Here is a 72,089-nt window from a genome sequence, read left to right as displayed (position 1 = left end):
CATAGGTTCAACACTACAACATATTGGCACAGGCAGTAACTTTCTCAACAAAACCTCCAAAGCTCAGGAAATTAAAGCAAGAATAAACAAGTGGGATAACATCAAACTAAAAAGTTTCTTCTCATCAAAGGAAACTATCAATAACCTAAAGAGGAAGCCTACAGAATGGGAAAGGATCTTTACCAGCCACCATTCTGATAGGGGGCTAATATCCAGAGTATACAAAGAGCTCAAAAGACTCTACACTAGCAAAACAAACAACCCAATCAAGAAATGGGCAAATGAACTAAATAGACACTTCACAAAAGAAGAGATACAAAGGGCTAATAGATACATGAAAAGATGTTCTTCATCACTGGCCATCAGGGAGATGCAAATCAAAACTACACTGAGATTCCATCTAACCCCAGTCAGAGTAGCAAGCATAAAGAAATCAAATAACAACAAATGCTGGCGAGGATGTGGGGAAAGAGGAACTCTTTTACACTGTTGGTGGGAATGCAAACTAGTTCAACCACTATGGAGATCTGTGTGGAGATTCCTAAGAAAGGTGGGAATAGATCCACCATATGATCCAGCTATACCACTCCTGGATATCTTTCCAAAGGAGTTGAATTCAGAGAACTACAGCAACATATGCATACCTATGTTCATAGCAGCACAATTTGTAATAGCCAAAATATGGAACCAACCCAGATCACCATCAACAGATGAATGGATAGCAAAACTATGGGAAATACACACAATGGAATTCTATTCAGCCATAAAGAAGAACAAAATTATATCATTTGAAAGAAGATGGAAAGCCCTGGAGAACATTATGTTAAGTGAGATCAGCCAAGCACAGAAGAAGAAGATACATATGTTTCCTCTAATATGCCCAAACTAGGAAACACAAAGAATACCAGAGGGACTCCAGATATTGAAGGGGAAATACTAGCTAAGTTTGGATGGTAAGATAGGAGAGGAGGAAGGCCGGTCTCGATTAATAAGGGTCTACACTTGAACATGTGTAAAATTATGAATAAGACATGGTTAACCTGGACAACCATTGGTGTGTGTGTGGGGGGGAAATGTGGGCGGGGGGGAGGGCACCAAATATAGTGTAAATGTATACTATTTATGTTCAATAAAAAAAGTGTTATATAAAAAAAAAATCAAATCAGTATCTTGTGAGAGATATATATATACTAACACATTGCCAGGTATTCCTAATAGTCAAGATGTGGAAACAACCTGTGCATCTATTGACCAATGAAGGTGTACAGAAATTACTCATATGTATCTATTGTTCTGTGTCTAGATTCTTGTTAATGATTTGAAGGTTATTTGTGTTGTTGCACTTACCAGTAGTTGTAAATTTTAGAAACTCAGTATTTTTTATTATATGAATATATTACAAAGATTTTATTCTTTTGATTCTTGAAGTACTTTTGATTATAAAGAGGAGAACTCCTAGGAATGTTACTTAAATTTGTTATATGGATATATGTTTTTATCTGTTCAAAATATCTAGGAATATTTAAGTCATAAAATATAAATAAATTTGACTTTTGAAATAATGAACATAATTTTCACAAGTGATTCTCTGTATTATGTTCCCAGAAAAAAAATATATAAGGATATATAAGTATTTCAGAAGTCCTTCTTTCTTTCTTTCTTTCTTTCTTTCTTTCTTTCTTTCTTTCTTTCTTTCTTTCTTTCTTTTCTTCCTCTCTGTGATGGTGAAAGTTTATCCCAGGGGCACTCTACCTCTGAGCTAAATCTCCAGCCCTATTTTAATTTTACTTTTGAAACAGGATTTCAATTGGTTGATGAGAGTCTCACTACTTGCTGAGACTGCCCCAAAACTGCAATCCTCCTGTCTCAGGTCCCCAAGTATTAGAATTACAAACATGTTCCATGATACCCAGCTGAAAGTTTTATATTCTTAATGACACTCAGCATTTTTATTCACATTGTTTTTATTCTAGTCGATATATATTAATTAGTGTGTTTTCCCCAAACACAAAGCAAATAGTTCATGCTACAGAGTGTCCTCAAATTTAATTCAGAGCAAAACAAATTACAGCTTGAAAAGCAGGGCAATTAAATACAAATATTTCATCTTAATAGTGTATGACTTCAGTGAAACTACCCTTTAAAATGCAGTAAATTTTGCTGGGCATGGTGGTGCATTTTTGTAATCTTCGCACTTGGGAGGCAGAGACAGGAAGATCACACAGGTTTGAAGCCAGCCACGCTGGCTTAAGAGACCCTGTTTCCAAATAAAAATATCAAATAGGTCTGGGAGTGTAGCCTGGAGGTAGTAGGGATTCCAGGAACCCCAGTACCACAAAAAATGCAGTAACTTTTAAATACAAAACCCTTCATTCTTAATGACATAAGGAAAGAGCTTATGAGAGAAAACCATCACTAAACAACACATGGTAACAGCTGAAAGAAAAGCAGGAAAACACACATTTGACAAATTGCTTCCAAGTTGTGGTATATTCCTGATGGGGGAGCAGAGAATTTCAAGCAGATAACTACAACTTATAATGAGTACTTTTTCTTTCAATTTCATAGTGTGTGTTTTTACAGAACTTTCATAAATAAATACTCACAACTTGGGGTTGATAGAAATCACTCCTGAAATTTCAGAGACCAAAGAGGCTATTCTTTAAAAACACTCAAACTGAGATGACAGTGCAGAACAAAAATAAATTAGGGTCATTACAATTGAACTATTCTTAGGGTGAAACCATGGAGCTCAAGTGTTATGTATAAATGTGCTATGAAAAACTTCCAAAGACCACCATTGGCAATTAAGAAATTTATTTTTCTCTAATTTTTTGATGCATTTAAGTCATACATCTTACTGGGATAAAAGACTAGTAGAGATATACATGCACACATCATTCAGTTATCCCATGCCCAATCCCTACCCCATTCCTCCCCATCACTCCTTCTCATGCTTGGTTTAGTGATTGACTTTGATATGTTTAAGTACATCATGTGCTTAAGACAGCTTTCCTCTTTCCCCCTCCTATTCCCTCAGGTTGCCTTATTTGCTCCTGTGTAGGATCTTCTTTTTCATCTAGAGTTCCTCCTGTTACCCATTTCTTCCTAGGTTTCACATATTAGAGAAAGCATACTATTTCTTATGTTTTGTGATTGACTAATCTCACTTAGCATAATGTCTTCCAGTTTCATCTATTTCCTTGTAAATGATGTAATGGCTATTTTTATGGCTCAGTAAAATTCCATTGTGTACATATCCCACAGTTTTGTAATCTATTCATCTATTGATAGCTGGTTCCATAGTTTGGCAATGGTGAATTGTGCAGCTATGAACATAGATACACATGCATTAATTTGGTAGTTCGGTTTCCTTTCTTTTGGGTAGATACCCAGAAGTGGTATTGCTGGATCAAATGGTAAGTTCATTTCCATTCTTCTGAGGATCCTCCATAATGTTTTCCAAAGTGATTTTTCTAATCTGCAATCCCACCAATGATGTTTTAGAGTTCCCACTTCTCCACATCCTCACCAGCATTTGTTGTTGTTTGTATTTTGAAAGATTGCCATTCTACTTGGAGTTAGGTGAAATCACAGGATAGTTTTGATTTGCATCTCTATAATTGGCAATGGTGTTGAACATTTTTCATGCATGTTTTGGCCATTTGAATTTCTTCTTTCATGAAGTATCTAATTCACTTGGCCATTTTTTTTTATCGAGTTGTTGTTTTAGTGCTGAGTTTCTGAAGTTCTCTGTATATTCTAGATAGTAGTCTTCTATTGGTGGAGTAGGTGGCAAAAATATTCTCCCATTCTGTTGGCTCTTGATTGAGGTTCTTTACAGTTTTCTTTGCTGTTAAGAAGCTCTTTAGTTTCATTTAATTTCACGTATTGATTTGCCTTTTAGTTTCTTGTGCCTTTGGGGTTTTGCTGAGAAAGTTTTTATCTATGCCTATGTATTGCAGTGTTGGACCTAAGCCCTCTTCAAGGAGGCTCAAGGTCTCTGGTATAATTTAGAAGTCTTTGATCAATCTTGAATTGATTCTTGTGTAGATTTGAGAAAGTGGGATTTATTTCCTTTTTTCTGCATATGGTTAACCAGTTTTGACAACACCATTTGTTGAACAGGCTATCTTTTATTCAGTGTATGTTTTTGGCAACTTTGTTAAAAATCAATTGGCTTTAAGTGTGCATATTTGTTTCTGATTCTTTTATCTTGTTCCACTGGTCTATGAATATGTTTTTGTGCAAGTATCATGCTGGTTTTGTTACAATGGCTTTGTAGTATAGTTATAGTAATCTTTCTGCATGGTTTTTGTTGCTGAGAACTACTTTGGTTATTCTGGATATTTTGTTGTTCCAAATAAACTTAAGGACTGATTTTTATATGTCTGTGAGAAATGATCTTGGTAATTTAATTAATAGTGCATTGAATCTGTAGATCACTTTTGAAAGTATGGCCATTTTGATGATATTTATTCTGCCTATTAATGAGCATGGATGATCTTTCCATCTTCTAAGATTTTCTTCAATTTCTTTTTTCAATGTTTTATAATTTTCCTTGTAGAGTTCTTTTACCCCCTTGGTTAAGTTCGTCCTAAATCTTTTATTTTTTTGGAAAATCCTGAGTGGAAATGTTTTCTGAATTTCTTTTTCAGTGGGTTTATGATTGGTATACAGAAAATCCTCTCATTTTTTACGCTTGATTTTGTATCCAGACACTTTTCTGAATTTGTTGATCAGTTCTATAAACCTTCTGGTTGAGTTTTATGGGTCTTCTTAGTGTCATGTAATCATCAAATAATGAAAAATTGAGTTCTTCTTTTCCTATTTGTACTCCTTTGATTTTCTTTACTTCCCTTATTGCTCAGGCTAGAGTCTCAAGTACTATAATAAAGAGAAGTGGTGATGATGGACATCCTTGTCTTCTTCCTGTTTTTTAGGGGTAATTCTTGAAGTTTTCCCTTATTTAATATCATGTTGGCTGTGGGCTTATTGTCGATTGCCTTTATGATATTGAGGTATGCTGCTTCTATTTCAATTCTCTGCAGTACTTTATTTTATTTATTTATTTATTTATTTTTGGTGGTACTCGGGTTCCTGGAAGCCCTTCTACCTCTGGGCCAGACCTATTTTATACTATTTTATATTTGGAAACAGGGTCTCTTAAACCAGTGCAGCTGGCTTCAAACCTGCGAGATCCTCCTGTTTCCACCTCCCAAGTGCAGGGATTACAAGCTTGCGCCACCAAGCCCAGATCTGCAGTACTTTAACAATAAATGGATGTTCAATTTTATCAAATTCCTTTTCAGCATCTCTTGAATTGATCATGTAATTTTTGTCTTTGGTTATATTTATATGATGAATTACATGGATTGATTTTTGTATGTTGAGCCTGCTTTGGATCTTTGGGATGAATTCTACCTGGTCATGGTGTATGATTTTTCTAAATATGGTTTTAAATGTGTTTTGCTAGCATTTTGTTTAGCAGTTTTACATCCAAGTTTATCAAAGATACAGGCCTGTAGTTTTCTTTCCTTGAATGGTCTCTATTTGGTTTTGGCACTAATGTGATGTTGGCTTCATAGAATGTATTTGGAAGAGTCCCCTTTATTTATATTTTAAGAAATAAATTGAGGAATATTGAGATTAGCTCTTCTATAAAGGTTTTTAAAATTTCACTTGGAAAACCATCTGATTCTGGGCTTTTCATTGATGTAAGATCTTTATTGCTGTTTCAGTCTCTTTGATTGTATTGTTTGGTTTGAATTTCTATATCTTCTTGACTCAGTTTAGGAAGGTTGCATTTATCTAGAAAATTGTCAATTTTCTTCAGATTTTCCATGTTGTTGGAGTATATTTTTTTCAAAGTAGTTTCCAATAATCCTCTGAATTTCTACACAATCAGCAGTAACATATTATTTTAATCTCATATATTTGTAATTTAGGTTGATTCTCTTCTTTCTTTTTTAGTTAGGTTGGCTAGTGGTTTAACTATCTTGTTAATTTTTTTTGAGAAACCAATTTTTAGTTTTTTAGTTTTTTATTCTCTACTTCATTGATTTCTTCTCTGATTTTAATAATTTTTTCTCTTGTTATGGCTTTGGGGTTAGATTGTTCCTGTTTTTCAAGGACTTTGAGGTGTGTCCTTAGGTTATTTGGTATTTTTATAAGCACTCAGTGCTATAAGTTTTCATCTTATTTTTTTTTTCAGGTCTGGGGATGGAACCCAGTGGCATTTGACTTTCATGCCAAACCCCCTGCCCTATTTTTATTCTTTATTTTGAAATAGGGTCTCACAAAGTTTCAGAAGGCCTCACTAAGTAGCTGAGGCTGTCCATGAACCATGATTCCTACAGTCTCAGCCTCCTGAATGCTGGGATTACAAGCATGCGCCCCCATGCCTGCCTTAATATTTCATTCAAAGTGTCCCAGAGGTTTTGCTATGCTGTATCTCTATTTTTGTTTGTTTCTAAAAACTTCTTAATTTTTCCCCTTACTTCTATGACCCATTCTTCATTTAGCGGTGTGGTGTTGAGTCTCCATATGTTTATGTGGTTTCTCTGGATCTTCTTATAGTTGATTTCTAATTTCATTCCACTGTGGTCTGAATAGACACAGGGGAGTATGTCATATATTTTTTTAAATTTGCTAGTGCTCACTTTGTGACTCACAATGTGCTCTATTTTGGAGAAGGTTCCATGAGCAGCTGATAAAAATGTGAACTCTGCTGTAGTTGGGTGAACTATTCTATATGTGCCCAAAAGTTCCATTAAAAAAAAATTGTAATGAACATAAATGGTATACATTTAAACTATACTTGATGCCCTCCCCCCTCCCACCACTGCTTTCCCTTCCCTCCTCCCAACAATGATTGTCCCGGGTAACTATGCCATGTTCATAATATACATATTCAGATGTGGACCCTCATTAATCAAGTTCAGTCTTCCTCCTCCTCTATCTTTCTATTCAAGCTTTGCTGATATTTCCCCTCCATTATCTGGAGTACAACTGGTATCCTCTAGGTTCTCTAGTTTGGGCATATTAGAGGAAACATATGTACCTTCTCCTTCTGTGCTTGGCTGGTCTCACTTAACATAATGCTCTCCAGGACTTTCCATCTTCTTGCAAATGGTATGATTTTGTTCTTCTTTATGGCTGAGTAGAATTCCATTGTGTGTATTTCCCAGAGTTTTGCAATCCATTCATCAGTTGATGGGGACCTGGGTTGGTTCCATATTTTGACTATTATGAACTGTGCTGCTATGAACATAGGTATGCATATGTTGCTATAGTTCTCCACACAGATCTCCATAGTGGCTGAACTAGTTTGCACTCCCACCAACAGTGTAAAAGAGTTTCTATTTCCCCACATCCTCACCAGCATTTGTTGTTATTTGATTTCTTTATGCTTGCCACTCTGACTGGGGTTAGATGGATTCTCAGTGTAGTTTTGATTTGCATCTCCCTGATGGCCAATGATGTAGAACATCTTTTCATGTATCTATTGGCCCTTTGTATCTATTCTTTTGTGAAGTGTCTATTTAGTTTATTTGTCCATTTCTTGATTAGGTTGTTTGTTTTGCTAGTGTAGAGTCTTTTGAGCTTTTTGTATATTCTGGATATTAGTCCCCTATCAGAGTGGTGGCTGGTAAAGATCTTTCCCCTTTCCGTAGGCTTCCTCTTTAAGTTAGTGATGGTTTCCTTTGATAAGAAGAAACTTTTTTTTAAGTTTGATGCTATCTGACTTGTTTATTCTTGATTTAATTTCCTGAGCTTTGGTGGTTTTGTTGAGAAAGTTACTGCCTTTGCCAATATGTTGTAGTGTTGAACCTATGCTCTCCTCTACTAACTTCACAGTCTCAGGTCTAATTTCTAAGTCTTTGATCTATCTTGAGTTGATTCCTGTGCATGGTGAGATATAGGGGTTTAGATTCATCTTTTTACAAATGGATAGCCAGTTATCCCAGCACCATTTGTTGAAAAGGCTGTCTTTTCTCCAACGTATGAGTTTGGCCCCTTTGTCAAAGATTAATTGACTAAAGATATGTGGGTTAGTATCTGTATCTTCTATTGTAATCCACTTGCCAGTATATCTGTTATTGTGCCAGTACCATGCTGTTTTTACTATTATTGCTCTATAGTATAATTTGAAGTCTGAGATTGCGATGCCTCCTGCATGTTTCTTATTACTGAGAATTGCTTTGGCTATTCTGGGTCTTTTCTTTCTCCATATAAAGTTTATGATTGATTTTTCTAGGTCTCTGAAGAATGTCGCTGGTATTTTAATGGGAATTGCATTGAATCTATAGATCAGTTTTGGCCGAATGGCCATTTTGATGATATTTATTCTGCCTATCTATGAGTCGAGAGATCTTTCCATCTTCCAAGGTCTTCTTCAATTTTTTTCTTTAATGTTTTATAGTTTTTGTTGTAGAGGTCTTTTACATCTTGGGTTAGGTTTATTCCTAGATATCTTATTGGTTTTGAGGTTATAGGGAATGGAATTGTTTTCTTTGTTTCTTTCATTGTGGATTCATTGTTGGCATAAAGAAAAGCCATTGATTTCTTTAGATTGATTTTGTAACCTGCAACTTTGCTGAATTTGTCAATCAGCTCCAGAATTCTTTTGGTTTAGTTCTGTGGGTCTTCCAGATAAAGGATCATGTCATCTGTGAATAAGGATAATTTTAATTCCTCTCTTCCTATATGAATTCCTTTGATTTCCTTCTCTTGTCTGATTGCTGCAGCAAGAGTCTCAAGGACTATATTGAAAAGGAGTGGTGATAGAGGGCATCCTTGTCTTATTCCTGACTTTAGAGGAAATTCTTGCAGTTTTTCCCCATTCAATATAATGTTGGCTTTGGGTTTGCAGTATATTGTCTTAATGATGTTGAAGTACGTTCCTTCTATCCCAATTTTCTGCAGTGTTTTTAACATAAATGGGTGTTGGATTTTGTCAAATGCTTTTTCACCATCTATTGCTATGAATGACAATGTGTTTTTTGTTCTTGGTTCTATTTATGTGGTGAATAACATGTATTGATTTGTATATGTTGAACCAGCCTTGTTTTTCTGGGATGAATCCAATTTAGTCATGATGTATTATTCTCTTGATATAGTTTTGAATGCGTATAGCTAATATTTTCTTTAGAACTTTTGCATCTATGTTCATTAAGGATATTGGTCTGTAGTTTTCCTTTCTTGAAGTATCTTTATTTGGTTTGGGGATTAATGTGATACTGGCCTCATAGAAGGAATTTGGGAGAGTTTCATCTCTTTCAATTTCCCAGAACAAGTTCTAAAGTATTGGTATTAGTTGTTCACTGAAGGTTTTGTAAACTCAGCTGGAAACCCATCTGGGCCTGGGCTTTTCTTTGGTGGAAGATTTTTTATTGCTGCTTCTATTTCTTTGGTTGCTATTGGTTGGTTTAGGCTTGCTATATCCTTTTGGCTGAGTGTAGGTAGGTTAACTGTGCTTAGAAATCTATCACTTTCTTCCATGTTTTTTAAGTCTATTGGAGTATAAATTTTTAAAGTAGTTTCTAATAATCTTTTTAATTTCTTCACTATCTGTGGTGATATCTCCTTTTTCATTTCTAATTTTGATAATTTGAGTTGATTCTCTTTTTCTTTTGGTTAGGATGGCCAATGTTTTATCAATTCTATTAATCTTTTCAAAGAACCAACTTTTTGTTTTATTGATTCTTTGAATTGTTTTTTATTTGTTCTCTATTTCATTTATTTCTGTTCTAATTTTTATAATCTTGCCTTCTGCCGGCTTTGGAATAGACTTTTGCAGACTTTCTAGGTCCTTGAGTTGTGTCATTAGGTTCCTTACTTGGTGGTTCTCTGTCCTTCTTATGTGGGCACTCAGTGCTATAAACTTTCCTCTTAACACTGCCTTCATAGTGTCCCATAGATTTTGGTAGGTTGTGTCTTTGTTTTCATTTGTTTCCATAAATTTCTTTATTTCTTCCCTAATTTCTGCTCTTACCCATTCATCATTCAATAGTGTATCATTCAATCTCCATGTATTTGAATAATTTATTTTAAGTTTCTTGTTGTTGATTTCTACTTTTATTCCATTATGGTCTGAAAAGATGCAAGGAATTATATTACATCTTATGAATTTGCTGGCACTTTCTTTGTGTCCCAGTATGTGGTCTATTTTGGAATAGGTTCTATGGGCTGCTGAGAAGAATGTGTATTCTATAGTTTTTCACTGAAATATTCTATAAATGTCTATTAGGTCCATTTGGTTTATAGTTTTCTTTAGTTCTAAAGAGTCTTTACTCATCTTTTGCCTTGAATATTGAGCCAGTGGTGTGAGAGGCATATTAAAGTCTCCCAGAATTATTTTATTTGGGTCTATTTGGGATCTGACATCCAGAAGGGTTTGTTTTACAAATGTGGTTGCACCCACGTTTGGGGTATAAATATTTACTATCGTTATATCATCTTGGTGTATTGTTCCTTTTAATAAAAGGAGGTGCCCTGATTTGTCTCTTCTGATGTGTTTTAGTTTAAAGTCTGTTTTGTTGGATATCAGGGTTGCTACCCCTGCTCTTTATTGGTCACCAATAGCATGGTATATCTTATTCCATCCTTTCACTTTCAGTCTGTGAATGTCTTTGGCTGTAATGTGAGTTTCTTGCAGACAACATATATTTGTATTATATTTCTTAATCCACATTGCCAGTCTATGTCTTTTGATTGGTGAGTTAAGTCCTTTGACGTTAAGAGATATTATTGAAATATGAATTTTGTTTTCTGCTATTTTATGTTCTGTCTACTATTGGATGGATTGGTCTTTTTTCTTTACTTAAGTGGCCCACTTATTAACTTCCTCTCTTATCTGGTTGTGAAGTCTGCTTCTTTTTTCTTCTTTATGGTTTATTTCTTTAAGAATTTTCTCTAGTGTAGGCTTTGAATTCATAAAATTTTTTAAGATTCTTTTTATCCTGAAACACTTTTGTTTCCCCATTGATTTTTAATAGTAGTTTTGCCGGGTAAATAAGCTTTGGTTGGAAGTTATTTTCTTCCAGGGTCTGAATCACTTTGTACCAGTCTCTCCTAGCATTTATGACCTGGGATTTATAGTCTGGAATGATTCTTATTGTTTTGCCTCTATATGTCACCTGTCCTTTTGTTCTCACTGCTTTTAGGATTCCTTCCTTGGCCTCTTTGTTGGTCATTTTCACTATTATGTGGTGTGGGGAGGTCCTTCTTTGGTCCTGTCTCAATGGAGTTCTGTATGCCTCCTGGACATGAAGATCCAAGTCTCTTTCCATATTTGGGCAATTCTCTGAGATTATTTCTTTGAAGAGATTACAAATGCCCTTGGTCTGTACCTCTATCCCTTCTTCAATGCCTATTATCTGTAAGTTAGGATGCTTCATATTATCCCATATTTGCTGGATGTTTAGGTTTTGTTGCTGTAAAGATTTCTGTATATCACTGACTGTGTTTTCAGTTTTGGATGTACTGTCTTCTAACAGTGATATTCTGTTTTCCATTTCATCTAATCTTCCAGAATTTCTTTCTATTGCTGTCTTCATTTCACTTATTGATGCTTTCATTTCATTCCAGACCTCTTTCTGATTCTTTCTTAGTGTTTCTAACTCATCTTTCTTCTCCTCTAGACTTGTTTTAAATCCTTTCATCATATTGTAGATCAAGATTTTAAACTCCCCTTCTTGTATCTTTTGAAGGTCAGTATTCATGAATTCAGTCTTTTCTCCACTATTCCTGGTTCTCATATTTTCACGGTTCTTAGGCCTGTTCTTCTGTTGTCTTCCCAATGAAGTGGTATGGATTGGGTGATGGTGGAGTAGCTGGCAGCCCAATCAGAAGCTCTGATGGGATGGTAGTTCTTCTGTATCTGGTTCTCTGGGGGAAAAGCAGGTCTATGTCGGGAACCGGCGGCTGTCGGTCCAGCACAGAGGTGATTCCTGGGTCTTCGAATGAGCTTTTGGATTTTGTTGCCACATTGGTGTAAGTCAGGTCCCGGGGCTACAGTTTGGGCTGGTGCTCCACTGATGCTGGGAGGGGGCTATGCTGAAGTCTGGGGCTGCAGCCTCTGTGAAGGTGCTCAGCTGGTGCTGGGCGGGGGCTGTGCTGTAGCCTTGGGCTGCCGCCTCTGAGAAGGTGCTGGCTGGTACTGGGCTGGAGCTGGGCTGAGGCTTGGCCTGGGCTGGGCTGGGGCCAGAGATGGTAGCAGCCAAGGAGGCTCTGGAAAGAGCAGAGCCTGAGTCTCGGGGCCCCAGGGTGGCTTATTGGTGGCTGTCGGTCCAGCACAGAGGTGACTCCTGGGTCTTGGTGATTCCTGTGTCTCCAAATGAGCTTTTGGATTTTGTTGCCACGTTGGTGTAAGTCAGGTCCAGGCAGGCTGCAGGTGCAGCAGCTGCAGTAACTGAAGTTTATCCAAAACTCCCCAACAGCTCCATTTGATTAATGGTGTTCTTTAGGTCTGAGGCATCTTACTGACCTTTTGCCTAGAGGATCAGTCTAATGGTGTAAAAGGGGTATTTAAGTCCCCAAGTATTATTTTATTGGTATTTATCTGTGAATTGATGTTATTAGAGTTTGTTTTATGAAAGTAGCTGCACCTATGTTTGGGGAATAAATGTTCATTATTATTATTTCCTCTTGCTGGATTGTTTTTTTACCAGTAAAAAAAAAAAAAAAGACATTATTTGTCTTTTCTAATAAGCTTGGACTTGAAGTCTAACTTGTCTGATATCATAGTTATTACTAATGCTTGTTTTTGAGTTCAGTTGGCATGGATTACCTTTTCCCCAGCCCTTGACCTTAAATTTGTTACCATTTTAATTGCAAGGTGTGTTTCTTGCAAGCTGCAGATAGGTGGGTTCTGTTTTTAATCCATTTTGCCACTTTATGTCTTTTTATTGGGAGTTGAGGCCATTTCTATTCAGTGTCATTATTAAGAGATGATTTGTAATTTCTAAAATGTTGAGATTTTACTTCTATTTGAAATGCTGTTTGTTCTTTTTTGCTTAGTTGTCTGCTGGATGGAAATTCTTTTTTCTCTGGTTCTGACATGTATTACTTATTTCTTCTTTGTTTTTAATGTCTGAATATTTTCTCTTATATTGGTTTGAAAAACATAAATTCCTCTAGCTTCTGTTTTTTTCTGGAAGATTTTTAATTCTCCATCTAATTTGAGAGATATTTTTGCTGGATAGAAAAATTTTGTCTGAGAGTTGTTTTTTTTCAGAATTTGGAACATGCTACTCCAGGCCCTTCTCACTTCCATGACTTGGTTTGGGAAGTCTGGAGTGATTCCAATTGGTTTGCCTCTGAATGTCACTTGGCCTTTTGTTTTTGTTGCCTTTAAGATTCTCTCCTTGGCTTCTACATTGATCATTTCAACTATTATGTAGTGTGGGTGACCTTTTCTCTGATTTTGTCTAAAGGGGGTTTTATAAGTTTCCTGTTCCTGTATATTGACCTCTTGCTCTATGTTTGGAAAATTTTCTGCTATTACTTCTTTGAAAATATTGTTGATACCTTTGGTTTCACCTTCTTTTCTATCCTTTATGTCAATTTTCCTTAGGATACCTCTTTTAAAATGGGCCTATATTTCTCCAGTGTCCAATTCCTGCCATCAAATTGTTTTCTAAGTTATAAACTATGTGTTCATTTTTGGAGTGATTATCTTGGGGCAAGATTCTATTCTCCATGTGGTCTAATCAATTGTTTATAGTTTTAATTCATTGATGCCTTTACTTCAGTGATTGTGTTCTTTATTTCTTTCAGACTCTCTCTAAATTGTTTTTCAGAATTCCTGTATTATTTCTACAGTCACATCTTGATTTGAACTTCTGGAGATCTCTGCAATTTTGTGTTATCAGGTTCTGTTATTGTGGGGTTGTGTGAGCTTATTGCTCCCTTTATATTCCTCCTTATTTTAATTTCAGAAATTTGTATCTGTTGCTTTTTATAGATTTCTCTCCATCTGTAGGTGTCCGCTGGTGTATCCAAGGACAGGTTGTATTGTTTTCAACAGTGAAGGATAAGTAAGGAGGTATTTGAAGGAGAAAGTGAAAGAATAAAGTCTGAGATAGGTTTGAATGGAATGAGAGTATGAGTTTGCTAAGGTAGTATATACTAGAGATTAAAGATAATATAATGTAGTAGTGTTCTTGTAACCAATGTAGAGTTTCTGGTATAGTGATATGAAGTTAATTTAATACAAGACAAGGGAGAGATAAAAAGTAGAATAAAGAGCAAGGCATGGTGGCACATGCCTGCAATCCCAGCACTTGGGAGGCTGAGACAGGAGAATCACACATGTTGGAGGTCAGTCTCAACTACTGAGTGAGGCTCTTGGCAACTTAGTGAGACCCTGTTTTCAAATAATGTATTAAATAGGTCTAGGAGTATAGCACAGGGGGAGAAAAGTCCCTGGGATCCACCCTTTGTACTATAAAAAATAGTAAAGACAGAAAAGGAATAGAGAGAAGAGAGTAGGTATGTACAAGGAATATTCTACCAAACTACAGCAGAGTTTACATTTTTCTCAACTGCTAATGGGAACTTAATCAAAATAGACCACATCCTGAGCTGCAAAGTGGTTTATGATGTTCTTTTGGTCAGAGACATCTTTGCTGATCTTTTGTCTAGAATATCACTCTAGTGTTGTGAGAGAAGTGTTGAAGTCTTCCAGTATTATGTTACTGAGATCTATGTGTGACTTAATGTCACAAAGATTTTGTTTTATGAAAGTGGCTGCACCTATGTTTGGAGATAAATGTTGACTAATGTTATTTTGCCTGATTATTGTTTCTTTTACCATTAAAAAAAATTACCTGCTTCTTCTTTTCTGATAAGCTTAGGTTGAAGTTTAAGTTGATTTCCATTGGCATGAATTATCTTGCTCTAGCCCTTCACCTTTACTTTGCATTTCTATTTTAAGGTGTGTTTCTTGCAGGCAACACATAAGTTAATTTTGGTTTATAATACATTTTTCCACTTTATGTATTTTATAAGAAAGTTGAAGTAATTTATATTCATCATGATAATTGAGAGATCATTTTTAATTGCTAATATTTTGAGTTTTAACTTCTTGTTTAGGTAGGTTTTTTCTTTTTTGCTTAATTTTTTAATGAAAACTGTTGTTTCCCTGTTTTTGTTATTTATTACTTATTTTTTATTTGTAATTATCTCTGAGTATTTTCTCTAGTGCTGGTTTGAAAGACAAAAATTCTCTCAGTTTTTGTTTGTCATAGAAAATTTTTATTTTCCTGTTGAATTTGAGATATATTTTTGCTGGGTAGAATTTTTTTGACTGCAAGTTGTTTTTCTTTTTCAGATCTAAGATTATGTTGCTAAAGGTGCTCCTGGCATTCATGGCTTGTTTAGGGTATGCGAGGAGTAATTCTAATATGTTTTCAATGGCTTCACTTACTTTGTTTTATATGTTTTTATTTATTTAGTGTGTGTGTTAGTAAAAACAGAATCCAGAGCCTCTTTTCATATTCAGTAAGCTTTCTATCACTGAATAACATCCCCAGATCAAATCTTGAGATTTATTTGTGGGATAAAGATATACTTATGTTCACAAGATATCATTGCTATTTTACAAAAATAGTCATATTATAAGCATTAATCTATTTATCTTTCTTTCTTGCATCTCTAAAGTTTTATTTATATTTATTATTTTTCTACCCCCAAACTGTAAATTAGTACATTCTTAACTATGTTCATTTAGTGAGCAACTAATGTTTTTATGTTTAATCTATGTTCAACTTTTTTTCTTTTAATAAAATTATACTTCAAGTAGCCTGGCGTGGTGGTGCACATTTCTAATCCCTGCGCTTGGGAGGTTGAGACAGGAGGATTGCGCAGGTTCCAAGCCAGCCTCAGCTGCCTTAAGAGACCCTGTTTCCAAATAAAATACAAAATAGGTCTATAAGTGTAGCTCTGAAGTAGAAGGCCCCTGGGTCCCATCCCCAGTACCACCACCAAAAAAAAAAAAAAAAAAAAAAAAAAATTCAAGTAGTTACTAATTTTAAACTTTTTGTTTTGTTTTGTTTTGTTTGTTTTGTTTTGTTTTGTTTTGTTGCATGTCTGAGGATGGAACCCAGGGGCATTCAACCTCTGAGCTACACCCCCTGAACTATTTCTTTATTTTTTATGTGGAAAGAGGGTTTGACCAAGTTGCAGAGGGCCTCACTAAGTAGCTGCAGCTGTCTGCCAACCTCAGTCCTGCGGTCTCAGCTTCCAGAAGGCTGGGATTACAAGCCTGTGCCACCACACCAAAATATAGCATGTTCTTCTATCTTCTATCTTGATTCTTTTCAGTTTTATATAACTATATATTTAGATACATTAAGTTCTCAATTTTAGTTAATGCATTTTAATTGTAAACTTTTAAAATGTTTTTTCTTTATGTAGCCATTTTTTTCTGAAAACATTTTCTCTTTAATGTTAATTTAATCATATTTATTTCACAGTCTATGTCTGATGATTTCATCATATAAAGGACCTCTACACCTATTTGAAATTGTCTTTTGTCTTTTTCTGTTCTGATTTTCTATTTTGTTTTCATGTCTTTTCTCCTGATTATCTTATCTGGGCTTCATAACACTCAACTAAAAAGTGATAGAGATAATTTGAGACTGAACAACATCCTTTTGTTTTTAGTTTTGGCCAGCTTGTTGGCTAGTGGAAGCTTATTTTAATCTATTCAGTGGCTAATCTCTTATGTGGCTTCAGTTCATAAGAAGGCTAATCAGTATCCAGAAATAATTGAAACACAGCATTCAGTCTCCTATATTCAGTAGAAATTAATTGTGTATTAGTTACAATCACATATTTATTTCTGCTATCATGATTGTGCCCATATCAACTTTTTTCATACTAGAATTTCCCCAGGTATAAAATTTTCACAGAATAAGTTGTAGGATAACAATGATGGTTTTGTACATCTTTTCAAAAAATGGCTTTCATGCACTGCAATTAAATAATAAAGAAGAGAAGTAATAGGGATGATATAATAGAGCAGTGTTAGATTGTCTTTTTCTCATTTATCATATCCTGTAATTTTTATATTTTCCCAGGTTGTTTTATAAACTCCACAAATGGTTTTCCCCTTAAATTAATTTAGTGACATATATTTTGGTATTTCTTCACATATTTATTGGGTTAACCTAAAAATCAAAAGGTTTTTTAATTTTTAAAATTTTAATTATTTTAAAAATTCAAGTTCAATTTTTTCTATAGTTTACTTTGGATTTCAGAACACACAATTTAATTTATTCTCTAGAACCACATAATTTTGTTTTACTTCACGTGTACTTCTATATCTGTGTATAATCAATACTCTTTTTAAACATCTAGCTTATGAATTGTCTTTTTCTTGGATATCCAAATAATTTTTAATATTACTCATATTAATCTTTATATAAAAAACCTTATTTTATTCATCTTCTATTTAGAAAAATATTATCTTATGAATATATTATGTACCATATTATATATAATTCTAATCTAAAAAGTCTGATATATGTAGATATTATACATAATAAGTAAAATATGTTAATATGTATAGACTACTAATATGTTAAATTAGAATAAAATAACATTTTTATTAAATTAACATTTTTGAAGTATTATTAATAGATATATTCTCTATATTCCTGCTATTTTTTCATTTCTTTCCTGTTATTGTTAGCCTTAGGGAAAAAAAAAAACCTCAACATGTGTAAATATGTGCATTTATTCAATTCTACTACTATGACAATCCATTTCCAATCAGTAAGATGCATTAAAAAGTTTGACCAACCAGTATGGTAGAGCATGCCATAGAGAAATTGGGAGAAAATTTGGAATCTGATATAGGAGGATCCCAGTTTTCAGGCCAGCCCCAGCAACTTTGCAAGGTCCTCAGCAACCTAAGGAGACCATATTTCAAAATAAAAAATATAAAATAGGACTGAGAATGTACCTGAGAGGTAGAAGACCTCTGGGTTCAATTCCCATTATTACAAAAAACATGAATAAATAAACTGAGTGTGGTAACACATACTTGTAATTCCCACATGTGGGAGGCCTAGACAGGAAGATAGCAGTTAGAGGACAGCCTCAGCTACTACTTAGTGAAGCCATGTGCAACCCTGGGAGACCCTGTTTCAAATAACAAATAAAAAATAGGGCTGTGGGTGTTGTTTGGAGGTAGAATGTCTCTGGGTTCCACCCCTAGTACCGCAAAATAAATAAATAAATTAATTAAAAAAGGAAACCAAAACAAAAAAATTTGTCTACTAAAAATTATGTCTTTTTGATAGTCATATTAAAGGAAATCACTCAGTCTCCCCCTCCTTGTAGCTTTACAGAGATTTTTTATATATTAGTAAATTAAAATATTCATTTAATATAAAAATAATGTAAGAATCTTTTGGGTGGTAATTTTGTCCTTTTCAAAGTTCTCTAAAACTGTAGTGGCAAATGGAGATTATAATAAAATAGACACACCTATCCTGAGAAGTTAGAAACAATGTAAAGATGTGACAGGGGTGGTGTGAGTTAGTTGGCAGTGGCAACTGCATACCAACCCTTGTGTTAGGCAATAGAGTATGATATTTGTGATACTGTTTCTTTTTAATGTTGTCACAAAAGGGTAGAATCAGATAAGGAAGTTCCAAATGTAATAGAAGTGAAAACTAAACATTTATATAAATATAAGTAAATAATTTGTTCTCAAATTATTTTCATGTGTGAGGCCTTGTGTTCAGTTCCCAGCCCCCCCATACACACACTCACACCTACAGTATTTTTTATATTTAATATTAATAAATTTACTCATTCATTAGCCTAACTAGCTACATTTGCTATAGTCAATATTCTGTTCTGTAATACTTTTAGAATTAATTTTAATATTTAAAACATAATTTTTCAAGCTTAGCACCAAGAGAATTTGTATTGAATAATTCTTTATTGTTAAAAAAAAACTCTCTCATGCATTGTAAATTTTTAGCAGCATTCCTGGATTCTACATACTAAATACCGATAACACATTCTGTGGATATGACAAATAAAATGTCTTCAGACATTAATAAAACTTCTTCACGAAGCACAAAATCATTCCCACTGAGTACCACTGATCTATTAATGGTACTCTAGGATATAAAAGATTGTCATGTTTGCAACTTTTAGTGATCTCTTTCATTTGGCTAGCACCTAGATCCATTGCTGAAAACAGACCTTGAGGGTACATGTGTTCTGACCTCTGGCAAAGGGCACACCAGAGTGGTTTTGATGCTGGACACATGGGGAACTGGCTACAGAGCAGCCATCTCTACTAGAGTAATTAGGAGGAGAATTAGGAGATTAATAGCTCTAGCTGAGAAGAGGAAACATACTTTCTGTCATATTGTTTAAAAATATTTCCTCATCAAATATTCTTTGAGAATTACTTCCAAGCAAGTAAAAAAATTAAAAAGAAATTTGTTATTTATATTTATTTTCTCTAAGCTTTCAAAAAATTAAGAGCAAGTTTATAAAAAGATTTAAAAAAATCTTAATAAAGCAAATGGCCAATTTTGGCTGTCTAGTAAGGATATCAGAATTTGTTTGAAACTTTGATTTGTCTTTTTCATTTGTTATACAAAATCTTACTTAAAAGTGAATCAAACTGAATGCCCTATTGCCTAAAATTTTGTAAGAATTAATTATATTAATGTTAATTTGAATGATATAGTTCTGTATCAAAAATGGATTTGTGGCTGGGCGTGGTGGCACACACTTGTAATCCCAGCATTGGGAGGCTGAGACAGGAGGACTGCGGTTTGTGAGCAGCCTCAGCTACTTAGTGAGGCCCTTTGCAACTCAGTGAGACTCTGTTTCAAAAACAAAAAGACTAAAAAATAGGGCTGGGAGTGTAGCTCAGAGGTAGAATGCCCCCAGTTTCCATCCCCAGTAACACACACACACACACACACACACACACACACACACACACACACGTTTTTTGATTAATAACTGTATGTTTAAAACTTTAACATGGTTTGAATTTTCTATGTGATAAAAATTTTTATTGTATCTTCTTTTTGTTTTTATCTTCTTTACATAACATGGGCTGATAGCAGGTGGCATAATCTGATTATTAGCATTTTGTGGCAAGGGTAGAAAGTGGAAAATTTTAGGGGTTATTAAACACCATGGGACAATTTCCATTCTAGCACATGGACAATTGGGATGTAGCACCATTAACTTTAATGTGAGTTTTGTGGCCAATCAGGAAATTTTTACCATGTATTAGCACAAAGTTATGTAGTACAGGTGTTTAATTGTTGATGGAACAAAAATTAGAGCTGAATTAATTAAAAGATCACAAAATTAAAACTTATTTGTTTTCAAAGGTAGGAAGTTCTGGAAAAAAATTAGGTTACAACTGGGACAGAATACTATTTTATTAAAAGAATCAGGAAAATATATCTAGTAAATTATTGTTATAGCTAATGTATCTAGTTTGGCTGTAGTTATTGTTCTTTATATCTTCAATAATACAGAGGTGCTTCAAAAAGTCATATTATTATTTTGGAATGTGTGATTCAACTTCCTCAGTTAGTCATATATATATATATATATATATATATATATATATATATATATATATACAGATTATATATATATATATATATATATACAGATTATATATATATATATATATATATATATATATATAATCTGTCTGTCTGTCTGTCTATGTGTGTGTGTGTGTGTGTGTGTGTGTGTGTGTGTGTGTGTGTGTGTGAGGATGTTGTGTGTGTTACAAAGGGTTAAATTCAGGGGCATTCTACCTCTGAACCACACCCCCAGCTTGATTTTTTATTCTTTATTTTGAAACAGTATCTCACTAAGTTGCAGATGTCTCATTAAGTACCTGAGACTGGCCAAAATCCTGGTTCCTTTTGTCTTACCCTCCTAAGTATTGTAATAACAAGCATGTCCCATCACACCTGGTGCATTTGTATATTTTTAAGTCCTACGGAATAATAATGCACATTTTCCAAATTTTATTTTCGTGTAGATAAACATTAAGCCCTCATCCGTAATCCTGTCTTAATAATATGTACCTGACACATCTATATTGTATCCAATTGTATTGCCTATATGATCATATGATTACAATCAGTAAAACTTTGTTTTGAGAATGTCAGTGTTTATTTTATTATATTGCTTAATTTTTGAGAATTATATTTACAACTGATTTGCTAATAGCAAAAGCACATTGTAAATACATTCATAATTTTAATAAGGCCATTTATGCAAAATATAATTTGTATATTTTACAAAGTTCACTGGTAAAGGATGATTTCAGTTGGTAAGACAGAATTAGTCTGGTTGCTCATTCAGATACCTGAACTCTGAAAGTTCTTCAAAGTGTGCAAGAAGTAGAAATCTTGACTATAAATCTTTTGTAAATATTTTTGAATACTTAACATATTTCCTCCAAATTACATAATTTTAAACTCTCCAAACCTCTGTCTCCTCAAATATAACTAAAGTAGTAATAATGCATATAATATTAGTATTTGGAATAGTTGAAGACAGAATGAACTGTCTCACATTTTTAAATATATTTTAGCAAATGAATAAAAAGACACTGCAATTTTATTGGATTTTTTTAGTTCTGTTGATCATTCGGTGGAGTCTATTGTGCTGTGTGTGTGTGTGTGTGTGTGTGTGTGTGTGTGTGTGTGTGTGTTGCTGAGGATTGAACCCAGGGACATTCTACCATTGAGGTAAACCTCAGCCCGATTTTATGCTTTATTTGGAAACAGGATCTAACTAAGTTGGTGAGTGCCTTACTAAGTTATTGAGATTGGTACTGAGTCTGCAATCCTGTGCCAGCCTCCCAAGTACTGAAATTAGTGTGCCACCATGCCTGGCTTGGATGCCATTTATATCTTTCTCTTTCTTAATTGCTTTGGCTAAGACTTCCTTAGACATAAGACTATGTTGAATAAGAGTAGTAAGAATGGACATCCTTGTCTCATTCTGGATCTTAAGGAGACAGTTTCAGCTTTCTTTCATTGAGTATGATGTTGGATATTGGTTTTTCCTAAATAGATTTTATTGTGTTGAGACATATTCTTTCTATATCTAATTTGTTGACAGTTTATCTCAGGCAGAAATGTTGAATTTTAGCAAATGTGTTTGTCTGTATGTATAGGAATGATTATATGATTTTGCCCTTTAATTTGCTGGGGACGTGCATTTGTTTATTTGTATATGTTTAAAAATATTTGCATATGTGGGATAAATTTCTCTTTATTATGGTGTTGTAGTTTAAAATTTATATATCCCCCAAAATCTTTTGTGTTGAAAGCATGTCTTTAGTGCAGTACAATTCAGAGATAGGGCACGGCCACAGGTGGGGGTGGGCCATTGGGAGGGTGGTCTTGTAGAAGATAACTGTTCATAAGTTGCTTTCTTCTCCCCTTCTTTGTTTTTGGCTTCCATAATATGAGAGCTGCATTCCTCCACAACACACCCTGCCACCTTTACACCACCCACTACAGTTTATTCTATAGAGCTGGTCCCATCAACTAGAACCATAAACCTCAATAAATCTATTTTCTTCTAAATTGTTCTTGCTGGGTACAGTGTGTGCTGGAACTGTTCCAGCAAGAATCCTTGGGGACATGGCTAAGTACAGTGGTGTGTGTGTGTGTGTGTGTGTGTGTGTGTGTGTGTGTGTGTGTACGCGTACACTTCTGCCCTAGTCTTGTCATTGGCTCTAACCCTATCTTCCTTTGAACTTTTGCTATTTCTGGTTGTTACCATCTTCCCCTGAAGACCTGTAGCTCTGATTCCTGCTTAGCAGCCAGTTTAAAATAGTTTATATTCTGGTTTTATTACACTAACATTTTAAATTCATGGCAATAGTTCATATGCCAAGAAATTGATTGCAAGTGTGATGAAAAACACTGGATTTTGTAGTGATGATAATTAGTCACATTGATTCAGATTTAAACCTCTACATGTTTATCTTGATGTTAGGACTTGAAAAGGAAATATTCTTCATATTTTAAAATCTTGGAGGCTGGGCTTTATATACTGAAATACTGAAATGGAGAAATATCTTCTATAATAAAGGGCAACAGCAAAAAATAATAACCAGAATACACACAACATTTTATCATGGCTCTACATAGTTATGTAAGTAATGTAAATTTATAATAATTTAGGGCTTTTATAAAGGTACGTATGCTTGCTTCTGAGCAATAAAATTTTAAATAAAATTTAAAATAAAAAAAATAAGTAAGATTTTTTAAAGTGACATTAAAAAGATAAGGGTTATTTTTAAACTGATGTATGCTGTGCATTTGATTAGGTACTATTGTGGTGAGATGTACATTTCCAAGAACTATGTGTGACTTTCCAAGTTGAAATAATTTGCACAACAGTACAGTAGAAAAACAAACAAAAAAAAATTTAAGCGGATGGGCCAACTAATTGTAAAGCATAACCTATCAAATATTTGGCATCATTTGCATAATTCTCAGTGTTGAGTCCAAATTTTCAATTTCCTGACTTAATTTTAAAGTCTTAAAATGAGAATTTTACGATAGCTTGGTTTGATGATTTAGCTATTTTGTAAAATTACTACTCAGAAAATTCTGAAGCCTGACTCTTCTAATTTTTATACATCTATGCCTTTTTCATTGTCTTCTCATTTTAAATTTTTAAAAAATCTTAAGTGTTACTTTTCATGTTTTGTAGTTACAACACTAAAAAGTATGTTGTGTGTGTTTTCAAATTCTATTATACTATTTTCTTTTTTCTGTATAAGTATTATCTAACCAAAAAAACAGTTGATGCCAAATATACTAAATTTTAATTTATTAATCTTAAATTGGGCCAATAATAACTATGTAACATAGTAAAACTCACCGAAACACTTTACCACTCAAATCACAATGCCCTGCTAATATTAAGATATAAACACACACTGCTATTTACTTATCTCACTTAATTTATGGATTTTATTTATTTATTTATTTATTTATTTATTTATTTATTTATTTATTTATTTTGGTGGTACTGGGATTTCTAGAAACCATTCTACCTAGAGGCTATACTCCCAGACCTAATTTTTACATTATCATTTGGAAACAGGGTCTCTTAAGCCAGCGAGGCTGGCTTCTAACCTGCACAATCCTCCTGTCTCTGCCTTCCAAGCTCAGGGATTACAAGCCTGTGCCACCACGGCTGGTATTTATGTTATTTAAAAAAAAAATTTGTAGTACTGTGGGAGTGGAACTCAGGGACTTTCTACCTCCAGGCTACACCCCAGCCCTACCTTTTTTTTTCTTTTTTTAATTTAATTTATTTTTTTATTGGTGCATTATATTCATACAACTTATTGGGGTAAAAAAACTTGTGTGTATAAACATGTACTCATCGCTGATTTAACCCCTACCCAAATACCACCCCATTCCCTCCCCGTCCCTCCCTTCCTTGCTTGGCTTAGTGATTGACTTTGATATGTTTAAGTACATTGTGTGCTTTAGAGATTTTTCTCTTCCCCCTCCTTTCTCTTCCTTTAGGTTATCTTGTTTGCTCCTCTTTTCTCCCTACCTCTTACATATTAGGGAAAGCATCTGATTTCTTATTTTTTGTGACTGACTAATCTCACTTAGCATAATGTCCTCCAGTTCCATCCATTTCCCTGGAAATGACGTAATTGAGTTTTTTTTGATGGCTGAGTAAAATTCCATTGTGTACATATCCCACAGTTTTGTAATCCATTCATCTGTAGATGGACATCTTGGCTGGTTCCATAGTTTGGCTAAGGTGAATTGTGCAGCTATGAACATAGATACACATGCATTAGTTTGGTAGTTTGGTTTCTTATCTTTTGGGTGGATACCCAACAGTGGTATTGCTGGATCAAATGGTAGGTGTGTTCCCATTCTTCTGAGGATTCTCCATAGTGTTTTCCAAAGTGGTTGCACTAATTTGCAATCCCACCAACAATGTCTTAGAGTTCCCACTTCTCCACATCCTCGCCAGCATCTGTTGTTGTTTGTGTTTTGAATGATTGCCATTCTAGTTGGAGTTAGGTGAAATCTCAGGGTAGTTTTGATTTGCATCTCTCTGATTGCCAGTGATGTTGAGCATTTTTTCATGCATTTATTGGCCATTTGAATTTCTTCTTTTGTGAAGTGTTTATTTAGTTCATTTGCCCATTTTGTTATTGGATGCTTTGTTTTCTTAGTGTTGAGTTTCTTGAGTTCTCTGTATATTCTAGATATTAGTCCTCTATCAGAGGAGTAGGTGGCAAAAATCTTCTCCCATTCTGTTGGCTCTCGATTGAGGTTCTTGATAGTTTCCTTTGTTGAACAGAAGCTCAGTTTCATGCAATCCCATGTATTGATTCTCCTTTTAATTTGTTGTGCCTTTGGGGTCTTATTGAGGAAATGTTTGTCTGTGCCTATGTGTTGTAGTGTTGGACCTATGCCCTCTTCAAGGAGCTTCGAAGTCTCTGGTTTAATTTCCAAGTCTTTGATCCATCGTGAGTTGACTTCCATAAATCCACTGAAAAAGAAATTCAGAAAACACTTCCACTCAGGATCTCCCACAAAAAAATAAAATACCTAGGAATAAATTTGACCAAGGAGGTAAAAGAGCTCTACAAAGAAAATTATAAAACACTGAAAAAAGAAATCGAAGAAGATCTTAGAAGATGGAAAGATCTTCCATGTTCATGGATTGGCAGAATAAATATCATTAAAATGGCCATCCTCCCAAAAGTGATCTACAGATTTAATGCAATGCCCATTAAACTACCAAGATCATTCCTCACAGACATAGAAAAATCAGTCCTTAAATTTATCTGGAATAACAAAAAGCCCAGAATAGCCAAGGTAGTTCTCAGTAACAAAAACCACGCAGGAGGAATCACAATACCTGACTTTAAACTATACTACAAAGCCATTGTAATAAAAACAGCATGGTACTGGCAAAAGAACAGATATATAGACCAATGGAGCAGAATAGAAGACCCAGAAACAAGCCCACACACTTTCAGCCAATTGATTTTTGACAAAGGGGCCAAAAACATACACTGGAAAAAAGATAGCCTCTTCAACAAATGGTGTTGGCAAAACTGGTTAACCATATGCAGAAAATTGGATGTTTTTTATATTTTATTTGGAAACAGGGTCTCACTAAGTTGCTGAAAGCCTAACTCAGTAGCCGAGGCTGGCATTGAACCTGTGTGATCCTCCTGTCTCAGCTTCCCAAGCACTGGGATTAGAAGTTTGCACCACCATGCCCGGTATTAGAAGTGTGCACCACCATGCCCAGCTATGTTAAATTTTAAGTATCTTTTTACAACCCAAAATATTAGAAATGTAATACTATTAAAATATTCTGAACTTGTATTTTATTTTACAATAATTTTTGCTATATCAAGAAGAGGACAGAAACCTCTAATGCTCAATGGTATATTTGTGTTGGGCAGTTTATCATCAGAGGATTGTCTAGTACTAGGATTCTTGTGATTGTGTCAACTTCTTTTGGTAAGTGTTCTGGGATGAACACAGAGAAATACCAATAGCTTAATATTTTAGGAAATAAAATTTTAACTTATTTTTATTCTTTTAATAACAATATTTATTTTCTATTGTTAGTAAAGAATTGTTAGAATTGTTAGTAAAGAATTTCTCTTTATTGTTGGGCAATCACAGAGAGAAAAAGGTGTTTTACTATTCTTTTTTATTTTTATTTGTGTTTTACTTTTTATTGGTGCAATATAGTCATAAATCTTAATGAAATACAAGATAGTATAGGCATACCTACACTCATTATTATTTAAGGGAGTTAAAAATTAATTTTCCTATAAAATATGCAAATCTAGCAGGGCATGGTGGCGCACGCTTGTAATCCCTGCACTTGGGAGGCTGAGACAGGAGAATCATGCAGGTTCGAAGCCAGTTTCAGCTGGCTTAAGAGACCCTGTTTCCAAATAAAAAAAATATAAAATATGTCTGGAATTGTATCCCAGTAGAAGACCCCTGAGTTCTATCCCCAATACCACCAAAAAAATAAAAAAGTAAATAAAAAATAAAAATATGTAAATTTAGCATTTTCATATTCAATTAAAGGAGGATAAATCATGAATAAATGCAATGTATTCACTTAATATGATAAAAACAAAATTTATAGAAATACTTAACCAGAGGACAAAGCTTCTTTCTAGAAAAGAAATTAAACTAGTATACAGTCACTAAGTCATTACTTCCCACTCTGCCGTCTTCACTAATTTAGTTACATTTTGGTAAACAATATGATAGTTCTATTCCCTTATCAGAATAAACTAAAATGCTTTTGGATGGAGAATTGCTTGGCCATTTTTTCTGTCCTGAACCATACAAGCAATTTCTTAGGTAGGCATTCAGAAAATGACTTTGGTAAAATGATACACTCAGTATTTTAATGTGCTGTGCTTCCTTTGAGCAGTAAAGTACACACTCATGTTAGTTAAAGTAAACTGGAATAATTATTTATGTTAAATTCATAGTAAAAGCTTGGATTATCATGAAACAGCCTCAACAACTCAGAATAAATATTTTCTTTTAAGTGGCAACTTACTGAGTTCCCCTTATATAAAAATCTCATCAAAATATGTATGTAACCCCAAAGACATATGTACAGCCATTTTCAGGTTAAGAAGTGATCTTAACATGACCATTAAATTAAGTATACTGATTTAATAAACTTGAACCTTTTCCAGTTTCTTAACTAACAAGAAGCTTACAGCCAATTAAAGTTGAAATATTGTGAAGAAACTTTAATACTGAACGTAAAGCAGTGAAGCAATATCTATACAGAGAAAACTCCACTGTTCAACTGCTGCTGAGCACACAGCCAACATATAGCTCTAGGTAATATTTCAAATGACACACACCTTCTAATATAAAGTTGCAAGTTAATATTCCCTACATGACTCACTTAGGTAAATATGAATACACACATATTCACATATATAACATATATTTGCAAATGAATGTTCATTACGGTCTAAGTACAATAGAAAATCTGCTCTTCTTCCTAATCAGAGTAAGAAGCAGAGTAGCACCAGTAATCCTGAATTCTACCTCATGTCTCTCCACAGTTTTTTTTATTTTTTTCAGAGAGCAGTTACTTCTTTAAGTCTGGCATTAAATTAGTTATTATTCTAAGTTGGGCATTAATTATTGGTTTTAATATTATATTTTTTCTCTATTGAAATTTATACCTAAATTTAGTAAATTTATTATATATATATATATATATATATATTTGCTTTTGATCTTTATACATACAAATGTTTTTTGTTTATTTCTCTGTGACTCAAGTTTTTCTTTTAGACCATATTTACAAATTTGCAATTAAACACTGTTGATGTATATAACTCTAGTTGGCTTATTTCTGCTTTGTTATTTTTTCATTGTAGGGCTGATGTATAGATACCTCACTTCTTGCATTTTTATTTCCCTTATCATAAAAATATTTCTTGGTGTAAATCATGATCTTGAAAGTTCTATTTCTAGTTGTATCTTCATCTAATGAAAGTAATGCCAATGATTTTCTTAATTGGTTATACTAATGAATGTTAACACTAAGAGAGTTATTAAAATAAGGATTTTAACACAAATATTAGATAACCAAATTTAAAATAAATAATAAACCATTAAGTAGATTTGATATAAATTCCTAGAATCAGTTCAGTTATTAAAGAGGTGGAAAAGTATAAATTAGAAAATTCAAATTACCTAATAGAAATTGCAAAAGAACAAATTAAAAAGAATGAAGACAATCATATTTAAGTATATGATGTTAGATAATTTTTGCAAGTTGTTGAAAGACATACAAAAAATAAAGTTCTCCGAAGCATCTGGTTAGAGTTATAAAAATGGGCAATAAAATACCATTCTTAAGTGAAGAAAAATTTCAAAGTTGCTGAACAATGTACTATTGTGATTGATTTACATTAAAATATGCTGAATGATATACACTATGTGTACTCTCAGGATACTTCCTAATGTTTACTGCCTCTATGGAGGAAGAATGGATTTGTTGAATAGAGATGCTGTCTTCATTTTTTTTTTGATACCCATGGAATTTATTAAATTATTTCCAATGACATGTTGATATATTACCTTTAGAAAATTTTAAACTATTATTTTATTTAAACAAGATGCAACCTTAATATAAAGTTTGTGGGTTTAGGAATAATAGCCTTTTCTCATTGATATTAACAGATTAGAGCTGTGAGAATGGATATATTTTCCTATAAGTGTCAACTAAGCTTTTGCACTTCGAATGAAATAAAGGTGGACAACAAGGTCTATTTATTTTTTTATGATTTTTTTTTCTATAGAACACATTAAAAAAAAACTTGATAAAAATGTGCATGGATAAATTCTTCCTTGGCAGTGGTCTCAGTATATGATGTAAAGTCCTTAAGGAGGACTTGCCAGGTCGGGACCCAAGTTAACATGAATGCCACATCCACTGTAGTCAATTTTTACAGGTATTTCTTATCTTTATAGTATGTTGCATACATTCGCCCACTGAGTTTTATTTATTTCTCTAATTTTTAAATTTCTTCTCTAACTACACAAGTGTCAATCAACTACTGGGATTCAGCTCAAACTCTATGATTTTTTTTCTTGATAAAAAGGAGAGTTGCCTCTCCTTTGCACATTCACTCTTTATCTTATATTACAAGGAATTATTCACACATATTTCAGTCACCACAAGAAATGACCTTCATTTATGCAATTATTTTGTCTGTATAGTTGATCATATTTCATCACTTATGAAGATTAGCTTTCTCTTTCCTAAGTGTAAAGCACAATTTCTTAATGTCAAGGGAAATAATGTGTCTGTACCTGTAATCTATATGAGATAACTGAAAAAAGAACAGAATGAAGTATACGTTTTATATGGCACATTCACAACTTAATTTTCCAAAGCAGAAATTTCTTGGGAAATATCTTATACAATCACTGAACTGAACAAAATAAATTATGACTTTTCAATGGAAATCTCTCTTTTACCATAAAGAAAGTGTTTTCAAATTTGGATATAAGTCAAATAAAAATTCCAATAAAATAGATGATTGAGAATTTGGGAAATAGTGATAGCTGATCATAAATTATCATGAAGTACGCAAGTAGTCTTCCTTCTAAAATGTCATAATTATGTTTAAATAAATGATGAAAAGTTCATACACTGAAAGGAAAATATTTCAAGTACCATATTATTTCTGGTAGTGAAAGGATTGGATACACATGTTATTATTTGATATCTTTGTATTTTTCTTTTTACCAAGCTATTAAGTATCACATGAATTGCTTCACTCTTTTCCTTCAGAGAAAAAAAAAACTTTATTTAAAATATTCATTTCAAAATAAAAATTAAAAATAAATCTCTATATATGGAAATATCTTTTATGTTCTTTGATAAGGAATTTAGTGAGACCCTGTTTCAAAATAAGGAATAAAAAACAAGGCAGGGGGTGTAGCTTGGAGGTCTAATGCCCCTGGGTTCCATCCCCAGACCAAAAAAATAAAAATAAAAAATAAAAAGACTAAAAAATAGGACCAGGATGTAGCTCGGAGGTAGAATGCCCATGGGTTCCATCCACAGTACCACATGAAAAAATAAAAAAATAAAATAAATAAATCTTGTTTGCTCACCCAGCACAAACATCTATTCAAGATAGATCAAAGATTTATAAACCTATATATAATATGCAAAATTTGAGTATTTAATACAATTATAATTTTTATGATGCATTTGAAATTTCTTCTAGAATATGCTAAGAAGGAGAAGTCTCGGGGTAAAATGTTCAAGAGTAAAAACAAACAAAGAAATAGCAAGTAGTTCTGAAAATAAAAGAAAATATTGTTCCTTTGTTTATATAAGGGTAGCTGAGAACAGAAAGAAAAAGCCATTATTACTAGGCATATTTTATTTTAACCTACTAAGACTTTTCTTTGGATAAAACTTTCGATATACAAATGAGCATTGCTTTTTTCCCTAAGTAAGAATGTTATTTAGGATGGTTAGCTAATGTTACCTAAGATGGTTATTTTTTAATATACTTCCATTGATGCCTTGTAATCTCACATCAATAAAATTCAGAATGATAGGAACACACAAACACACACTTGATGAGCTTCCTCCAGATCCCATCCCACTACCTTTTCTTCCTTATAGATAATATAAGATTAATATAGATAATTTTAATTTTTTACATTTACATAACATCAATGAGAGTGTTTTCTGCATTAATTATCCCTACACACCACCACTACACTTCCCTAGAACACTTCTTTGCAACACTAGGGTTTCTCCTCTTTTACCTAGAGTTCCTCTTGTGTCCCAGTTTCTCCCTAGCTTCCACATATAAAACATTTGAGCCTTCACTTTTATGTAACTGGCTAATGTCATTTAATATAATGTTCTCCAGGTTTATTTATTTTTCTGTAAATGTCATAATTTTGTTCATTGATGAGTAGAATTTCATTGTGTGGATATCCCATAATTTTATAATTTATTCATCTGTTAATGGACACCTCATCTTATTTCATAATTTGGCAATTATGAATTGTGCTGCTCTAAACCTGGATATGCACTTATCATTATAATATTCTGATTTCAATTTCTTTGAAAATATACCCAGGAGTGTTATAGCTGGTTGGTATAAAGTATAGCTGGTTGGTATAAAGGTTTTATTTCCAGTTTCCTGAGGAATCTTCACATTAATCTCCACAGTGCCTAAACTAATTTGCAATTTTTCCAACAGTGTTTAATAGTTCTTGTTTCCCCACATTCTCACCAGAATTTATTGATGTTTTACTTCTTGATGATTGCCATTCTTATTGGGGCTAGATGGAATCTCAGTGTAGTTTTGATTTGCATCTCCCTGATTGCTAATGAATTTAAATATTTTACATATTTGTTGATAGTTTGTGCTTACTCTTTTGTGAAGTTTTTATTTAGTCCAGTTAACTATTTCTTCACTGGTCTTTCATTTTTTAGTGTTTTTTGAAGTTCTTTGTATATCCTAGATATTATTGCTCTATTAGAAAAGTAGCTGGAAATTGTCTTCTCCCATTCTGTAGCCTCTCTCTTTATAGTCTTGTTTCTTTTACTACACAGAAACTTTTAAATTTCATTTCATTTATTAATTCTCATTTTATTTTTATTTATTTACTTATTTTATTTATTTATTTATTTATTTATTTATTTATTTATTTATTTATTGGTGGTACTGGGGTTCCTGGAAGCCCTTCTACCTCCGGGCTACACTCCCAGACCTATTTTTACATTTTTAAAATTTGGAAACAGGGTCTCCTAAGCCAGCGCTCACGGCTGGTTTCGAACCTGCGGGATCCTCCTGTCTCTGCCTCCCAAGTGCAGGGATTACAAGCGTGCACCACCACGCCCAGCTAATTCTCATTTTGATTTTTTGAGCTTTTAGGGGTTTTTTTTGTTTGTTTGTTGTTTTTTTTTTTTTTTTTTTTTGGTGGTACTGGGGTTTCTGGAAGCCCTTCTATCTCTGGGCTACACTTCCAGACCTATTTTATATATTTATTTGGAAACAGGGTCTCCTAAGGCAGTGAGGCTGGCTTAGAACCTGCGTGATCCTCCTGTCTCTACCTCCCAAGTGTGAGGATTACAAGCATGTGCTACCCTGCCTGGCTTTTAGGTTCTTTTTAAGGAAGTTTCTATGAGTGCATATATGTTGTATTATTGGTCCTATGTCCTCCACTAGTAATTGTAAAGACTGGTCTGATTTCAAGATCTTTGATCCATTTTAAATTGCTTCATTTAGAGAGAAAATATCTTTCTAAATCTTTCTAAATCTATCTTAGGAAGAATTTGACAAGACTCATAAACACAAAGTTGTCTTTACCTAAAAACTTTATGCCATATGCCAGATTTCCCCAGGTTTCAATGACTTCCATGTTGAGGATAAATTTCTAAGTATAAAACAGACACCTCATTATTGGGTACTCACTCATGGTATGTTCTTTATAATGCAATTATTAGAAACTCTACTCTATATTCTGTAAACAATTTCAAAAATTATTTCACAAACATTATTATATCATTATCATTTTACATGTTTATAAGTTATTTGCACATTCCTACCCAGAAACTCTCAAATTACATTGGGAAATAAAAATCTTTCATGACAAAGAGAAGCTGAAGGAATTTATGTCTTGCAATCCAGCACTAGAGAAAATATTCAAAGAGATTAGCTTCAAAGAACAAATAAGTAATACACACCAGAAACAGAGAAACAAGTATTTCTATCCAGCAAACAACTAAGCAAAGAAGAACAAATACTACCTCAAGCAGAAGTTAAGTCTCAATATGTTAGGAATTAAAAATCATCTCTCAGTAATTACACTGAACATAAATGGCCTCAATTTCCCAGTAAAAAGACAAGGTGGCAAAATAGACTTAAGAAATTAGAATCCATCTATCTGCTGGCTGCAAGAAACATACCTTAAAAGTAAAAATAATAACAAACTTAAGGCAAAGGGCTAGAGCAAGGTAATTTATGCCAACAGAACTCGAAGTCAAGCAAGAGTAGGGATTGTGATATCAGACAAGTTAGACTTTAGAATCCATCTATCTGCTGGCTGCAAGAAACATACCTTAAAAGTAAAAATAATAACAAACTTAAGGCAAAGGGCTAGAGCAAGGTAATTTATGCCAACAGAACTCGAAGTCAAGCAAGAGTAGGGATTGTGATATCAGACAAGTTAGACTTTAGAATCCATCTATCTGCTGGCTGCAAGAAACATACCTTAAAAGTAAAAATAATAACAAACTTAAGGCAAAGGGCTAGAGCAAGGTAATTTATGCCAACAGAACTTGAAGTCAAGCAAGAGTAGGGATTGTGATATCAGACAAGTTAGACTTCAAGCCCAAACTTATAAGAAGATACAAAGCACATCATATATATTTTTTTTACTGGTAAAAGAAACAATACAGCAGGAGGAAATAGTGATAGTCAACATTTATGCCCCAAACATAAGTGCAGCAACTTTCATAAAGGAAAATTTTTGTGACATTAAGTCACACATGAATCCCAATACAATAATACTAGGAGATTTCAACACTCTTTTCCCACCATTAGCTAGATCTTTTATACAAAAGTTTAGTAAATATGCCTCAGACCTAAAGAATACCATCAACCAAATGAACCTTTTAGACATGTATAGAATGTTCCATATTCTACCCAACTACAGCATAGTTCACTTCTTTCTCAGCTGCCCATGAAACCTTCTCCAAAATAGATTACATCCTGGGCCACAAATTGAGCACTAACAAATTCAAAAAATGTGACATTCCCTGTGTTTTTACAAACCATAATGAAATGGAAATAGAAATCAACTATAAGATGACCCAGAGAAACTATATGAACTTGGTGGAGAATGATCACCATACTGCTGAATAAAGAATGGGTCATAGAAGAAATAAGGAGTGAAATCAAGAAACTTCTTACACCAAATAAAAATAAAGATACAACAAATCAAAACCTCTGGGACACTTTGAAGATGGTATTAAGAGGAAAATTCATAACACTGAGTGCTCACATATTAAGAAGAGAAAATCACTAAATAAATAAACTATTTACACACCTCAAAGCTCTTGAGAAACATAAATAATCAAACCCCCAAAACCAATAGAAGACAGGAAATTATTAAAATCAGAACAGAAATCCACAAAGTAGAGAATAAAAAAAAATACAGATAAACAACAAAACCAAAAGCTGGTTTCTCTAAAAAGAATTATAAGCCACTAGCCAACTTAACCTAGAGTGTGTGTGTGTGTGTGTGTGTGTGTGTGTGTGTTTGTGTGTGTGTGTGTCAGAGAGAGAGAGTAGAGAGAGAATGAATCAGCCCAAATTAGAGATGAAAGAGAAGATATTACCATGGACAGTGTAGAAATCGAGAAAATTATTAGAAACTACTTTAAAAACTATACTCCAACAAAATGAAAAATCTGGAAGAAATTGACAATGTTCAAGATAAAAATAAATTTCCTACACTGAGTCAAGAAGATATAGAAAATTCAAACCAATCAATATCAATCAAAGATATTGAAATAGCAATAAAGAGCCTACCATCAGAGAAAAGCATTGGTCCAGATGAATTCCCAAGTGAATTTTATAAAACCTTTATAGAAAAGTTAATTTCAGTACTGTTCAATCTATTTCATAAAATAAAACAAAATGGGACTCTCCCAAATACATTCTTTGAACCCAACATCACATTAATACTAAAATAAATTAAAGGCAGCTCAAGGAAGAAAAACTACAAGCCTATATCTTTGATGAAGTTGGATAAAAAACTGCTAAAAAAAATACTAACAAAGACACATTCAAAACCACATCAAGAAAATTATACATCATCACCAGGTAGGGTTCATAACAGGAATACAAGGCTGGTTCAACATACAAAACTCAATCCATGTAATTCATTAAATAAACAGAACCAAAGACAAAAATTATATGATAATTTTACTAGATGCTAAAAAAAATTTGACATGGTTAACCTGGACAACCATTGGTGGGAGGGGGGAAGGGAAAATGGGGGCGGGGGGAAGAGAGCATCAAATATAGTTTAAATGTATGCTATTTATTCAGTAAAAAAAACTGTTAAAAGAAAAAAAATTTTTGACAAAATCCAGAACTCATTTATGTTAAAATCTCTACAGAGAATTTGAATAGAAGGAACATAACTCAGCACCATAAAGGCAATCTACAATAGGCCCACAACCAAAATTATATTAAATGGGGAAAAACTGTGAGAATTTTCCCTAGTAACAGGTAGATGAGAATGTCTATTATCACTTCTTTTTAATGTAGTACTTGAGACTCTAGCCAGAGCAATAAGTCAAGGAAAAGAAATAAAAACAGTAAAAATAGGAAAATTCAACCAAAAGGCTTATAGAACTAATAAACATTCAGCAAAGTGTCTGGATACAAAATAAATCTTAAACTTTTCAGTATACCAATCATAAATCCATTTAAAAATAAATTCAGAAAACACTTCCACTCAAGATAACTCACACAAAAATAAAATACTTAGGAATAAACTTAACCAAATAGGTAAAAGGCCTCTAAAAATTATAAAACACTGAAAAAAAATTAAAGACCTTAGAAGATGGAGAGATCTTCCATGTTCATGGATAAGCAGGATAAATATCATAAAATGGCCATATTTTCAAATGTAATCTACAGATTCAATGCAGTACCCATTAAATTAACAAGATCATTCCTCATAAACATACAAAAGTCAGTCATTAAATTTATTTGAAACAATAAAATAACCAGAATAGCCAAAGCATTTCTCAGCAACAAAAAGCATGTAGGAAGAATCACAATACCTGACTTTAAACTATACTTCAAAGCCATAGTAATAAGACAGCATGGTACTGGCACAAACACTGATAAGTAGACCAATGGAGCATGATAGAAGGCTCAGAAAAAAATCCATACACTTACTGTCATTTGATTTTTACAAAGGAGCCAAAAACATACACTGAAAAAAAAGTCTGTGAAACAAATGGTGTTGGGAAAACTTGTAACCATTTTCAGAAAAATGGAAATAAATTCCATGTTCTCACCCAGTATGAGTCAATTCAAGATGGATTAAATATTTGGAAATTAGACAAGAGACCCTGAGGCTCCTTGAAGAGGGGATAGATATGTTTAACACTGTAACACATTGGCTCAGATAAAAATTTTCTCAAAAAACCTCAAAGGCACAAGAAACTAAGAGGCAAATCAACATGTGGGATTACATTAAACTGAAAAGCTTCTGTTTATCAAAGAACCTCAACCAAGAGCCAACAGAACGAAAGAATATTTTTGCCACCTACTCCTCTAATAGAGGACTAATATCTAGACTATACAGAGAACTCAAGAAATTCAGCACTAAGAAATAACCCAATCAAAAAATGAGCACTACAATTAATGTAGCTTTATAAAGTTTGAAATCAGAAAATGTACATCTTCTAGCTTTGTACTTTTTTGAGATTGTTTTGGGTATTTAGAGTTCATATTTCATGTTAGGATAGGTTTTCTTTTTCTGGAAAAAAAATGTATGATAGTTTCACCTTAAATAAAAAAGAAAAAAATATCCTCTGGTAAGAAAGAAAACAAAAAGAAATATTGAAATGTTATCTCGAAGTGATCAAAAGTTTGATATCAGACAAATGAATCTGTTATGTGAGATTATCATTGTTAATTTTGGATAAATTGCTATAATATTAGATGTCAACCACTAAGCCAAGCATGGGAAGGAGGGAGAGGGAGGGAATGGTGTGGTGTAGGGGACAACTGGGTGATGTGTGCATGTATGTCTACACAAGTTTTTTTTTATCCCATTATGATGTATGAATACAGTGTACCAATGAAAAATAAATAAATAAATAAATAAGATGAGCAAGAGAACTAAATAGACATTTTATGAAAGAAGAATTTAAAATGGTCAATAAGTGCATAAAAATGCTCAATATCATTAGCAATCAGAGAGATGCAAATCAAAACTATCCTGAGATTTCACCTAACTCCAACTAGAATGGCAATCATTCAAAACACAAACAACAAATACTGGTGAGAATGTAGAGAAGCAGGAACTCAATAACTTTGTTGGTGAAACAACAAATTAGTACAACCACTTTGGAAAACTGTATAAAGAATCCTCAGAAGAATGAGAACAAACTTACCATGTATTCAGCAATATCACTTCTGGGTATCTACCCAAAAGAATGGAAACCAAACTACCAAACTAATGTATGTGTATCTATGTTTATAGCTGCACAATTCACCATTGCCAAACTATCGAACCAGCCAAGATGTCCATGAAGAGTTGAGTGAATTACAAAACTATGGAATATGTACTCAATGGAGTTTTACTCAGCCATAAAGAAAAACACAATTATATCATATACAGGGAAATGAATGGAACTGGAGGACATTGTTAAGTAAGATTAGTCACAAAAAATAAGAAATCAAATGCTCTCCCTAATATACAGAAGCTAGGAAAAAATGGGTCATAGGAAGAACTCTAGAAGAAGGAGGAGGAAATTCTATAGATGAGCAAATAAAGTGACCTAACTGAGGGTATGGAAGGTGAGGAAGAGGAAAATTCTATAATGCGCATGATGTTTTTTTTTTTTTAACAAACATATCAATGTCAATCACTAAGCCAAATATAAGAATGGAGGAGGAGAAAATGGGGTGGGAATTGGGTAAGGGCCAATTGGGTGATGTGTGCATATATATCTTCACCATCTTGTCCCCCATTAAGATATATGACTAAAATACATCAATGAAAATTTTCAAAAAATGTTGTTAAATGTGGTGCGATCCCCTTCTGGTTGTAACTACTCCGTATCAAGGGTCTTAAATTCTCACTCAATTCTATAGTCTGTTCTCAAATTAAAGGACACTACTTAGTTCTACTCAACCTCTCCAAGCAATTTTTAGCATAAAAAGAGTATTAAGATAATATTTCACCTTCTTTTATTGGTTTTCTATGGCTGATTTTCCTGACTGAGAAATCCTGTATTTATCACAAAAGTCTACAATTCAAAATCTAGTGATCTCAACATTTACTGAAAAATATTTCCATACTTCTTTACATCTTTTCAATTTCCATAGTAACTTTTGTATATACTTATCATTAAATATTTGTGTATTCCCAGGCATGGTGATGCATGCTTGTAATCACAGTATTTGGGAGGCTGAGACAGGAAGATCACAGGCATATGGCCAGACTCAGCTACTTAGTGAGGCCCCCTACAACTTAGTGAGACTCTTTTTCAAAATAAAGAATAAAAATAGTGCTTGGGGTATAGCTTGGAGGTAGAATGCTTACTGTCTCAGCCTCCCAAGCATTGATATAATAAGTTTGTATCACCATGACTAGTTCCAAATAAATAATTTTGAGTAAATCACTAAAGAACTAAAATTAGAGATAATAATTAGTACACAAACATACAAAAAGTATAAAAAAATTAAAATTAATATTAAAGTCATTTTATCTAACATATTTTATTTTCTCTGAACATTTTAGTGGGAAAAACTAGTACAATGACTTTAGATTTTAAAATTTACATAATTGGTGGTAAATGCACTACTATAGAAAACAAAATTAGATATAGGAATTCTTATGATCCCGAAGGGCAAGCAGTTTAAAGAAAATTAATTTTTTAGTAGAAAATTTTATTTTGAGGCAAATAGCACTGCATAAGCATTTGTCTTAATCACATGTGATTACTAGCCAACTCCTTTGTTCCCTGTTATCATGCTATCTGAGGTTACTGGCACTGAGCCAGTAACTGTAATTCAATTGAACCTGCTACTATGGTAGAATAATCAAACCAACTACTGCTCACATACACATCATTGACTTATAATAAATGAGAGTTGTTTGTACTTGAAAGGCTTAGACTAGAGGATTGCAGATTCCAGGCCAGCATGTGGTAACTTAGTAAACATGTTTCAGTATAATGAATGAATAATTGAATGAATGAATGAATGAATGAATATATAAATAAACAAATAAGAGATAAAGTAGTCTGAGGTTGTAGTTTAGAGGTAAACTTTCCTTGGGTTCAATTCCTAGTACCATCTCCATACACACACACACACACACATACACCCCCCCCACACACACACACACCAAAAAAAGAGGAAAAAATTTAAAAAAGAATGAAGGTTGGAGTCATTACAAACAGTGAGTCAAGAAGTGACTAAAAGTATGGATGGGTTCAATAAGAAGATGTACTGAGTCTAATTTTATTAAATCTGTATGTGTGTATCTGTGTGTGTGTGTGTGTGTGTGTGTGTGTGTGTGTGTGTGTTACTTGAGCAGATGTTTCTGACAAGTGCTGCCTTTTCTGTATTCTGTCAAGCTAATCTCTAGGGAAAGCTAAGCTTTCCAGTGAATCAAAGCTGTTCCTTCTCCTTTTGCTGGCTTCTGAAAAAGGGAGAGAACACAGGGTTTCAAAAGGAAGGAACCTTGTTCTAACACCATTGGACTCAGTTTCTTCTTTTTGACTTTTATGGATGTAAGTATTTCTTTTTTAAATGAGAAGATAAAATTTTCACATCTTTAATCTTGTGTGTGTGTGTGTGTGTGTGTGTGTGTGTGTGTGTGTGTGTGTGTGGTACTGGGGATGGAACCCAGGGACATTCTACCTCCGAGCTACACCCCCAGCCCTATTTTTATTCTTTATTTTGAATCAGGGTCTCACTGCGTTGCAGAGGGCTTCACTAAGTAGCTGAGGCTGTCTGCAAATCACAATACTCCAGTCTCAGCCTCCCAAATGCTGGGATTACAAGCATGAGCCACCATGCCAGGCTTACATCTTTAATCTTAAATATCAAACTATAAACAACCAAGGTCCTTATTTTAACATAAAAACATAGCATTTTATGGTTTTCAAAAATAAAAATTGTTATTAGACCAAATATATATATATATATATATATATATATATATATATATATATATACACATATATATATATATATTATAATATCCACATTTTAATCAAGTGAAATACACTTTAATGAGTAGAATGTGATTATTATATTAACTTTAAGGTGAATATTCATACAAAAATAGATAAATGTGATAAAATAATTCTTATTTTCAAATTAAAAAGTTATAGATATTTAATTTTGCATTCATTTTGCTAACCTATGTGGTCTAATTTTTCTACCATATTTTTATATATTTATTTATTTTATTTATCCTATAGGAATTCACCACAGATTCCAAACCTATTTTTAAATATACAAATAACTAAAGGTAGATAATGCCATATGCCTGTCACCTTCATCAGAATATACTGGGGTATAATAGACACCATAGTTTCTTTGGAAGTAAGAAGTACTTACTGAAGTATTTCAAATTAAATAAAAATTGAGGATCATGTATTATATGGTGAATTTCTAGCAGTTAAGATTTTTATTGAAAGTGGTTTAACACATTTTAATTTATAAAATGACTGCAAGTTTTGTTCAGCTTAGCCTAAGGTTGTTTTCTTCTGGAAAACTTTGGGCATATGATTTTACAAGTTTGAAATAAAATTTGACTTTTTTTTTTCTTGTTACTCTAATATGTTGAATTGAAGTAGAAATAATACCTTTGCTAATAGCTTGTGACTTAAAGACACCATGACATACTTTTTAAATACAATGAAATTGTATTATTGTATTCTCTTTTTCTGGTAGATCTCTGACAATTGTGTCAAGGAAAATATATAGTTTGGATCTGAAGGAGCTCCTAAAGATCCTGTGTTGAAGCATTGGTACCAAAGGTTATCTAGAAGTGGAAGAATATCTAGGAGGTGGGGCTAATCATAGGAAGGTCTTTAGAGATGTGCCCTTGAGATACACCTCCTCTTCCTCTATATGTGTTCCCTAATTGCCATAAAGTGAGCAGGTCTTCTCATCATGGAGGCAACCTTAGGACATTCTACCTTGCCATAGGTCCTAAAATAATGGGGACAGATAAACACTAGCTGAAACCTTAAGCAAAACTAAACCTTTCTTTTTTGAGTTTATTTTTTGGTGGGGAATCTTGTCATAGTGATAAAAGTGGAAAAACAGAATAAAACCTCAAGATGCTAAATTCTTAATGATTAAGTTACTTCTTGATGATATGTTAAAGTGAAGGATGCCTCAGAATGATAATGACTTTCAGAAAACAAGTACTATGCTGCCTTATGTATTAAGTTAGGTGAGAGAGACACAAATAAAAAAGGATATATTCCTCCAATTTAGAGCCATATATCTCACTAGAAGAGAAGAACTTACAAGAAATTTGTTGATTTAATTCAACAGAGGTAGTTAAATAGCATCTAATAGTATGTAAAAAGTTTAACAGATATTTGGGTTTGAGTTTTAGAAGTGGCTTTAGAGCAAGCTTTGAAGAGAAAGTAAAGAATGCCTTCAAACATTGAACAAAGGTGGGCAGAAAAACATTTCAGACAAGAAGAAGATAATTTTCAGAGTCCCTGAGTTATGAGAGCAGAAATTCTTTCTCAGAAATTTTGAGTTGTTTGGCATTTTAAATCCCATCATTCACTACTGAGAGTCACTAGAGTTGAGAAAGTATTGTAGAGAAAGTCCCAATTTTATAATCTTCTATGGCATGGAAATAATTGAGAAAGTATTTAGTCATAATTTTGTTAGGAGGAAGTGGATATGATTATATATGCAGTCAGGAACCTGGAACCAGACCTGATAACCAAGTGGCCAGAGAAAATCAGCCGTACCAAGAGGTGCAGCCAGCCTGACAGAGCCTAGACTGGGATGCCAGGTAACAGTGTGAGCTCAGATGAGCCATAGGTCCCAGCGTGCACCCACTGAGTACCACAGGACACAGAACTGTGTGTGACGATGTGCACCAAGGGACCAGGGAGATACATGAAAGGAGCTTCAGGGGCGATACCTGCACAGGGCCACAAGTGGTTGCACCAAGCAAATAAGAGATATTGGGATATACTTCAGAAGCTATCACAGGTAACAGACATTCAGAAATAATACTTAAATTCTTCCCCAGCCTGATTATATCCTCTGCCTTACCCGAATCTTGCATCCATCACCGTAGCTACTCCACCATCACCCAACCCTCAATCAAAGCAGGAGCAGGTTCTCACCAGTATATATATATTCCATAAAAAACTTCAAAGCCTAATTCCCTAATAAAGATATTTTATGTGGTGAGCAGACAAACAAGCTAATTATAATTGAATGCTTTTACTGTTTAATCTGAAATATAAACATGAAAATTAAGAAGGATTTTTAGCATTAGTAAATGATTTCACAATAGCATCACACTTTATGATGAAAATAATTGGTCATTGCTTGACATAGCAACTGATTTAACATTGGGTAAACTTGCCTATCCATTTTTATCTAAAGTATATAATTTTTTTAATCTCATGTTTTGTCTTTATGGTTCTTTTATTTTCAAAATATTTTATATTATCTGAAAGGAGAGTTCTAGGGATGCTTATACAGAAAAATTATCTCATATATACCTCATGTTTTAGATCCATAGCAATACTAGAAAAAATAAAAGAAGAAAGCACAAATGGAAGACATTCAAAAATAAAGATAAATATTGCTATGAATCAGACAACAGAAGACAAATGGAAAGTACTACAATCATGTCAACTGATATTAGTTAACCCAGACTAAGCAGTTCACTTAAAATAAAAGACAAAAACACACACACACAGTCTCTAACCCAAATTCTTTTTTTTTTTTTTTTTTTTTTTGTGGTACCAGCGATGTAACCCAAGGGCACTGTACCACTGAACTACAACCCCAGTTCTATTTTTTAGAATTTATTTTATTTTTTGAAAGAGGGTCTCACTGAGATGCAAAGGACCTCACTGTAGCTGAGGCTGTCCATGAACTGTGATCTTCTGTCTCAGCCAAGCATGCGACACCAAACCTGGCCTCTAAGCCAAATTCTAAATCAAGGTATGACATCTAATTCAATGCAAAGCCATCCACAAAATAAAATAAAAACAATAATTAGCTCAAATAAAATCACTTTATAAAATGTATGTATAATACTTTTTAATGCTCATTAATTAAAAGATTCACTCTACAGTGCTCAAAATTATAATTTATAGCTGGGCGTGGTGGCGCACGCTTATAATCCCAGCATTCGGGAGGCTGAGAACTGGAGGATCACAGTTCGAGGACAGCCTCAGATACTTAGTGGGGCCCTCTGCAACTCAGTGAGACCCGGTTTCAAAATAAAGAATAAAAAATAGGGCAGGGGGTGTAACTAGTGGGTCAAATGCCCTTGGGTTCCATCCCCAAACCCGCAAAAAAAAAAAAAAAAAAAAAAAAATATATATATATATATATCTTATAAATAATAAAATAAACATAAATAGAAAGAAATAAAAAATGAGGGTAAATGCATAAAGATGATGATAGAACTCTGAAATAATGCAAAATATAAAACTAAAAATTAATAATATTGTACATATTTATAAGATAAATGAAAGATAAAATAAATAGATTAGAAATTACACTGAACAATATTACATGTAGAAAATAGTTTACTTACCTTCGCTAAGTTGATACTTGTAATTTTTAATTTTTTTTGTCCATTTTCCCTGCATTTTAGAGATCTATTTGTTTTCTATTTTTTTCTATCTTTTTTGTAAATATTTATGTAGAGGATAGTCTAATAACTATAAATTTTGCTAAATTTTTATAGTCAAATGTTTAGTATTTCTTTTGTTTTCTGTTCTAGTTTTCTTTTTTTAGAAACATTTGTAACATAATGTTATACAGATATACACCTTAATATATTCTAATATTTTGTTGTAAAATTCAAATCTTTAATGCATGCCCATTATAATTGTGCATATATTGTGACCTGTAAAATAATTATTTGGCTAATTTTTTTTTTTTTTTTGGTGGTACTGGGGTTCCTGGAAACCCCTCTACTTTCAGGCTACACTCCCAGACCTATTTTACACATTTTTATTTGGAAACAGGGTCTCTTAAGCCAGTGTGGCTGGCTTTGAACCTGTGCGATCCTCCTGTCTCCACCTCCCAAGCACAGGGATTACAAGCATGCGTCACCATGCCCAGCTTATATGGCTGAATTTGACAATACTGTATATGTAATTTTAAAAATCTTTGCTTAATTAAATAGCACCTTACTTAAGTATTTAGCTTCTCTATTTACTTACTGTGGTATTGTATTAACCAAAATGCCACTAAATAAATTAATAAATACCCTATAAATAGATGACAGTAAAAAAGACAGAGATATCAGTTTGAAATAATTTGAATTTAAAATTTCTAGGGGCTAAAGATAAAGACATTAACTAAAGGCAGTAGCAGAAAACTCATAAGTATAAATTGACATGACAGAGCTTTCTATCTGGGGCTATGAGGAAAGGGAAAGGAACTAAGAGAAAATGTCCAAAGTGGAGACAGAAAGATAATTAATATTAAATATTTTGACTCATGAGCATTTAGTAAATGATCAGAGAAAAAGAAGTTACAATAATAGAATAAAAACAAATGTTAAAATTTAAGAGTGAGAACCAGTTCTGTGGTGGTTCAAGAAAAAATCTGAAAACATAAACAATGAGCACCTAATTGTAACCATGCACCTGCACCTTTGTGTGTTTAATGAGGGACACACATAAGAGCTCTCCTAGGAAATTTGTCAGTGTGCCTCTATCACTAACAAAACAACTACTGCAGATAAAATAAATTTATTTGATGAAATTTATTTTCTTAAAAAATCTATTCAAAGTCAATGAGCCTTGGTTATGTTGGCTCTATATTTGTTTTCACAAGATGACAAGCATCACAATAAAGTATAAAATATCTCTGACAGGTTTAAACATCATTGTGAAGCTTCTTTTGGGCCTTGAAGGAACCATTTTTTATAATGAATGTCCTTCTATGACTTAAAATTTTCAGTGTACTTACTTCAATAAGTAAAATCTTCTAATGGGATGATGTAATCAAACCAGGTAAATAATATGACAAGCTATCATAATATGACCTTGCTTATTTATAATGCAACTGGGTTGGTAATACCTTGAAATTATTTTCACTTACTTCAAGAACACTAAGCAGCCTCTAAGGGAATAAATAATTCATTAATTAATTCAACACAGTTGTTAAGTGCCTAATAAGTTCTACTACCTTTCAGACTATTGCTAGTACAAAGATAAATAAAATACTTTTTTTAATTTACTAAAAGAGCAGTCAAGCAAATAATTACAAACAATATAATAAGTGTTAGGATATAGCTGTGCTTTATGTGCTTTTAGAGTGAGTTTGTCTTATATAAGGATTTCTAAGAAAATGTGATTAGAATTAAGTTGATTATAGAGCTAAAGATTGAAATTAGGTTATAAAGAACTTTTATGCATCCTCTAAAATATCAAATATTGAGTTTCCTAAGAAAGTATAGTGTGCCAGTATTGGGAAGAGGCTTCAAAATGCATTAATGTACCAGTATTGGGAAAGATTTTCAATTTTCAAAATATATCTTTGGTAATAATAAAGCCAGGAGCTTCAAGGAAAGGGCTGCAGATTTCCAGGTGCCAAGAAGTAATTTGTAAGAGAATAGAAGAAGCCCAAGAGCCTAGGTTCTTTTTACATTTCTAAGAGAGTCAAGAACTTCAATGATGTGGGGAATTCCAGATTCCTCATAAGCAACTTAACACATTTTGGGTGTAACCAAAGGTGTGGGGAGACAGAGCAGATCTATCAAAAGACCTGCCCCTTCCTCTGCTCCGGATCTAGGGCAGATTTAATTGAGTCAGAAGATGGGTTATAAAATATCCTGTATCCAGGAATTGTCAGTGATCTCATTCAGGCCATCCCCTACAATCCAAAGATTGTATAGGGCTGTAACTATCCTCTGTATTTATTTTTAAAAATAAACTGATTTAAGTCTTCATCTAGAGTTTGGGCTAGTGTATATCAATTCTAGTGCAGAACAAGGACCAGCGGTTATGGGAATAGGTTCCGGGAGCCTAACAGAGATCTCTAGGAACAGTTCCCCAAACTACAATAGCTCAAACCGTAACATATAGGAAATACTCATTCATAGTTACATGTAACTTTAAACCCAATAGTTGGGAGGCTGAGATAAGAGGATCACAGATTTGAGGTCAAGCTGGGAAATTAGTGAGAATTTTTTCAAAATAAAATATATAGCTGAATGTGTAGCTCAGAGGTAGAGAACACTGGGTTCAATACCCAGTCACACATACACACACACACACACACACACACACACACACACACAACACACACAAACACACCATAGTTATATTTCAATTATTTAATGAGGTTTTGGGGTCAATTTTAGATGTTGCATTTGTTTAGGGAGAAAATGTGAGCAAGGGGGCTAGATAAGATGCTACTAAACATTTACTGGCAATCGAAGATCCAGACTTGAGATTTAGACTTGCAGAGATTTAGAAATTAAAGAAAATTGTCTTGAGATTTTGTAAAAAGTTTCCTGTGGATATATCATAGGTTAGAGAATTTAATGAAACTAGCTTAGGGCTTTCTGCATTAAATGAATAGTAATGGTAGAAAGGTAATGAATAACGTTGCCAGAAACAATTAAAGGAAAGGTGTGTTCAATTATGCCCATGTTATTCTTATAGAGATACAGAAGCAAGTTAAATATATACATCTCTGATTTTTTTTTACCATTTGCAATTTAAAAACTTAAAAATTTCTCATTTCCTTGTTAGGCTAAGATAAGAGGATCATAGGCTCAGAGCCAGGTTCAACAACTTAGCTGCTATTTCAAAATAAAAATTAAAATAGGGTTCAGGGTATATCTCAGAGGTAGAATGTCCCTGGTTCAATCACTAGTATCACACACACACACACACACACACACACACACACACACACACACACACGACATACACACACAGCTTCACTTCTCTAAAATGGTAAATAGTAATCATTCAGAACTAAATGTTTTTTTTTTGTTGTTTTTGTTTTTGTTTTTGCAGGTCTGGGGGTGGAACCCAGGGGCTTCGTCATATTTTGTTTTTATTCTTTATTTTGAAACCAGGTCTCACTGAGTTGAAGAGGACCTCACTAGGTAGCTGAGGCTGTCCATGAACCACGATCCTCTGGTCTCAGCCTCCGAATGCTGGGATTACAAACGTGCACCACCACACCCAGCTCACAGAACTAATTTATAGAACAGTATTTTTTTGTGTGTATGGTACTGGGGAGGGAACCCAGGGGCTTTACTACCTCTGGGCTATACTCCCAGACCTATTTTTTATATTTTTATTTGGAAACAGGGTCTCTTAAGCCAGCATGGCTGGCTTCAAACCTGTGCAATCCTACTCTCTCTAACTCCCAAGTATGGGGATTATAAGTGTGCACCACAACGCCTGAAAGACAAGGCTTTTAGATGACATAAAGTGGCACATCATTAAAGGAAAGTACACAATAAAGCTTGTTAAAGTTTCTACTTTAAACAATGCTAATTAAGCACTGTCAAATATTTGTTCTTGATTTTTTTTAATCTTTATACATATTTTAATCTTTTCACTTGCACATTTCATATTATATGACTAAATAGTTGCCTATAGTGTCAAATATAAATCTGCTTAGTTTATTTTTTTAAAGATAAAGACATTCTTAGTACTAATGCTTTTACAAATTTTTCTAACTTGGCAAATGGTTAATATATTCCCTTTTATTTATAATGGGGTGTCCTAGTGAGAGAATAAAACCAGATTCTTGTAGACCTTGTAGCACCCCCATGAACACTAAATATTCCTTAACAATTTACTTAAATTGTAATCATCTTTTTACCACCCTTACTTAAATTACAGAATTTATTACAGATGGATTTTGTCAGGCTTCAAAGTTTAAATTTTCCAAATAAAAAGTCTTTATTTTTCCCAAGCTTCTTGTTTTTCAAAGTCTCTAGTTCTTTTAAAGAATTATATTTGAGAGAGTGGATTTGAAGATGGTGGTGGCACTGTCACAGTGGCAACCATGGCCACAGCAAAAATAGCTGGCAGTGGCCAAATAGGACAGGTATTCCTCTGAGAAACCCCAGACATCAGATTGTGGTTTAATATCTGATTGGGACAATATAGAGATATTTATAGCCTTGACTTCCTAACTAAAATATAAGAAGAGACAGATCAAGATGGCAGAGACGGCGGTGGCCACGGTGGCCAGTATTCGGGAAAGGTAGATACAACCAATTCAAACCACCTTGAACTGTTGGAGAAATCTCCCTCAAAAAAGACTGCTCCTGCCCCACATGCTCAGGAATTCTGGACAACATATTATGAAGAAAAATACTTGGGAGGAGGGCCAAGATGGTGGTGGTGTCAATGGCAAGTATGAGGGAGAGGCAGGCAAATTCATTCTAATCCACACTGAACTTTTGAGGAAATCTCCTGGAAAGTAGACTGCACTTGCTCCACATGCTCAGGAACTTTGGACAACATACTATGTAAGAAAAATGTTTGGGGGGCATCAGATGGATCCCTGCATAATCAGGTTGGCTGACACCACATGTCATGGGAACTAAGGGTGCTCCTGGATGCTGTGCTCCTCTGCACAGCACTGGGGCTGGGTGTGCTCAGAGCAGCAGAACCTGCTCTCCATGGTGAAGCTGTGGAACTCTGCTCTTAGAAGGGAGATAAAACACATAGCTACTAGATACTTGGTCCCCCAACTCCTGAAAAATACATGTATTATTTTCTTTTATTAAAAATATTGAAGAGGGAGGAAGATGGTGGCAGCTGCAGTTGCAGCTGCAGCAGAGACCATGGCCCCAGTGGTGATGGTTAGTAGTGGGCGAATAGGATATGCATGCCCTGAGAAACCCTGGAAAACAGGTTTTGATTTAATAGATGATTGGGACAAGACACAGAAACATTTCCAGTCATGACTTCCTATCTGAAATATAGGAGAGAGAGTGGAAAATGGTGAATTTAGAGGCAAGACTGCAGCACGGTGCCTGCCACTACAAGAAAAGTGATTTATGGAGGGATATCCCAGAAAAGATCAAAAAGCAGACTGCTCCTGCCACACATGCTCAGGAATACTTAACAGCAACATACTCTAGGAGAGACCAAGAAGATGGTGGTGGCAGCCAGTATTCAGGAAAGGCAGACAGATCCAACCAAATCCACCTTGAATTTTTGAAAAAAAATCTCTCCAAAAGTAGGCAGTTCCTGCCCCACATGCTCAGGAATTCTGAACAACATACTATGTAAAAAAAAAAAAAAAAAAAAAAAAAGTTTTGTGGAGATGGACCAAAATGGTGGTAGCAGTGGCAGCCAGTATTCGGGAGAGGCAGACAGATCCAATCCAATTCACCAGGAGTTTTTGAAACTCTTTCACCAAAAGTAGACTGCTCTTGCCACACATGTGCAAAAATTCTAGACAATACACTATGTAAGAAAAATGTCCAGGGCAAGTCGGAGGGAGCCCTGCCCATATTGCTTGGCTGATTCGCTGTGCTAGGGGTCCCAGGAGACCTCAGCTCATGGATGTTGTGCTCCTCTGAGATGTGCTGGGGGTCAGGGTATCCTTGAAGCAGCAGATTTTATTCTCCATAGTGAAGCTGTGAGCCTCACTTTCAGTGGGGAGATAAAATCCATTGCTGCTAGGAAATTGGGCTCTCAGCTTCTAAAAATGACATGTGCTGTTTTCTCCTACTAAAATATGTATGTGTGTATATTACATATGTAATATATATATGGAGGGAAAAATGGAAAACTCTATAAACCTCATGCCTACAGTGACAGGAACCAGAACCTGCTGGGCAGTGAGGCCAGGTCTGGAGCAGGTGAAACAAAGCTTGGCATTGGGCGAGGCCAGGTCTGGAGCCAGCAGGCCAGGCCTGGAGCCTTCCACATGGTGAGGCTGGGTCTGGAGCCAGGGAGACGGCCCAGAGCCTGCCATGGAGCGAGGTTGGGTCTGGAGCCAGCGAGGCTGGGCCCGGTGCCTGTTGCCTGGCAGGCCTGGCACTGGGGCCTGCTTCACAGCAAAAGCCAGCCAGTTTCTTCAACTGTGTGGCTAGGAATCAATAGAAGCTGCCACTGCCTCACCTAATCTCTAAGCAGATTTTCAGATCCAAGTGCTCTCTATTTGAAAAAAAAAAAAGAAAAAAAGAAATTGGTTGTGAGTGTATCATTCTGTCAAAGTTACTTACCTTCTGGCTTTCAGGTTTTCAGAAATTGGGAATAAGTGTGGAGAAATAGAAGCTCTAATACATTGTTGGTGGGATTGCAAGTTGGTGCAACCATTAAGGAGAACAGTATAGAAAATCCTCAGAAAAATGAAAATGAACTTACCATATGATCCAGCAATACCACGTCTGAGTATCTACCAAAAATAATGAAAACAAAAATACCAAACTAATGCATGAACAACCATGTTCATAGCTGCAGTTAATCATCACCAAACTGTGGAACCAGCCAAGATGTCTTTCAGAGAATGAGTGGATTTCAAAACTATGGGATATGTACTCAATGAAATTTTACCCATCCATAAGGGATAAAAAAATTTATGGCATTTATAGTGAAATGTCACAAAAATAAGAGATCAGATGTTTTTCTTAATGTGAAAAATAATAGGGAGAAATGGGTAACAGGAGAAACTCTAGATGAAGGGACTCTATAGAGGAGCAATGAAGGTATTAAGGTGACATATCTGAGGAGATAAGAGGGAAGATAAGGGAAACTCTTTAGAGCACATGATATACTTAAACATATCAAAGTTGATCAGGAAGCCAAGTATGGGTAGGAGGGAGGGGGAGGGATGGGGTTAGAGATTGGGTAGGGGCTGATTGGGTGATGTGTGCATGTGTATCTCCACAAGTATTTATTTTTAAAAAATTATATTTGAAGAGACAACCTAGATAATTCTCTTTATTTTATATTAAATTAGCATATATATCTATATTCAATTAATATATTCATATTTATTTTACTGTATATTCTCATTTCATTTTCCATTTTAGGTGCACTTATTTTATATCAATAGCTTCCTTAAAACTTAGAATAATCTACTAGCTGCCTAACTACTGGATACTATCTTCTCTAAGTCAAAATTGCTATTCCAAACAAATGGTTAATGATCAGACTAATATTCCAAGGAAGAGCCCATATAGTAATAGATTATTTTAATAAATTTTTGGTTTGTTAAAACATATGAAGAATTCAGAATTGTGTGCATGGCACAGAGTAGTTGCCATTGAATATTTGTCATTAATTTGGAAAAATCCAGTGTCCAAGAAACTGGCTGAAATGTCAAAAGATGCTAAGAAACTTAACAAAAAAGCAGAAAATTCTGGACAGAATATAATCTATTAGAACCCTGAAGATAGAATCATGTTCCGGGTGACAGCAAGACAGGAGGATTCTCATACCAAAGACAGTAAAAAAAAATAAAAAAAAAAGGACTCATGCTTAGCTAGAAAATGGTGGCCCATCAACAACCAAAATGTACCTAGTTTCCCCAAAAGCTATCAACATATCATATGTTAGTTAAGAAATTGTCTAGGCAACAATGGGTCAAAAAATACTTGACTGACTGTCTTACCAGTTTCACTTATCTTATGGGTTTGGAATATGGTCACTTGGGTGGCAAAACAATAGTTATAGTAAAGATGATTGTAGCTGTATCAAGCTGAATTCCTACATCTTTCAATGGAATTATTCCTATTAATATTTAGATAAATACATTGTATATATTGTATTTTGTGACTTATCTTTATTCTTTACAATGAATAATTTTATAGTTTAATATAATTAATTTTTCAGCAAAAATAATATTTTTATTCTTGGTTCTTAATTATACATGGACAGATATTCATTACTAAATTCAAAATACACATTATTTTTCTAAAGACCATATATTATAAGAATCTAGAATAATTACAATATTCTTATCCTATGCTAAATATCTAAACTCCACAATGTTTTATTCTTATAAAATTTTCTTTTATTACTCCCCTTGAATTGGTATATATTACAAAGCTATCTCTCCTTAAGAACCTGGCTCAAATGCCTTCTTTTACTGAGATATCTTTTCTATATGAGGAAATTTCTCCTTCATATGAAAATTTCACAGCAATCTACATGTCATTTGCATTTAACACATTCTATTCTATTAGGGTTTTTTTTTGTTGTTGTTTGTTTGTTTGTTTGTACTGGGGGTGGAACCCAGGGGCATTCTATCTCTGAGCTACACCCTTAGCTCTCTCTTTTATTCTTTTTTATAAATTTCTTTGTGGTACTGGGGGTGGAACCGAGGGGCTTTTCTACCTCCGGACTATACTCCAGACCTATTTTATACTTTATTTGGAAACAGGGTCTCACTAAGTTGCTGAGAGCCTCACTAAGTATCTGAGGCTGGCTTCAAACCTGTGTAATCCTCCTGTTTCAGCCTCCCAAGTGCTAGGAATACAAGTGTGTACCACTACATCCAGCTCTATTAGATTTTTAGTGAAAAATTATGACCTGTACAATCATTTTTGACATGTATAATTTTCATATTCTTCTATAATCCTTAAACTACATTTTTCACAGTTTATATCCAATAAAATATTTTTAGTAAATAAAAATTTTTGTGTATGTGGTGCTGAGGACAGAACCCAGGGACAATCTTTCTCCAAGCAACACCCCTAACCCTATTTTATTCTTTTATTTTGAAACAGAGTCTCACTAATTTGGGAGAAACACACTAAGCTGCTGAGGCTGGCCTTAAAATTGAAATCCTCCTCTTTCAGCCTCCCAAGTACTGAGATTATAGGCATACACCACCATGTTCAACTAATAAATAATATTATTGATGACATATATTTAGCAATACTTTAAATATTTTTATATTTTATTATACTCAATTATAGTAAATTTTGCCTCAACATTCTTTTGTCATAAAGTAGAAAGAAATCCTCTATTCTCCCATTAATTTATACTATGTAACCATTAATACTCCTTTAATAATGATACTTGCTCTCCAGCTCTTTATTGAAAGAGACAGACAGGAGTTTACTTCAGAGTTTATTTATGACAAAAGGTGGCTTCTTCTGACAGAAAATTGACATATTGAAAAACACCTGCTTTTGTTTGGAGAAAAACATTACACTTGTTTGGGCATATTTTTTCCAGTTAAAATGAGAAAATGTTCTCGGAAATTTGTTACCAAATAATATAAATCCATAATTATGCATACAGTTCTGGAAGTGATTACCTTACTGGATTACTTTTCTGATGACTGCTAATTATTGTTATTTTACAAATTGCTGTCCTACAAATATTTATATTGCCAAAACTGAGCAATTGATTCTGACAACTTAAAAAAAACTTTTTATTCTATTATATACCAGAAATTTATCAAAATATTTATTATTTTTTCTAAATAGCAATGATTTCTATAACTGAAAATAGAAATCTTCCATTTTAATGACAACTGAGATGTCTAAAGCAACTATATTTGATATGATATTTTTAGCTCACAATAAGAAACCAAAGACAGGAGTTATAAAATATTTGTAACTGTTGTGTACCTGTATGTTCCTATTCCTCTGAACATAAAAGTATATTTAAAAAATAAGATATCACATGCACATATTATTATAATTTATCTCAAATATTTTCACTAACTACAATTTACAATCTCTCTCTTAAACGGAATTATTAAACCTTGCAAAAATATTTTCTGTAATTAACAGTCTATAGTTGCTAATGATATATCTTCACAGCTGGATGTGGAGGTTTATGCTTGTAATCCCAGTACTTGGAAGGCTGACACAGTAGGATGATAGGTTTATGGCCAGTCTCAGCTACTTTGTGAGGCCCTCCACAATTTAGTGAGACTCTGTTTCAAAATAAAGAATAAAAATAGGGCTGCAGATGTAATTTAGAGGTAGAATGCCCCTGAGTTACATCCCTAATGCTGAAAAAAAATCTTCACAAAGAAATCATCTAATATTAAAATTACATGTCATGTGTTAGAGGTGGGAAAAGAAATTGAAAATGTATCACTTAAGATCATAACATCTCTAAAAAATGCATATGGTAGAAAAATGTGTATTATCAAACTCATTGCAGTGTGTAACCAATTTCATTGAGACTTTAGGCAAATAACTATTATGCAGTTTGGTTTACTCAGTTAAAAAAGAACATTAAAATGTTTGAAGCCAGACATGGGGGAACACACTTGTAATCCTAGTGCTTGGGAGGCTGAGATGGGAGGATCGCACAAGTTCAAAGCCAGCCTCAACAACTTAGTGAGACCCTGTTTTCAAATAAAATATAAAATAGGTCTGAGAGTGTAGCCCAGAGGTAGGAGGCTCCGGGTTCCATTCCCAGTAACACACACACTAACACACACACACACACACACACACACACACACACACACATGTTTAAAAGCTTATTTAACAACATTGTTAAAAATAGTATAAAGAATAAAATTAGTGCTTCAAATTATCATGTATATTTATGACATTATTCTTCTTCTAGAATAGTTAATTTATATAAACTTGTCCCAAAGCAAATATTTTATTTATTATTTATTTGGTTGCACCGGGGTTCCTGGAAGCCCTTCTACCTCCAGGCTACACTCCCAGACCTATTTTATACTTCGTTTATATTTGGAAACAGAATCTCTTAAACCAGCATGGCTGGCTTCGAACCTCCAAGATCCTCCTGTCTCCGCCTCACAAGCGAGGGGATTACAGGCATGCGCCACACCCGGCCTAGGCAAATATTTTAGTAATCTGAATTAAAAGAGCAACTCTAGCCGGGTGTGGTGGTGCACGCTTGTAATCCCTATGCTTGGGAGGCAGAGACAGGAGGATTGTGTAGGTTCAAAACCAGGCTGGCTAAGAGACCCTGTTTCTAAAAATAAAAAAAGTATAAAATAGGTCTGGGAGTGTAGCCCGGAGGTAGAAGGGCTTCCAGAAACCCCAGTACCACCAAAAAAAAAAAAAAAAAAAAAAGAAAAAAACTGTATAAAAATAATTTGCCTATTACTTTTGAATAATCTACTAAACCAGTATCTTTCCTTTTTTTTTGGAGGGGGTGGTACTGGGGATGGAACCCTTCTACCTCTGGGATACACTCCCAGATCTATTTTATATTTTATTTGGAAACGGTCTCTTAAGCCAGTGAGGCTGGCTTTGAACCTGCACGATCCTTCTGTCTCTGCCTCCCAAGCACGGGGATTAGAAGTGTGTGCCACCATGCCCGGCATAAACCAGTATCTTTTGACAGCCATCTGTGAGGTAATTTTGTTCACTTTTTATCTAATCATTTACAATTTATTAATTTTTTATTAATAAATTTGCAGGCCAGGCATGGTGGCACACGCTTGTGTGATCCCAGCATTTGGGAGGCAGAGATCAAAGAATCATGGTTTGTGAGCAGCCTCAGCTAATTATTTAGGCCCTTCAGAACTCACTGAGACTTTGTTTCAAAAAATAAAAATGCTAAAAAATAGGGCTGGGGGTGTAGCTCAGAGGTAAAATGCCTCTGGGTTCAATCCCCAGTATTGGGGAATAAAAAATCACCTTGCAATGACTCTTCAACTATTTTTCTTTAAAAATTCTTATGAACGTTCTACCTAATGTAAAATCAAAATAAGTAACTTGAAAAGTTTGTAAAATGACTACACATTTGGCTAATCTTTTATTTTATTTTAAAATATATGTTTTGAGTGTATTATTGGGTGAAAATATGTTAAAATATAGTCAAAACAAAAAGGTATGAGTGCATTAATTTTAATCCAAATTATATAGGAATATAAAATTGAGAAAATGTTGAACAACAATGCTTATTTAGACACTGGTGTTGGAAGAAAATGGCAGACAAATGGGAACAGACCATTTGCTAATGACCTTTGTAGCTGCATTCTTTTTTCTGTTTTATTCTTTCCTGGGTATGGCACATTGACATATCCAACCTCACTTGCATAGTAAAGGCATGAGTAACTAACTTTGGAAACAAAGGATACGTGACACCAAGGCAAAAATGAAAACTAACTGAGATTGAAAGTAAAATCAATGACCAGAAAGCTGGAAAGTCCTGAGGGTTCTCTTTTCCTTTCTACAACCAAATAGTAGGCTATGCAGTTGTCGAAGATAGCATTGGTTCTTATTCTCAGAAGATGGGATTTCATTTGGGAGGTAGAAGAGATTTAAACTTCACTGCAAGCCTTGCATTTTTCAGCCTTCTTCTACATTTCCTTCTGCTTCCTTCTATCATCTACAAAGATATCAAAGGTCATGGCTAACAACTGATTAATATGGAAGAAATACTGAGTACATACATAATGAAACTATATTGCAAATCATGGCTAACTTCTTTCTCAACAAGTATGCATTTCTAATGTACTGTCTCTAAAAGACATTGTGTCTTTATTTTATATGTCAAATGCTCCTTTATGTGTAAATTGTTTTTCTTTGGCTTCTGTTAGATTTTTATTAATAATTGACCTTGTAAAATTGGAATGTGATACATCCGTGTGTGTTTGTGTGTGTGTGTGTGTGTGTGTGTGTGTGTGTGTGTGTGTGTGTGTGTGTGCTATTTTCTGGCTTTATAGATCTAGGATTTGGTGCCAGACATTAATATAGCATAAATTATTAGTAATTATTATTTCAACTATTTCTTCTATTTTTTTCTTTTTCATCTTTATATGATATTCTCCCTTACACATGCTATGCCTTTTATAATTGTCCTAAAGTTCTTGAATATTCCATTTCATTTTTGCTGTTTAAAATCATGTTTCTCTTTGCTTTTCAGTTATTAGAGGCTTCAAATAGGTTATCTTCAAGATATTGAAAATGTCCAGCTTACAACCAAGCCTATATAAGACCCTCTTAACTTCTGCTATAGAGTTTAAAGTAGTAAACCTAGCACTTTTTTAGTTCTTAAAATTTTACCTGTTTATATTATTCATCTTCTTTTGCATTCTGTCTCCTCTAACCTTAGAACCCTTAGCATATTAATCATTTTAAAAAAATTCTTATATTCCATCCATGAGTCAAGTTCTGCTTACTATTTCTTTTCCAACCTTATATGGAGCTTTTATGGTTTATTCATCTGTTTATTTATTACCTTTTAGTATGTTTTCTAAGTTTCATTGACTGCTAGACTAATATATTGGATAAAAAAACTGCTATAAAAATCTTTAATAATTTATGAGTAAGTTGTGGGAAGAGGGCAAGCATTTTATAATCCTATAGTTAAGTCTCACCCTTTTAGTGATGCTGTAATTTTGTACTGTGAATTTGACCTCAGTCTCAGGTCCCCTTTCCGTCTCGGGTGGTACACAAAAGCTAGGATGTGCTGGACTTGGGTAATTTTGTTTCTTTCACATGGAAGGCTAAAGTGGGCTGGAGTTGGGTATTCTTTTTCTCCCAGGTCAGTTAGAATTTGGGTAAATATTTTCTCTCAAGCACTATACTTGCTAAGAGAGGAAGAAAGGAAAAAAATTAAGTAAGAAAAAATAGAAAGAAAGTAAGAGAAAAATAAAGAAAGCTCTGTTATGTTTCAAGATGGTTTCTATTTTTTTTTTAACACAGGGTGGCATTTTTTCTTACTAATCACTTTGAGAATGTGATAGAAACAGAACTCATTAGAGTCTTTGTGTTTGGACTCTTGGAGTTTATCTCTCAGAATTTCTCCCCTGGGTCTCCAGCAGTTTTTCAATTATAGTTCAGGTTTTCATAACTAGTAGTTCATGTGAAGATTATAAATTGTGATTCTCTATATTCTTCTGTCTGGCTCTCTGATTTAAAGGGCAAGTTTGCTTTATGACCTTACTTAAGGATATAAGAGGGGTTGATTCTTCAGTTTGTTCAGATTTTAATCTGTTTTTAGATTGGAGGAGAACTTTCCAAGCACTCAGCATATTGGACCAGAAACTGCATATGTTTCACTATTAAGGGCACTATAATTCTTTTTTTTTAAATAAGGAACAAATATTATATGACCTGGACTTTATCACATTGATTCTTCCTTCATTCAAATCTTCCTAAAAGTATTCTCAAATTTGAACTTTTGAGAGAGAAAATGCCTTACTGGGAGAAAAATGAAATATTGAATATTCATTGACATTCCAGAATAAACTTGTTCTGACCACTAATAATTCTAGTAATGGCTACCAACATTCTGTCCTGAGATGTAGAATTACCTATAAAATAACTTGCAGTGAGGGGATTCAAAATGGTACCTGCAGGATGCAGCACATCTCAGTAGCTGAAATAAATAATGTTCAAATACTGAGAAGGCAGTGTCTTAACAAACAAAACAAATATACCTCACAAACCAAAACAGATTCAGGAGCCAAGGTGGAAGGAATCAAGTAACTCTGAAATGTGAGAACCATGCAAAAAAAAGCCTGAGCATGCGATGGACCTGCTGCTGGCACCATCACGAGCCATTGACCCAAACTGGGAGTCCTGGCTCTGGCCAATAATGTTACGGCAGCACCAAGAAATTCGGGAAAAAAAAAAAAAGAAACAAGAGTTTGAAAGCAGAAAAAGAGCTCCAACATCTTAAGCAGCAAGTGGCACCTGAACCAAAAGCCCATGCACTCACCAGAGCTCACCCATAGCTGCAAAGTGAGCCCTCCAGAGACCTGGAATGGGACCAGGTAACTGTGTGCACCCAGAATAGCCATGGGACCCAGCAGCACAGTGAGCCCTCCAGGGACCCTGAGAAGGACAGCCAGGTAATTACATGCAGCCAGAGAAGCCATGGGACCTGCCATGTGCCCAGTGTGCTTTGTAGGACCTGATAGTAACCATAAGTTCCCAGAATGCAAACCAGGACTGGCAGGTTAGTCCATTTAGAACCGCCAGAGACACAAGAATGGTACTCAAGGCATAATACCTGCACAGGGCTACAGGAGGTCTCTTCAAGACTTCATTGGACACCCTCCACCTCTGCGGGTAGGGAAGCACAGGGCTGAGCCTGAGGTGGAGAGTTCAGAGGTGTGGAATACAGACTGGAAATACATAGAACATGGAACATGAATAGAGCTCATTTCTAAGCACATATAACCTACCTAAACTGAACCAAGAGAACATAACAAACCTAAACCAACCAACAGCAAGCTAAGAAATAAAAACAGCAATAAAAATTCTTCCATCGGAGACTTCCGGGAAGATGGCGACAGCGGAGAGTGGCACTTACAAGTCCTGCTAACAATCGAACTCTATTACTGCAAAACCAGCGCCTTTCAGAGCCAGAAAACACCACCAGCAAAGAAATAAAAACTGTAAATACAAGGGACAGAGAAAAAGGGCTGGAAAAACAAGACACCAGAAAAAAACCAGCCCGAAGGTCCGTGCCCGCTGCGGCGCGGAAGGGCTGGAGCAGCCAGAGGGGCCAGAGCCGCAGCGTGGAGCAGTCAGAGCCACGGTGCGTAGTGGCCGGAGCGCCCGGAGCAGCCAGAACTGCGACAAGGTGTGGCCGGAGCCATCGGAGCAGCCATAGCCGTGGAGCGGAGCGGCCCGAGCAGCCTGAGCAGAGCGGCCAGAGCAGCTGGAGCAGCCAGAGCCGCGTCGCTGAACAGCCGGAGCAGCCGGAGTGACCAGACCCGTGGTGCAGAGCAGCCGGAGCCGCGGCGCAGAGAGGCTGGAGAGGTGTGGCCTACATCTCCCCTAGCAGCACCAGGCTCCAGAGAGGAGGGAGACTCAAAACAGAGCTCAAATCCAGAGAGGAGGTACTCTGGCCTCGCGGCCTAGGAAGCAGAAGCAGCGTCTTACTGCTGGCGGCAGCGGTGAGTTCACTGGACGGCCCTAGACCAACACACACAACCAGCCACCAGGCGCCTGAGAGCAGGGGTGGACAGCGAGCCGAGGGAACATCTAAAGCTCCCAAGGGCCGGGCACAGCACACCTGGCAGGGACTCAGCAGAGCTCAAAACCAGAGAAGAAATAGGCCACATCACGGCCGAGGGTGTGGCAGTGGTGCCATATTGCCAGTGGCAGCAGCAGCGAATCCAACCGAGTCCACTACAGGTCCATCAGCGCACTCAACAACCGTGAGTCAAATTGCGGCTGCTAGGGGAGAAATCCCAGTACTGCACTCCCAGGGACTTGCGCAGATAGTCTCCCTGGGTCAGAGAGTTTAGCAGTGTAGCCCAGTGGGGGAGTGGCAGTGGCAGAGATATCATAACATAGTCACAACTCCCTGCTGAAGAACACCCAACTTGGCAACCCCCCACAGTCTAAGCAGCCTCGATTGACTCCCTGGGTCTGAGACTTTGTGATACAACCTAGTAAAGAAGTAGTGGTGACTGAGATACCACAGACTCGAGATCCAGAGCATCTTAAGTGAAATCGTAGTGACTCAGGGAAGAACCCAGAGAAGGCACAAACTTCCAAAATCATGGGAAAGAGAAATAACAATGGAGCAGTGAATGCCCACAACCCCAAAACATCAGAATCTGTTAACACAGAAATCCAAAGATCTCTAGAAGATCAAATTAGGAAAATAACTCTAGAAATAATAGAGGACTTTCGAAAAGAATTTAGAGAGAGTCAAAAAGAGATAAAGGTGCAATTAATGAAGTGAAGGCCTCAATTCAAAGTATAAACAACAGATTAGACCACATGGAGAATAGAATCTCGCTTCTTAAAGATGATTATTCCAAAAATGAACACATAGTTTCTAACTTAGAAAAAAAAACCCGACAGCAGGAAACTGACATTGAAGAAATATGGGCCCATTTCAAGAGCGCTAACCTAAGAATAATACATATAGAATAATATGTATTGTATTAATAATAACACATATAGACTATTTCACCCAACTACAGCAGAGTTTACATTTTTCTCAGCTGCTCACGGAACCTTCTCAAAAATAGATCACATCCTGGGACACAAAATGAGCACTAGCAAATTTAAAAAATGTTACATACTTCCCTGTGTCATTTCAGACCATAATGGAATGAAACTAGAAATCAACTATAAGAAGACTCAGAGAAACAACATAAACATGTGGAGACTGAACACCACACTTCTGAATGAAGAATGGGTCATAGAAGATGTAAGAGGTGAAATCAAGAAATTTCTAGAAACAAATGAAAATAAAGAAACAACATATCAAAACCTCTGGGACACTCTGAAGGCAGTATTAAGAGGAAAATTTATAGCACTGAGTGTTCACATAAGAAAAAGAGAAAATCTTCAAATAAATAGCCTTACGACACACCTCAAAGCCCTTGAAAAGCAGGAACAATTGAACCCCAAAGCCAGCAGAAGACGGGAAATTATTAAAATTAGAGCAGAAATTAATGAAATAGAGAATAAAAAAACAATACAGAATATCAACAATACCAAAAGCTGGTTTCTTGAAAAAATTAACAAGATTGATAAACCACTAGCCAATCTAACTAAAAAAAAGAGAGAATCAACCCAAATTATGAAGATAAGGGATGAAAAAGGAGACATTACTACTGACAGCATAGAAATCCAGAGGATTATCAGAAACTACTTTGAAAAATTATACTCTAACAAAATGGAAAATCTGGAGGAAATCGACAACTTCCTAGATAAATACAACGTTCCTAAACTGAGTCAAGAAGATATAGAACACTTAAACCAACCAATAACAATCAAAGAGATTGAAACAGCAATAAAGAGTTTACCATCAAAGAAAAGCACAGGACCAGATGGTTTCCCAAGTGAATTCTATAAAACCTTTGTAGAAGAGCTTATCCCAATACTACTCAAACTATTTCGGGAAATAGAAAAAACTGGGACTCTCCCAAATACATTCTATGGAGCCAACATCACACTAATACCCAAACCGAATAAAGACAGTTCAAGGAAGGAAAACTACAGGCCTATATCTCTGATGAACTTGGATGCAAAACTATTAAACAAAATACTAGCAGCACGCATTCAAAACCACATCAAGAAAATCATTCACCGTGACCAGGTAGGGTTCATCCCAGGGATGCAAGGCTGGTTCAATATACGAAAATCAATCCATGTAATTCATCATATAAACAGAATCAAAGACAAAAACCACATGATCATCTCAATAGACGCTGAAAAAGCATTTGATAAAATTCAACATCCATTTATGATAAAAACATTGCAGAGAATTGGAATAGAAGGAACATATCTCAACATTATTAAGGCAATCTACAATAAACCCACTGCCAACATCATATTAAATGGGGAAAAACTTCAAGAATTCCCCCTAAAAACTGGAACGAGACAAGGATGTCCACTATCACCACTTCTCTTCAATATAGTTCTAGAGACTCTAGCCAGAGCAATAAGGCAAGAAAAGGAAATCAAAGGAGTACAAATAGGAAAAGAAGAACTTAAGCTTTCACTATTTGCAGATGACATGATACTATATTTAGAAAACCCAACAAACTCAACCAAAAGGTTTATAGAACTGATCAACAAATTCAGCAAAGTATCTGGATACAAAATCAATCTTAAAAAGTCAGAAGCTTTCCTGTACACCAACCATAAATCCACTGAAAGAGAAAATCAGAAAACACTTCCACTCAGGATCTCCCACAGAAAAATAAAATACCTAGGAATAAACTTGACCAAGGAGGTAAAAGATCTCTACAAAGAAATTATAAAACACTGAAAAAAGAAATCGAAGAAGATCTTATAAGATGGAAAGATCTTCCATGTTCATGGATTGGCAGAATAAATATTAAAATGGCCATCCTCCCAAAAGTGATCTACAGATTTAATGCAATGCCCATTAAACTACCAAGATCATTCCTTACAGACATAGAAAAATCAGTCCTTAAATTTATCTGGAATAACAAAAAGCCCAGAATAGCCAAGGTAGTTCTCAGCAACAAAAACCACGCAGGAGGAATCACAATACCTGACTTTAAACTATACTACAAAGCCATTGTAATAAAAACAGCATGGTGCTGGCAAAAGAACAGATATATAGACCAATGGAGCAGAATAGAAGACCCAGAAACAAGTCCACACACTTTCAGCCAACTGATTATTGAAAAAGGGGCCAAAAACATACACTGGAAAAAAGATAGCCTCTTCAACAAATGGTGTTGGCAAAACTGGTTAACCATATGCAGAAAATTGGATGTTAATCCCACTTTTTCACCCTGTACAAAAGTCAACTCACGATGGATCAAAGACTTGGAAATTAAACCAGAGACCTTGAAGCTCCTTGAAGAGGGCATAGGTCCAACACTACAACAAATAGGCACAGACAAACATTTCCTCAACAAGACCCCAAAGGCACAACAAATTAAAAGGAGAATCAATACATGGGATTGCATGAAACTGAAGAGCTTCTGTTCAGCAAAGGAAACTATCAAGAACCTCAATCGAGAGCCAACAGAATGGGAGAAGATTTTTGCCACCTACACCACTGATAGAGGACTAATATCTAGAATATACAGAGAACTCAAGAAACTCAACACTAAGAAAACAAAGCATCCAATAACAAAATGGGCAAATGAACTAAATAGACACTTCACAAAAGAAGAAATTCAAATGGCCAATAAATGCATGAAAAAATGCTCAACATCACTGGCAATCAGAGAGATGCAAATCAAAACTACCCTGAGATTTCACCTAACTCCAACTAGAATGGCAATCATTCAAAACACAAACAACAACAGATGCTGGCGAAGATGTGGAGAAGTGGGTACTCTAAGACATTGTTAGTGGGATTGCAAATTAGTGCAACCACTTTGGAAAACAGTATGGAGAATCCTCAGAAGAATGGGAACAAATCTTCCATTTGATCCAGCAATACCACTGTTGGGTATCTACCCAAAAGAAAAGAAACCAAACTACCAAACTAATGCATGTGTATCTATGTTCATAGCTGCACAATTCACCTTAGCCAAACTATGGAACCAGCCAAGATGTCCATCAACAGATGAATGGATTACAAAACTGTGGGATATGTACACAATGGAATTTTATTCAGCCATCAAAAAAAACTCAATTACATCATTTTCAGGGAAATGGATGGAACTGGAGGACATTATGTTAAGTGAAATTGGTCAGTCACAAAAAATAAGAAATCAGATGCTTTCCCTAATATGTGAGAGTTAGGGAGAAATGGGTCATAGGAGGAACTCTTGGAAGAGGATCAGTAACTTTTAACTCTGTTTACATTGTCTTTGGATATACAATTTTTTTTTTTTAGGGAGTTAATTTACCCTTTTGTTGCCTGTGCCATTGAAATCATATCCAAGAAATCACTGCCAATTTGAATGTTGTGAGGTTTTATGACCCAGATTTTCTTCTAAAAGTTTATAGTATTAAGATTTATATTTAGGTCTTTTATCTATTTTGAGTTACTATTTGTATATGTGTTAGGTAAGGGTCCAACTTTATTCTTTTTCATGTATTATTATTTTTCCACAATATTTAGTTAAAAGACCAGTAGTTCCTCCACCAAAAGTTCATGGAAACCTTGTCAAAAATGACAATGTATGGAAGAATTTATCTCTAGGCTTTTTCTTAACTCAAATGATTTATATATCTGCCTTTAGAACACTACTACACTGTTTCAATTATTGTAGCTTTATATGGTTTGAAATCAGAAAATATACATCTTCTAGCTTTGTTCTTTGAGATTTTTTTAGGTATCTAGAGTTTATATTCCATATCAGGATAGATTTTTTCTGAAAAATAAATAAATAAATGTATGATAGTTTCACCTAAAAAAAAAAAAAAGAAAAAAATATTCTCTGGTAAGAAAGAAAGCAAAAAGAAATATTGAAATGTTATCTTTTAGTCATCAAAAGTTTGGTACCAGACAAATGAAACTGTTATGGGAGATTATCAATGTTAATATTGGATAAATTGCTATAATACTAGATATCAACCACTAAGCAAAGCATGGGAAGGAGGGATGGGGAGGGAACAGGGTGGGGATCGGGTAGGGGCTAACTGGGCGATATGTGCATGTATGTCTACAAAAGTATTTTCTTTATACTACTGTGATGTATGAATACATTGCACCAATAAAAAATAAATTAAAAAAAATTCTTCCATCAAAGAAAACCCCAGGCCCAGATGGGTTTCCAGGCAAATTCTACAAAACCTTCAGTGAAGAATTAATCCCAATTCTTCACAAATTGTTTTGGGAAATTGAAAGAGATGGAAGTCTCCCAAATTCCTTCTATGAGGCCAGTATCACATTAATCCCAAACCAAATAAAGATACCTTAAAAAAGAAAAATTACAGACCAATATCCTGATGAACATAGATGCAAAAATTCTAAACAAAATACTAGCTATACGCATTAAAAAGAATATCAAGAGAATTGTACATGACAATCAAGTCTGTTTCATCCCAGATAAGCAAGGCTGGATCAACATATGCAAATAAACACAAGTTACTCACCACATAAATAGAACTGAGAACAAAAACCACATGATCATATCAATAGATGCTGAAAATGCACTCAAAAAAATCCAATACCCATGTATGTTAAAAACACTGCAGAAAATTGGAATAGAAGGAATGGTTTTCAACATAATTAAGGCAATATACAATTAACCCAAAGCCAACATCACATAGAATGGGGAGAAACTGCAAGTCTTCCCTCTAAAATAAGGAATAAGACAAAGAAGCTGACTATCCCCACTCCTTTTCAATATACTCCTTGAGACTCGTGTCACATCAATAAGACAAGTGAAGGAAAGCAAAGGAATTCAAATAGAAAGAGAAGAATTAAAACTATCTCTATTAGCAGATGGCATGATCCTTTATCTAGAAGACTCAACAAACTCAATGAAAAGACTACTGGAGCTTATTAACCAATTCAGCGAAGTTGCAGAATACAAAATCAACCTAAAGATATCAGTTGATTTTCTTAAGGCCAACAATGACTCCACAATGAAAGAAATAAAGAAAATGATTCCATTGACTATAACCTCAAAATCAATAAAATACCTAGGAATAAACCTAAACAAAGATGTAGAAGACCTCTACAACAAAAACATTAAAGAAAGAAATTGAAGAAGACCTTGGAAATGGAAGGATCTCCCTTGCTCATGGATAGGCAGAATAAATATCATCAAAATGGCCATTCTGCCAAAAGTGATCTACAGATTCAATGGAATTAGTATTAAAATGCCAACATCATTCTTCATAAACCTAGAGAAATCAGTCATGAATTTTATATGGAGAAAGAAAAGACCCAAAGAAATCCTCAGCAATAAAAACCAGGCAGGAGGCATCACAATTTTGGGCTTCAAATTATACTATAGAGCAAGAGTAGTAAAAAGACTGAGCAGTAGAAGAGAATAGAAGATACAGAAACATATCCACACTTCTATAGTCAATTGATCTTTGACAAAAGGGTCAAATTTGTACACTGAAGAAAAGACACCTTTTCAAAAAATGGTGCTGGGAGAACTGGCTCTTTGTAGAAAGAAACTATTTAAATACAAAATAAATGATTTAGCCAGGCTTGGTGGCACACGCTTGTAATCCCCATGCTTGTGAGGTGGAGAGAGGAGGATCGTGCAGGTTCGAAGCCAGCCACGCTGGCTTAAGAGACCCTGTTTCCAAATAAAAAAGGAAAAAAAATTGGTCTGGGAGTGTAGCCTGGAGGTAGAAGGGCATCCAGGAACCCCAGTACCACAAAAAAAAAAAAAAAAAAAGATTTAAATACATGAAGATTGAATAATACCCTATTGAATGATGAATGAATAAGATAAAAAATTATGGGAGAAATAAAGAAATTTTTGTAAATAAATGCAAATAGAGAATATACCATAATCTATGGGACTCTTTGAAGGTGGTGTTAAAAGGAAAGTTTATAGCATTGAGTGCCCATATAAGAATAGACTCGCCATGTAAACAACCTAATGATACATCCATGGACCTAGGAAGAGTGCAGCAGTCTAATTGCAGAGCCAGCAGAAGGTAGGAAATTAACAAAATTAGAGCAAAAATAAATAAAATAGAGAATAAAAATACCTGGTTCTGTGAAAAAATTAATTGAATTGAAAACCCCCTCACCAACCTAACCTAAACAAATAGAGAATCAACTCAAATTATTAAAATCAGAAATGAAAAAGGAGACATTATCACAGACAGTGGAGAAATTCAAAGGATAATCAGAAACTATTTTGAAAATTTATACTCAAATAGACTGGAAAACATGGAAGAAATTGATAGATTTCTAGGCACATATAACCTACTTAAACTGAACCAAAAGAGCATACCAAGTCTAAACCAACTAATAGCAAGCAAAGAAATAGAAACAGCAATAAAAATTCTGCCATCAAAGAAAAGCCCAGGCCCAGATGGGTTTCCAGCTGAATTCTACAAAACCTTCAGTAAAGAACTAATCCCAAGACTTCACAACTTGTTCTGGGAAATTGAAAGATGGAGATCTCTCAAATTTCTTCTATGAGACCAGTATCACATTAATCCTCAAACCAAATTAAGATACTTCAAGAAAGGAAAATTACAGACCAATATTCTTAATGAACATAGATGCAAAATTTCTAAACAAAATACTAGCTATATTCGTTCAAAATCATATCAATAGAATTGTACAACATGACCGAGTTGGTTTCATCCCAGAAAAGCAAGGCTGGTTCAACATACGCAAATAAATACATGTTATTCACCATATAAATAAAACTAAGAAGAAAACCACATGATCATATCAATAGATGCTGAAAGAGCATTTTCCAAAATCCAACACCCTCTTAAATTAAAAATACTCCAGAATATTGGAATAGAAGGAACGTATTTCAACATAATTAAGGCAATATACAATAAATCCAAAGCCAACCATATTGAATGGGGAAAAATTGCAATCATTTCCTCTAAAATCAGGAAAAAGACAAGTATCCCCATTATTACCACTCCTTTTCAGTATAGTTCTTGAGACTCCTGCCATGGCAATAAGACAAGAGAAAAAAAATCAAAGGAATTAAAATAGGAAGAGAATAATTAAAAATATCCTTATTTGCAGATGATATGATCCTTTATCTAGAAGACTCAACAAACTCAACCAAAAGACTAGTGAAGCTGATTAACCAATTCTACAAAGTAGCAGGATACAAAATCAATCTAAAGAAATCAGTTGCTTTTCTCTATGCCAACAATGATACTACAATAAAAAATAAATAAAACAATTTAATTCAATATAACCTAAAATCAAATAAAATACCTAGGAATAAACCAAACCAAAGATATAAAAGACCTCTACAATGAAAACTATAAAACATTAAAGAAAGAAACTGAAGATCTTGGAAGATGGAAGGATCTCCCTTGCTCATGGATAGACAAAATAAATATAATCAAAATGGCCATTCTGTAAAAAAGTGATCTATAGATTCAATACAATTTTCATTGAAATACAAATGACATTCTTCATAGACCTAGAAGAATCAGTCATGAATTTTATATGTAGAATAAAATGACCCAGAAATCCAAAGCAATTCTCAGCAATAAGAACCATGCAGGAGGCATCACAATCCCAGACTTCAAATTATACTACAGAGCAATTGTACTTAAAAGAACATGGGATTGCTACAACAGCAAGCATACTGACCAGTGGAACAGAATAGAAGACACAGAAACAAGCCCACACACCTACTGTCAATTAATCTTTAACAAAAGGACCAAAATCATACAGTAGAGAAAAAACAGCCTTTTCAACAAATGGTGCTGGGAGAACTGGCTATCCTTTTGTAGAAAGATGGAATTAAATTCTTACCTCTCACCATGCACAGGAATCAACTTGAGATGGATCAAAGAATTAGAAATTAGACCAGAGGCTGTGAAGTTATATAGGAGAGAATAGGCTCAACACTCCAACATAAAGGTACAGGGAGTAACTTTCTCAATAAGACCTCCAAAGCACAGAAAATTAAAGCAAGAATTAACAAGTGGGATGATCAAACTAAAACGCTTCTTTTCATCAAAGGAAACCATTAGGAACCTAAAGAGATAGCCTACAGAATGGGAGAAAATCTTTACCAGCCACCACTCTGATAGAGGGCTAATATCTAGAATATACAGAGAGCTCAAAAGACTTCACTAGCAATAAATAAATAAATAAATAAATAATAAATAAATAAATAATCCAATCAAGATATGGGCAACTGAATTGCCTAGACACTTTACAAAAAAAGAGATAGAAATGGCCAATAGATAAATGGAAAGATGTTCAACATCATTAGCCATCAGGGAGATGCAAATCAAAACTACGCTGAGATTCCATTTAACCCAAATCAGAGTGGCATCATGAAAAAAATCTAATAACAACAAATGCAACCTAGAATGTGAGGAAAGAGGAACTGTTTTATAGTGTTGGTGGGAGTGCAACCTTGTTCAGCCACTATGGAGGTCAGTGTGCAAATTCCTCACAAAACTGGGTATGGATCCACCATATGATCTGGCTATATTACTCCTGGGTATCTTTCCAAAGGGGTTGAAATCAGGACTACAGTGCAATATGCATCCCCATGTTTATAGCAGCACAATTCATAATAGCCCAAATATGGAACCAAAGTAGGTCTTCATCAACAGATGAATGGATTACAAAATTATGAAAATACACGCAATGGAATTCTATTCAGCTATAAAGAAGAACATAATCATGTCATTTGCAAGAAGATCAAGAGTTCTGGAGAACTTTATGTTAAGTGAGACCAGCCAAGCACAGAAAGAGAAGGGAGATATGTTTTCTCTAATATGCTTAAACTGGGGAGTATTGGGGATACCAGAGGGGCTTCAGATAATGGAGAGTATATCTCAGCAAAGCTAGAATGAAAGTATAGGAGGAGAAGAAGGCTGAATTGGTTGATGGAGGAGCTACATCTGAATATGTGTAAAAGTATGAATATAGCGTGGTTAACCTGGACACTTACTGTTGGGAGAGGGGAAAGGGAATTGGGGGTAGGAGAGGGCACCAAGCACAGTCTAAAGGTATACCATTTTTAGTATGTCCAACATATACATAAAAAAACTTGTAGTGGAAATTTGACTTTAATTATACATTTTAGACCAGTAGATTTTGATCATATGAATAACATTTCATGTTCTCTATCTAATCTTGTTTAAAAAAACTTTTTATACTGTTATATTGCCTTAAATTAAATGAAAATCTCACAATTTTAATGATCCCAATCTCTAGACTTGGTGAACTTTTATAAGAATAGTTCAAAGAAACAAGAATTCTGTTTTATGAAAACTAATTGTGCTTGTTTCTTACAAATTAAATGTCTTCATAATTAACCTTCCAATTAGCCTTTCTTCTTAAAGATCACAAATGCAATGTTACAGCTATTTTTTTAACCCAAGAATAAGCTTTGGAAGTAATCTTCAGAGAAATATATTAGCATTATTCAAATTTAGAAGCCCTCGCCAGGTTGCTAAAGTAAAAATTACTAAGTAATTGAAAGTGAATAAATCATTTAAAACATCATTTTGAATTTATAATTTTATGCTCCCTAGAAAATTTAAATATAAAGATTCTAAAACAATTATTAGGGTCTATAATTAGGTGTATTTTTACACTTCTGCAATATATAAAGTATAAAAGAAATATAAAAAATAGAAGTTTAGGCCCTAAATTTTCATTTTATTTATCATAAATACTGAAATGTTAATGGAATTGAATAAAAATTCTATTTTAAAACACATTTATTATATCTAGTAAATAATGTTACTTTTAAAATTAAAAAATGACTTTGATCTTTAATATTTTTTATTCCAGTGTAGTACTGGCATAAAAACAGAGACAGGGATCACTAATAAAATAGAAGATATAGAAACAACCCCTAAAAACCTGTAGCCACTTGATCTTTGACAAAGGAGCCAAAAACATGCTAGAGAAAAGTTAGACTTTTCAAAAAATGGTGCTGGGAAAACTGATTTATCTCATCCTCTCACCCTGAATAAGAGTCAACTTAATAGCCAAAAGACCTAGAAATTATAACAGGATTTTCTATTACCAGAAGAAGGCATAAAACCAACTCTCCAAATTATAGGCAAAGTAAAGACTTTTTCAATAACACCTCCAAAACTCAAGAAATAAAAACAAAAATCAATAAATGGTATGGCTTTATATTTAAAAGATTCTGCACAGCAAAAAAAAACATCAAGAACCTAAAGAGAGAGCCTACAAAAAGGGAGAAAATCTTCACCAGATACTCCTCTTATAGAGCATTACAGTTTTTAATATATAAAGAACTTAAAATCTTAAAATTATTACAAAAAAAAAAAATCCCAGCAGGGCATACTTGGGAAGCTGAAACAGGAAGATCTGGGTTCATGGGCATCCTCAGTTATTTAGTGAGGCCCTCTGCAACTTAGTGATATCCTGTTTCAAACTAAAAACAACAACAACAATATTTGGCTGGGGGTGTAACTTGGAGGTAGAATGATCCTGGGTTCAAGCCTTCATTTCCCCCCCATAAAACAACAAAAAAGTGGGCAATGGAGTTGTATAGACACTATCAAAAGAATAAGTAT

Source organism: Muscardinus avellanarius (genome assembly GCF_963383645.1).
Source record: "Muscardinus avellanarius genome assembly, chromosome: 7".
Taxonomy (NCBI): domain Eukaryota; kingdom Metazoa; phylum Chordata; class Mammalia; order Rodentia; family Gliridae; genus Muscardinus; species Muscardinus avellanarius.
Note: the sequence above shows the minus strand (reverse complement) of the source record.